This window comes from the organism of the source record quoted next, unplaced genomic scaffold, assembly GCF_019419815.1.
Source record: "Pyrus x bretschneideri cultivar Hongxiangsu unplaced genomic scaffold, Pyrus_bretschneideri_v1 Contig24, whole genome shotgun sequence".
Classification (NCBI taxonomy): domain Eukaryota; kingdom Viridiplantae; phylum Streptophyta; class Magnoliopsida; order Rosales; family Rosaceae; genus Pyrus; species Pyrus x bretschneideri.
The window spans coordinates 312461-384549 of record NW_025999546.1 but is presented as its reverse complement, the minus strand read 5'-3'; the positions used below and the strand labels follow the sequence as shown (position 1 = coordinate 384549).

The 72089-nt window shown below is 36.3% G+C and overlaps 2 protein-coding genes, 1 non-coding gene and 1 pseudogene across 3 annotated transcripts in view; 3 read left to right on the top strand and 1 right to left on the bottom strand.

Moving 5' to 3' along the window:
* Positions 1–16006, top strand: part of LOC103951666 — a 16683-nt gene extending 677 nt beyond the window's left edge. Inside the window, exons 3-26 of the mRNA XM_048586470.1 lie at positions 295–432; positions 1160–1270; positions 1363–1413; positions 1586–1686; positions 2980–3073; positions 3662–3793; positions 3876–4133; positions 4253–4331; positions 5318–5409; positions 5516–5599; positions 6003–6077; positions 6197–6244; positions 6522–6617; positions 6737–6966; positions 7418–10914; positions 11050–11129; positions 11281–11361; positions 12137–12208; positions 12287–12392; positions 12500–12554; positions 13390–13518; positions 13604–13721; positions 14884–14963; positions 15320–16006. Coding sequence (XP_048442427.1) covers positions 295–432; positions 1160–1270; positions 1363–1413; positions 1586–1686; positions 2980–3073; positions 3662–3793; positions 3876–4133; positions 4253–4331; positions 5318–5409; positions 5516–5599; positions 6003–6077; positions 6197–6244; positions 6522–6617; positions 6737–6966; positions 7418–10914; positions 11050–11129; positions 11281–11361; positions 12137–12208; positions 12287–12392; positions 12500–12554; positions 13390–13518; positions 13604–13721; positions 14884–14963; positions 15320–15740 — 6228 coding nt within the window. The 3' untranslated portion in view covers positions 15741–16006. The remainder of the gene's footprint in view (positions 1–294; positions 433–1159; positions 1271–1362; positions 1414–1585; positions 1687–2979; positions 3074–3661; positions 3794–3875; positions 4134–4252; positions 4332–5317; positions 5410–5515; positions 5600–6002; positions 6078–6196; positions 6245–6521; positions 6618–6736; positions 6967–7417; positions 10915–11049; positions 11130–11280; positions 11362–12136; positions 12209–12286; positions 12393–12499; positions 12555–13389; positions 13519–13603; positions 13722–14883; positions 14964–15319) is intronic.
* Positions 16007–29808: 13802 nt separating this feature from the next.
* On the top strand, positions 29809–35843 carry LOC125478329 (annotated as a pseudogene).
* An 11154-nt stretch (positions 35844–46997) lies between these two features.
* Positions 46998–50849, bottom strand: LOC103927880. Its single transcript, XR_007258944.1, has 2 exons — positions 49944–50849; positions 46998–47383 (listed from the first exon to the last, which is right to left on the bottom strand). It is a non-coding gene; the product is annotated as a rust resistance kinase Lr10 (transcript).
* A 3227-nt stretch (positions 50850–54076) lies between these two features.
* Positions 54077–58609, top strand: LOC103927882 (rust resistance kinase Lr10-like). Its single transcript, XM_048586469.1, has 3 exons — positions 54077–54392; positions 54844–55161; positions 57816–58609. The coding sequence occupies exons 1-3, from the start codon at positions 54077–54079 to the stop codon at positions 58607–58609; spliced, it is 1428 nt and encodes a 475-aa protein (XP_048442426.1).
* Positions 58610–72089: the final 13480 nt, after the last annotated feature.

The window sequence follows — 72089 nt, the reverse complement described above, 5'->3', positions numbered from 1 at the left end:
GCTTGGTTTGTTGGTTTTGTGGCATGGTAAAGTTCACTTCTTTGTCTAATTTGACCTGTGACATTGTTTGGGGCTCAAGTTTTGTTTCATTGATATGCGCTTTAGCTATGTGATGTCTAATGTAAGCAGTGAGCAATTGCACATGAACTTCGCATCGATGGATTGATATGATTTAGGAATACTGGGAAGTGGGAACTACTGATAGAGCATTCGTAATCAGTTAGCATGTTTTTGGTGCATTCGGTGCCAAGTTGTTCGCTTCTGTCGCTCTTATTCTGTTTCATTTTTGAACAGCCAGAGACGTTTGTAAAAGTTCGCCCACGTTGTGAAGCACCACGACGCGACATGATATATCCAATGAACTATACTCCCTGCCGTTACGTGCGAATTTCTTGTTTGAGGGGAAATCCTATATCTATTTTCTTCATACAGGTATGATATGGGAATTATTTCTGCTACACTATTGGTTAAATCTCCCTTAGAAGATTAATAATCCCGATGAATTTGTTTTGCGATAAATTTCATTTTATCAAGCTCTGAGTTATTGCCCCCAATGCCACAACACCTCTTCTACAAAATAATGTCCATACCCAACCTTGGTACCGACCACTTTTAACCCATAAGACCAAATCAAATGGTTCTGGACAATAATACATCAAAATTCGATAGCTCCTGCACATAAATTTCTTTTGCTTGCGTACTCAGAACATAGAGAATTTCTCTCGTGGTTAGTTTCTTTTTAAAATTTGACTCCTTGTTCAATGCTATTGTGCAGCCGACCCCACTTAGTGGGATAAGGCTTCTTTGTTGTTGTTCTTCTTGTTGTTTTTGTTCAATGCTATTGTGCAGCCAACCCCACTTAGTGGGATAAGGCTTCTTTGTTGTTCTTCTTCTTGTTTTTGTTCAATGCTATTGTGATTCAACATGATTCTTTAGTAAAATATGTGTCTTCTTTTAATAAAAAGGCTTTGTACATGGAGAAATTTCACCTCAATCTCTTAAAAGTCCTATCTTTTCCACAGTTTTGAATATATATATATATATATATATATATATATTCGTGGATTTATTTCCTGCGTAAATCCCATAATTTGATTATCAATCACATCTTGCCTCAGACGTTTTGGCACTGAAATTTCTAATATTTCTACCTTTTCAGCTTATTGGGGTTTCAGTGGCTGGCCTGGAGCCAGAGTTTCAACCTGTGGTTAACCATCTGTTGCCATCTATTATATCTCACAAACAAGATACTCAGGATATGCATCTTCAGGTGGATCCAACTGTGCTATCTATAATGCTTACTGTCTACCATGTTCTTGTATTTTCAAATCTTTCTGTCTTCTGATGCCCACTAGTTTGTAGTTGCTTAAAGACATGACAAGTCGGTTGGTTGTGTTCCTTCCCCAACTTGAGGTATATACATGTTTTTCTCAAACTAGTATATATTTTCTTTTCCTTCTGCGTTAGTCCCTATTTTTCTTACTGTTTTTCCCCTTATCTTCTTTTTTTTTCTTCTCTTTTTTCTATTGCATTGATGGTCTTTTTTAATGCAATATTTTTTTTTTTTTTTATCCAAATTGTGCAGGCAGACCTTAACAGTTTTGTGGATTCTGCTGAATCTAACTTACGCTTTCTTGCTATGCTTGCTGGTCCTTTCTATCCAATACTTAATCTTGGGAATGAAAGGCATGTACCTCCTTAACATCTTTCACGCATGCTATTTCAAAGTTTGCATAGTCGTTATAGATGATGTGTATACTCTAGCTGTTATGGATCTTTCAATTCAATTGCTTGAATTTTTCTGAGCACAAAATGATTATTTAGAATGTTTTAACTTAAAAAAATTCCTTGGGTATGCTCTATCTAGAGCATTCACTTTTCATAAATTAATGTGTAGAAAGGTTCTTAAGGGATAATTTATGTTTGATAAGAAAAGGTTCATAAGGGACAATTGATTACATGTTTGAAAATTGGTTATTGGAAGTAGGCTTCCAAGTGGGCATTCTGTGTGAAGGTTGTTTTGGGCAGATAGGCTGGGATTTTATGGGCAAGAAGTGTAAGAAGTTTAGGTTTGTAAGTGTAAGGATATCAAATGATGTCATTAGAAGATTATTGTTTGGAGGTTTAACTGGTAACCAAAGGAATTTATTGGGTGCTGTTATTGTGCTAAAATTAAGCCTGCCAGTAGTAGTCCACTAGTGTAGTCCAAGAGCTTTTGTTTGAGATTTTTGGGTTGATACCCTGAACGAGAGGATTGGGGTTTGTTAATTATGATAAGTCTTAGAAAATGGCTTTGAAGGTCTAGCACTGAATTTGAAAGAGTTCCCCAAATAAGCGCATGTTGACGGCTTCTTGAATTTGCTATGCATGTATTAGTTCGTAAGGTTAAATGCTGCTCTAGCATTACCAGAGTGGAGATCTTTTTGCAGGTGAAATGCCAATCTTTCTTCATATGCTGGGACTACCTTGAGTTTGGTCCCTTAGTTCATGTAGTGGTCTAAACCTTTTATTATGTTAAGTTATCAACTTAACTCTTAAAGTGAGCTAACATTATTGGAAATCATGCATTACTTTACTCCCTCCAATAATGCATTTCTTTAATCCAAAGAATTAGCAGACCTCATAAGGTGCAATAACTAAGCACTTTACCCCTTTTTTCTGTTCCAATACCTAGTTAGGCATATGCTCATCATAATTGATTTACAATGGTGCAACAAGTCTTGTCTTACCATATGAGTCATCTAAAAGCTGCACTAAACCATTGCACATCAGTTGCCTATATCGACAAAGACCAGTTTTTGGAACTACGCATGTGAAACATGCCATTAAGTTTTCGGTTAGCCATAAATTTGTTTTTGTTCTATAAAGTTGGCCTTTCAGTCATCATTGCTCCTGTACATCTCTCATTTTTGCACGCTTTCCCATTTTGGTCTCTTAGCTATGCCAATGTACTAAAAGTTGCTTGTATTGATAATGTAGGACAGCTGCAAAGTCTTTGGGCAATATCTCAGATTCTGAAGTTTCTAAAAATAGCCAGCCGTCATCATCCCTAACTGTGTCTTCTAATTTTGAGGTTGCTTTTGTTTTTTTTCTTATGTCATTTTTCTCATTTCCTTTTTTGTTTGACTAGACATGCATAACTTAGTGGGATAAGGCTTTTTTTGTTGTTGTTTTAGACATGCATAACTATCCTCAAATGTTCCCCCTCTGGACTGTGGGAAGGGGTGGCATGCCTCTACATATTTGATTTGTTTGACTTACAACTTTATTGGAATCATTTCATATTTATATATTCATATGTATAGGTAATATTGAGTAAAGTTTTTTTAACTCTTGAGTTTTGTACTGTCCAAATACAGCGGACAAGAAAAAACAATATCTTGTGATTTTATGTGTTCCTTCATGTAAATTATACATAAAGTAACTCAATAATATGCTTTTACTTTTGTTTCATAAATTATGTTAAATAGGTTTTTAATATCTTAATCTCTTTTATAGAGTTATATTTTTACTTATTTTTATCACCGAATTTCTTGTTGTTCTTGATCCTTTTTTTCTTTCTGTTTCTTGCCATAGCCTGCTGCATTATATTCTGGAACTTCTCATTATTTGTTTTCTTAGATAACTGTATAAGCCCTCTTGCTCCTTTTATCATATGCAGCCACGGAGATCACGCAGCACTTTACCTTTTGTCCTATCGACATCCAGTTCTATAGTATTCAGGGCAGATGCAATTTTTCTGCTGTTGAGAAAGGCATATAAAGATTCTGATCTAGGAATCGTTTGCAGAATGGTAATGCATTGGTCTCTGCAGTTTTGCCTTTTGGTGGTCATTGACAAGCTTTCAATTTTACTACATCTGCTTTTCATCTCAGGCTGCAAGAATTTTACATAAGCTTATAGAGCCTGTTCCAGCACATGAAGGATCGGCATCTCCTCGTGAAGTGACATCTGAAGATGAAGCAGCAAAGTCTGAAATAACTAATCCTGCTCCTTTAGTTGATTACTCAAACTTGTTTGGGGAAGAATTCCAGTTGCCGGATGATCATTGGGACTCAAGCTCTCTTAACATCTTGGATATAGGAGCAGTGGAGGAAGGGATTTTACATGTTCTTTATGCGTGTGCGTCACAGGTTGATTACAGCATTTGGAACATAATAATCAATACGCATCTTCTGCTATTCTGATGTCTGATTTGTTTTGCTGCTATTTGGATCCATCTGCTTACAATTTAATCTGTGGTATTTTTCAGCCTCTTCTCTGCAGCAAATTAGCTGATAGGACTTCTGACTTCTGGTCTGCGTTACCGCTAGTTCAAGCGTTACTTCCAGGTTGATTATCACACCTAATCGCTCTTCCTTGCATTGTCATGTCATGTCAAATGTTTTGAAAGGCTCGCCTTAGGGCGTGCCTAGGCATCCTCTGAGGCTTGGCGTGAGGGTTGCCACCTCTGTTTTGAGGAAGTGGGTGGAAGGCGTCGCCGGAGCCTCCTAGGCGCGCTTCAGGGTTTTTTTTATTTTATTTTTTAATGTTTTTTTTCACTCCCAAACCCAAATTTTGGGTAGGTTTTAACTGCCTCATACCTCTTCCTTGCACTATCGTCTCTCGGCCTTTTTTTCTGTTTTTTATTTTTTTATATAATGGATGTGTGCGCTGTCTGTGTGCATTGTTATATGTGTGCTCATTGTGCTTTTCACCCTCTATTTATATATATATATATATATAATATAATATATGTATATATATGCGTGTATATATATTTATAATATATGTGTGTGCTCAGGGTGATTATTGATTAATAATCTTCTTTTTTTTAATATAATATATGTGTACGCACAGTGTATATATTAAAAAATTTAGGTCCCATGACACCTAGGCCGGGCTATCCCTCGGACGCCTCACCCACGCCTCACGCTTTTAATACATTGCTGTCATACAGAAGTTCTTAAAATTTATTGTTCCACTCTCATCCTTAAAATTTGGTTGATGGTGGTTTAAGTTTGGTTGTAATGTTTTTTGGGCAAAAAGTTAAATTGTAATTTCTGTTTTGTACTTTGGCTGTTTTAACTTTATAGTTTGAAAAGTTAATTCGGACTTAAATTGAGAATGTAAAAGGTATGGGACCAAATAGAAACAGTAGTCAATTGAAAAGTTGAACTGTATATGAAGTTATGAACATGATGTGATTCCTAACAGTATATTTGTTGTTTTTCATATAGCCAAAAGTTCAGCATATGTAAAATGTCATATCCATTATTTACTCAAATATATTGGAGCGTTTGATCAACTTGTTTCACATGTTCTTTGCATTTTACAGCACTTCGTCCCTCTGTTAGTCGACCTTCCGACATTGTTGATGACAGTTTCTCTCCATGGAAACAACCAATTGTGCAACAAGCCCTCTCTCAGGTTAACATTAATGTTAATGCAAATTATTCATTTCAGCTGGTATTTATGATTTTGGTTTTTTGTCTGTGTGATCATAATAAGTCTGATCATGGCGTTATTATTGCAGATTGTAGCAACATCGTCCTCATCATTATACCGTCCACTTCTTCATGCCTGTGCTGGCTATTTATCTTCATATTCACCATCACATGTTAGTTACTCTGTTCATTCTTATTATCCTGCTCAGAATACTATCCTCTCTTTATATGATATGTAAGAAATAAGAATGATATAATTTTTCTATACATTTAAGAAATGACCGTTGAGATGATTTCATCAACTACAATTTCGTTGATTGAATGACAGTCTTTTGATGCGGAAAAAGATGATATTGTTTTGTTCAAATTGTGTCAATGTTAAAAAAAATAATAATTTGAAGTTACGTGTGAGAATGTTAGATATTTCGTTGATACTTACTCTCATATTAGTACATAACCCATAAATATAAGTTCTAATATGCACAAACTAATACAATATAGTTTGAAGCATTATTTATCAACAAATCTATTGTTCTCATCTGGGAACAATCTGTGTTGACCTATTTTGTTTTGCAGGCTAAGGCTGCATGTGTTTTAATTGATCTGTGTTGTGGTGTGCTAGCACCTTGGCTAGGTCAAGTTGTTGCAAAGGTTTGTGAGAGGCAGATTTCTTTTGTGTAACTTTCTATAGTGTGGTTGAATTTTCCCTTCTTTTCAAACTTTTTCTCTTTGGTGTGAATTCTAAGCATCCAATTTTCACTTCAATACAGGTTGATCTGGCTGTAGAGCTTCTAGAGGACCTTTTGGGTGTAATTCAGGTATCCTTGTCAGTTATGTGAGCTGGAAATGTTAATGGTATAATGTTCTTATAAATCAAACTTTGTATAACTGCCAGTGCCAACTGGGCAGCTGTTAAAGTCTCTTTGTTTTTGTACATAGTTGGGATTAAATGGTTCCTGGTTTCAAAATTCAAATATATAATAGAACTTCATCCATGATAGAGTACTAGGTTTACATAACTACGAATGTTATTTACCTTTTGATAGCTAGCTTTTGTTTTCAATATGTAAAACACTGCTGTTGCTTTTGTTTTAGGGTGCTCGCCATTCTCTGCCTTGTGCTCGTGCTGCCTTAAAATACTTCATTCTGGCTCTCTCTGGTCATTTGGATGATATGCTAGGAAAGTATAAGGTATGGCAATGTGTTTTTGTTTTCTTTTCATCATGATTGGTGGTTTAAATTTGATCTGTTTGTGGAGTTAAAAGAATATTTCTAATAGCTTCTTTATGCTGTACTTTCAATGTTTTCAGGAAGTCAAGCACAGGATACTCTTTCTTGTGGAGATGCTAGAGCCTTTCCTTGATCCTGCTGTAGGCAGATTGAAGGGGAAAATAGCCTTTGGAGATCTATCTTCTGCATATCCAGAAAAGCAGGAAGAGAATTGTGTTATTGCCCTCAATGTTATTCGTACGGCAGTGCAGAAACCAGCAGTTCTCCCTTCGTTGGAATCTGAATGGAGGCGTGGAACAGTTGCTCCTAGGTAATAATACATGTGCCTGTCATAAGGTTTTTACTTTTTATTTTTTTATTTTTTTATTTTTTATTTTTTATTTTTACTTTTTATAATTACTTGGGTTAAATGGGACTGGGGGATATTTTTAATTTTTAACGCTATTATGACTTGTTGGCTTTACCTACCGAACTCTCATTTTAATTCGAATTCAGCTTGCCCAAATGTATATGAATTTCCATATGGATCTGAGGAAAAAAAATAACGGATCTTCTATTTATGGTTATCACAGTTCAAGCTTCTATTTACTGTTATCAGACCTCGAATATACAAGTTAATGTTATCCTGTTGTTTCATGCATATCACTTTTCATTTAGTGAAATCTTTAGTGTTTCAAATTAACATTATTGTTTTTTCCCCTGCAAATAAATTTTATTGCGATATATTGGTTTTGGTGATCGAAATACAATTCTTGATGCAGTGTGTTACTCTCGGTATTGGAACCTCACATGCAGTTACCTCCTGAAATCGATCTTCGTACATCTCCTGCCTCCAAACCACTGCAACCTGAATTTTCATCTAGTTTATCCCATTCTTCAGTTTCTCACCATGGGGTAGCATCTTCAAAATCAAACAGCCACGATGAATTTGATGGGAAGACAGATGTTTCTGATACAGCTGTAAAAATTGACATTTCTGAAGACGTCAATCTTCTTTTTTCTCCTCCAGAACTACACAACATTGTACTGACAAATATATCCAGTGGTCCCAATGAGAACAGCTCTGTCTCTAAGCATGGGGATGGTGGATCTGAACCAAAACATGTTGGGAAAAATTTTCCCCACCAGTTTCAAACTGACTTAAAACTAGATTCTGGTTTCTCAGCGGAATATTTCAACGTGCAGGCCGATTATTTTCAACTTATAAGCTATCAAGACTGCGAGCTCAGGGCTTCTGAATTCCGTCGTTTGGCCTTAGATTTGCATTCACAGAATGAGATTACTGTTGAGAGTCATGATGCTGCTATAGATGCTTTGCTCTTGGCAGCAGAGTGCTATGTCAATCCATTTTTTATGATGTCTTTCAGAGGCAGTCCAAAGTTAATGAAGGAAATAAACACTAATGGGACTAGGACTCCACAAAATCAAGAAATGGGGGTGCAAATGCTCGCTGAAAAGTCTAAGAGTGAATTAGAAACCATAGCTCTTCTTGAAAGGAAAAGAGACAAAACTGTTCTTCAAATTCTGCTTGAGGCTGCAGAGTTAGACAGGAAATATCGAGAACAAGTTTCAGATGCAGGTATTAGTCCGTACTGCACTGCAGGATTTGATGAACAAGTCATTATGGTGTCTGCCCTTGATGTACAATCTGCAGATGCTATCACCTTGGTTCGACAAAATCAAGCTTTGTTGTGCTGCTTTCTGGTCCAACGATTGCAAAGGGAGCAGCACTCAATGCATGAAATTCTTATGCAGTGCATGATATTTTTGTTGAATTCTGCTACCAAGCTATGCTGTGCTCCAGAACATGTGATTGACATTGCATTAGGATCTGCTGAGCACTTAAATGGGATGCTCAGATCCCTGTATTACCAGTTCAAAGATGGCAATCTGCGGTTGGAGCCGGAAACAATACATGGGATACAACGACGGTGGATACTTCTTCAAAGATTGGTAATTTCTTCAAGTGGTGGTGATGAGGAAGCAGACTTTGCAATCAATAAAAGTTGTTTTCGTTATGGAAATCTGATTCCACCTTCAGCCTGGATGCAGAGGATATCTACGTTTTCCAGATCCACATCCCCTCTTGTTCGATTTCTTGGTTGGATGGCAGTATCTCGTAATGCAAGACAGTACATGAATGATCAGCTTTTTCTTGCTTCGGATCTACCACAGCTGACGTACTTATTATCTGTATTTTCAGATGAACTTTCTTTAGTGGATAATGTTGTCAATCGAAAATATGAAGAATCAGGAGGCAACATTGTTTCTGCATCCATTAAAGGATTTAAAATTGATGATCAGCAACATCGGGACCAATCTTTTCGTGTCATCTATCCTTACCTCTCTAAGTTCTTTCCCAATATGAAAAAGCAATTTGAAGCTTTTGGAGAAACCATTTTGGAGGCTGTTGCACTGCAGTTGAGGTCCCTTTCTTCGAGTATGGTGCCTGATATTTTGTGTTGGTTCTCTGAGTTGTGTTCATGGCCATTTCTTTATACAGAGCAGCTTTCCGCACGAAACAGTAATGACAATTTGAAAGGTTATGTTTCAAAGAATGCCAAAGCAATCATCCTTTATACACTTGAAGCCATCATAACTGAGCACATGGAGGCAATGGTGCCTGAGATACCTAGAGTGGTGCAAGTGCTGGCATCCCTTTGTAGGGCATCTTACTGCGATGTATCATTTCTAGACTCTGTATTGCGTTTGTTGAAACCAATTATCTCGTATTCTTTATGTAAGGTGTGCGATGAGGAAAGGTCATTGGTTGATGATTCATGTGTTAATTTTGAGTCCTTATGCTTTGATGAGCTTTTCAATGACATCAAGCAGGCAGCAAATGAAGATAATTCTACAGAAAAAGTGTACAACAGAGGATTGACAATTTTCATTTTGGCGTCTGTCTTTCCTGATTTATCTGGTCAGAGTAGGAGGGAAATGCTGCAGTCCCTGATTTTTTGGGCCGATTTTACTGCCTTTGAGCCAACTTCTTCTTTCCACAATTACCTTTGTGCATTCCAGAGTGTTCTGGAAAGTTGCAAACTTCTGTTAGTTCAGACTTTACGATTCTTTGGTGCCATCCCACTGGAGCTGCCCACTGATGTATCAATTGGTAGTAGTTTGGAGTCACATTCGTGGTTCGTCAATGATGTCTACCCAAGCGCTGGTCAAGATAAGGTTTCTGAGAAGTTGAATGGTAATAATGTTGATGCTGATATTGCGAACAAAAGGGTCTATCATTTATTTCCCACGGAGATAGAAGAATTCTCAAAACACTTGGAGGTTCTCATTGATAAGCTTTACTCAACGACTGAGCTGTGTTGGAATCTTCATCATCAACTTTCTAAGAAGATTACTATTATAGCAACAGAGTGTCTTATGTACTCAAGATGCTTGACATCAATTGCAAAAAGAGTCAACAACGCTCAAGAAAATGACTCTGAAATTTCTTTCCCATCTACTTCAGCTGACCAGTTCCTTGATCATTGGAGGTATGGCTTAGAAGTAATTTCTGAGACCATTCTGACCCTTCAGAAAAACAGCTGCTGGGAAGTTGCATCTGTCATGCTTGATTGCCTACTTGCTGTGCCCCATAAGTTTGCCCTTAATAGTGTGATTGGGTCCATCTGTTCTGCAATAAAGAACAGTTCTTGCGATGCACCGAAAATTGCTTGGCGATTGCAAAGTGATAAATGGTTATTGATTATGCTTACTAGAGGTGTCCATTCCCTCAAGGAATGTGAGGTTCCTCTTGTTGATTTGTTCTGTACAATGCTGGGTCATCCTGAACCTGAGCAACGATCTATAGCGCTTAAGCTCTTGGGAAAGCTTGCTGGCCAAGATTTGAGTGGGGCAAGTGACCTTCAATCTTCCATGCTCTACAAAAATTTAGTTTCACCTGGTTTAGTTACATCTGTTCCCGAGTCAATAATCTCTCATTTGGTTTCAAGTACATGGGATCTGGTGGTTGTGCTGGCATCATCTGATGCATCATTACTTGTAAGGACTCGTGCGATGGCACTTCTTGTAGATTATATCCCATTTGCTGAGCGACGTCTGTTACAGTCATTTCTTGCGGCAACTGATAGTATTCATGGTTTGGGAGAGCTTTCCCGTTCTAGTTGTGAGGGCCCATCGCTGAGGCTTTCATTAGCACTGATTGCTGGTGCTTGTCTATACTGTCCAGATGAAGATATCTCTCTGATTCCTCAAAATGTTTGGAAGAATATTGAGACTCTAGCATTGTCAAAAACTGGTATCCACCTGCCACAATCTCTCTACTTTTTTTAATATCATCCCGGAGGTGTTTGGAGTGATTTTTTGTCTTTCCTTTTTACATTATGTATTTTATTTAATTTTTATCTTTAATTTCCTTTTGCTCCATCATTAGATGGCAGGTCTGGGGGTGTCGAGAAAAGGGCTTGCCAAGTCTTGTGTAGATTAAGAAATGAAGGGGATGAAGCTAAAGAGGTAGGTAATGGGAAAGTCTTGTTTATTGTTGTCACAGAAACATCTCAAAAACTTGGACTACCTGACCAACATTTTCCTTGGACATGGTTTTGTTTTATCAGTGATTTAAAATTATATTCATTTATTGAGTGAACCTCATTTTACATGTAAGGTACTGAGAGAAGTGTTATCTTCAAGCTCTTCAAAACAATTTGACCCAGATTTTGAAAGTACTCGTGAGTCTGTTCTTCAGGTAAGGAACATTTTAGAGATGATATGGTAAAATATAATTGACTTGCGCATAGTGATTGTTTGATGTTATTGTAATTTTGTTTGTATTGAAAAATCTTTGTTTGATCCCGTCCTCCAGAAAAGCTTAATCTAATAGGACGCATAAAAGATCCTGTAAAGGTTAAGTTCTTCTTGAGTAGTCATAAATATTTACTGTTTCAAGTACATCCAGAAATTTTACATCATAACCAAAATGCTGTACTATTCATTTATGGTTGTTGGAATTTAATAAAGCTAGGATTGCTTGTTAGAGGTCCTTGTCTTTCTTATCAAACAGAGCTGCAATGGGGTTGCATTCTGGTTTCATTACAAATGCATAGCATTTCATATCTATGTGTTGGTGGTATACTTGATCTTGTAGGATGTGTTGTTGTACTGATTTTTACTCATATTTTTGCTGTAAGTGTTTTGCTTTTTTTATCAATTTTAGGTTTGACTATCTTTGTTCTTGCAACCACTTTGAGCTTTAAAATCCTAAGCATATACTTTCAAACAGCAGTTGTATCTGTTATGGGTATCTATCCATACATCTCAAATGCTATCTGATAGGCATCCATCTGATATTTACTAAACATATTTGGCATTATCTCTTTACTTTGATAATGCTGGAGCACTTGAAACACATATGGGTTATTTTTGTCCTCAAATTAAGAAAAATAGGTCTTAGAATAAGAGGCTCAGTTGACCTACAGCCTTTACATCTTGTGAAAGCTAATAATAATTGTAATTTATCACAGGTCCTTGCCAGTTTAACTTCTGCAACATCGTACTTCAACATTTTCTCAAACAAAATTGACCAAGAAGTCATGGTGAGCCTTTATTAGAATAGATGCCTTTGTTATGTTGCAAACTTATAGATGTGGTTACATTATCTGTATATGTCATAGGAACTAGAGGAGGCTGAATTGGAATTGGATATTCTTCAGAAAGAACATGCATTACAAGAATCACCTAACGATTCTAAAGATGCACACCGGATTCCTTCTTTAAGCTGTAATTCTTTCATTCCCTAGATTTTCCGTTACTTTTTATTGCCTGTTTGAGAACTGTCATGCTCAATTTTTTTTTTCTTCGGAAATAGTTAACTTTCTGTTTTTCAGCTCCTCTGAAAGATGATGCACGGCTTCAGCAAATCAAGGATTGCATTCATTCCTTGTAAGTGATACAAATATTCTTGGTAGGCTCAGTTATTAGTAAAACTCACTGGAATGAGCAATCTTCACAACTTTTATTTTTGTCCAAAACATCAGCGAAATATCTAGATTTGAGGCATACCAGCACAGAAATGGAAGGATTCCAAAATCTGAATTTGGGCCAGCTCCGTGATATTATGTTTTATCTTAGATTTGTTTTTCCTCATCTTTTTTTTTCCCTTTCTTGAGAAACCCAACTACCAGCCAACAAATGTGCACCAACAAATGAGCACATGACATACCCAAGTCTAATTACCACTTACAACTCGTGCGCTGCTGAGATCCTCTTTAACCTCTATAGAATCACTATGAAGTGTACAGAAAATGGTTACTTTTGAGTTGCTATTGGCTGGTAACACAGACTAGTTTGCTCATTCAGGAGTCTTCGAGTTTACCTTTTATGCTCAGATTTTCAGTGCCTACTTTTTCTTGTTATTAACCTTTAGTAAAACTAACTGTCAAGTACTTCTACAAGGCCTTTTTGCCGAAACAAATGAGGCTCTTCTCCTAACAAAGGATCTACTAGCTCAAAGTTTGGTTGTCAAGATATTCTGAGTCAGTTTTTGAAATTCTTCAACAGGTGCCATTTGACCTAATCTTTAAGGCACCCAACTTTGATGGACGATGAGCACCAAATTTTAGAACAATCAAATCTTTTACACATAACAGCTAGTAAATCAGAAATAATCTTATACCAATTCTTCAACTATCGTCCCTTGGTTTTGGGAAGGTTTTCAGTTTCTTTGGCTGGGTGCTTGTTAGACTTCAAATTCATTTTTTATGGTCTTTGCTATCAGAGAAAAGTCCAGGCTACGTGAAGACATAGTCGCCCGCAGGCAGAAAAAACTTCTCATGAGACGTGACCGGCAGAAGTATTTGGAGGAGGCAGCTTTACGAGAAGCTGAGCTACTTCAAGAACTTGACAGGTGTTGCTTCCTGTCATCTTGTGTTATATTGTAGTTATTGCATGTTCGCTGTTACTACAACTAACATATGGACTAAATGTACCAGGGAGAGAGCAGCTGAAGTTGAAAAGGATATCGAGAGGCAGAGATTGCTAGAAATTGAGCGTGCAAAAACGAGGGAGCTGCGACAAAACCTCGAGATGGAGAAAGAAAGGCAAACACAGGTAATGCCCTAGCACCATTCAGTACTATGTTGATATGTGATAAAAACCCCTTCATTACTATCTTGATCTGTGAAATTTCAGTCAACATTTTTTTGGCTCTTTTGATATGCGATAAAAATCCTTTCAGTAAAACTGGCATCAGAAATGCTGTTACTCTTTGGGCTGTCTGTTGGATAATTGGCAGACTGGTAAATTCACGTGAAAAATTTGTTAGACCATTGTTCATGGTGGTCCTTGACTCTTAGTTCTATGTTGGCTTGAAAGTATCCCTTGTATTCTTATTACTTGTCTCATTAATTTGACCAAAGGACCATGAGGGCCAGGACGACTTGGACCTATAACTTTTTCTGCTATACCATACCCGATTAAATTATTAACTGATATACATTGGGTGATCATGCTTTCCCCTCCACTCCATATATTTACTGATCTATACACTGGAGTTTTCTATTAGTGCTTGCATTCCTCCATTTTTTCCCACCTTTACCTATCTTTACATGTTAGATGTGTCTATGTAGAGTCCTTTGGACAGGATGTTTTTTAGGTTTTAAGTCTCAAACTTTGGGTTCGGCCAATGCTGAAGCTTTAAAGCGCCACCCTAATCCTGTCAATAAATGAAATCAAGGTTGAATGAAATTGAGTATTACGTATGATTCTCTCCTCGTCTGTCATTCAAGAAAGAATAGACGCCTTGCAGAGAGAATCTTTGAATCTATTTGTGCATATGTATATAGCTGTGTATGTAGGCATGAACAAACTCGAGAATGAATTGAGTAAGATCTTTCGAAAGCATCCCTTGGAAATAAATGACTCAAATGAGAATCCATCCACTCTGTTTTTTATCTTAGGTTTCAAATTCTATTTTTAGAGAGCTGATAATTTGGCATCACTGGAAGTATCTGGTCATTCCAGTTTTCTGCCATTTGCAAGTCCTCTGATAAACATCATTTTTTGATAAATTTGTTAACATGGTGAGGGAACGGTCTTATGATTCAAGTTTGTTATATTGATTAAAAGGTGGAAGCACAATATTTGAAAGTAATAGGCCTTTTACTGAAGCAGTTTCTATAGCCTCTTGTTTGTGGGCTTTAGATATGTTTACATATAGTACTTTGGCTAAAAAAGGTTACATGCTAATATCTCGATACTTTCCATTTGGCAGAGAGAGCTTCAGCGTGAACTAGAACAGGCTGAAGCAGGAGTACGACCATCACGACGCGACTTCTCCTCTACTTACAGCAGGTGAGACTTCTATGCCATTTGTGGGACTGGTTTACGATCCTAAACTTTCATCCATGAATAGCTAGCGTATGTTAAAATATTTATTTAGCCAATGTAAAGGTGGAGGGCATGCCACTGAAAGTTTGAATAAAATATGAATTTTCTGTGTAGCTATCCTAAGTTGCATCTGTGGCGAATATCGGACATGGTTACTTTCTTTAATTTCTATAATTACCTCCAATTAGTTTTTTGAACTGGCATGTGTTCATTTGTGCTGTTTTCCTTGGTTTATTGTTGTGCATACATGTTTTGCTGCATCTTTTTTATATTCTGCATTTACTTCAGTTTAGACTCAGTTTGGTATTATTGATTTGCAGTCGGCCCCGAGATAGGTATCGTGAAAGAGAAAATGGAAGAGCGGGTAGTGACGGTAGCACAAGATCAAGTACCGGAAACTTGCAGCTCGAAACTTCAACTACCAGTTCTTCCATGGGGACCATGCCAACTGTGGTTCTGTCTGGGTCCCGGCAATTTTCAAGCCAGCCTACGATTTTACAATCACGTGATCGTCTGGATGATGGCGGCAGTGGTTATGAAGAAAATCTGGATGGAAGCAAGGACTCTGGTGACACGGGTAGTGTTGGAGATCCGGACTCGGTATCAGCATTTGACGGACAACCTGGTGGATATGGGTCAGGTCAGAGGCATGGTTCTAGGGGGAGCAAATCCAGGCAGGTAGTGGAGCGGAGGGAACGCGATGGTAGACGAGAAGGAAAATGGGAAAGGAAACATTTATGACTAACGGTTTCAGAATGAGTAAAATTGGGTTCTAGGCTACGATGCTCGAGCGTATGTACAGAAAGACGTGCAATGTACTAGGTCGTACTGTGATCTCCCTCAGGAAAAAACCATTACAAAGAGATTCTGAACACAGATTTTGAAAGGATGCTCTCGATTGGAGTCCCGACATGGTTGCTTGATGTGGTGGTAAAAACGGTGAAATTCTGATGAGGCCTTGTGTAACATTCCTGTACCTTAATTTGAAAACTTGTATTTTGTGTTTAGTGTCTTGCATATTTCGACAGAAATCATCTCAGCTCAGAATATGGAAAAATATTTCCTTTCTATAATTTAGAGACGCAGATGGCTAATCGGATGTGCTCTCTTGTATGCGCTTGAGTTCGATTTCACACACATCCCTGCCACTTTAACAGTGGCTCCTCAATCCATGAATTAACGAGCGAAAACATTTGCATCGTGTTGCTCCCATGAACACGAGAAAGACCTGAAAAGCTCACTTAGGGTTGTAATATCCCCCACAGACGGCCATCCAATTTGATTCGAAGCAGTCCTCTTCGGCGTTCATGTCTGTCACTTACCCCTTTCGCAACCATTTTCAAAAGGACAGCGAAATACGAGTTCATATGCAAACAGTAAGCCCTCTTTTGCTGCCGGAATCGTTCTGGCACTAATAAAGACTTGAATTTGTTTTGGACATCCAACCATACACTCCCCTTTCTCATTTCTTGTAACAGCTCGCACTGCCCTCGTCGCTCTACCCTCTCTGAACCACCCCACCGACGTTTAACTTTGTACACTCGGAGGAGGAGGCAACCATTTGGCAGCTGACATAATAGGAACAGGAATTGTAGGATGCGTTTCATTGATCACCTTGAAATCTCCCAGCAGTCTCTCTGCCTCAGCCAACAGTCATCACCTTCGAATTTGCGTTATTGAAAAAAAGAGTCATTCCCCTCTGCCAGAGAGCCCAACACAGATGCAGATAAATCCAATTCCTCCCCAGTAGAAGCCTGTACTACCGCATTCCGAAGCTCCGTGCAGGAAAGCCGTCCACCAGTCCTGACGTTGCTCCAAGATTTTGCAATAAAAAGTTTGTTTTTATTCGAAGGAAAGTAGGTATTTATCGACTCGGAGGTTGATCATGGTTATGGTTACATGAGGACTAAGAAACAATTGAATCTCACACAAACGTTGGGAAGAGTTCACTCCACGGTGTTTAACCATCAAATGCCATTAGTTAGCATTGGTAAACCAGATGGAGCATTCCTCCATGCTGCATTATTGACAACATTTCGTAACACTGTTCAGTTTCACACATATCGTGATGTTGATCTAATGGCTACTGGGGACCAATCAGGATGCATTGCTTTGAGTAGAGCACAATGCCTGAGACTTGAGGAGTCGACAGCGATGTTCCTGAGTACTTGGCATATATATCCCCCAGCCGCGTAGATGCCAAGAGGAGAAAATGCAGCTAAGATGCATTTTGAAGGTTTATGTGAAGGTGATGGCAAATGCCTACACGGTATATGCCAAGAGGAGAAATCACAGAACTTAATATCAAGCTCAGCTCTTGTAAAACTGAGAAGCCTGACTAACAGATATGCACACTACAATCTTTGCATTATTGAACCCGAGAGTTATGAGGAAGCATGTGAAGTCTAACTTTTATGTTTGGTTTTCCTTGTTAATATCGTAATTCCACACATGCTCCAATTAGTTTTTAGAATATTTCCTTAAGGGTTTTTGCTGTTGGGAATAACCGAATAAGTGTTCAAGGCTATGACACATCACCTCAAAATTTTATTCATGCACATGCATTTCATGTTTAACTTATTGATGCATTTCGACTAGTGAGATTATCTCGTCAGAAATTCTCGCTACTGTCCAGCTAGTTGGGCACACAATTTAAGACAGCCTATATGGGCTGATTGACACCTTTTATACGAGATTGAGCTTTTCACCATTGATCTGCTCAAATTGCTTGTACATTTGACAAGTGTCTCTTTGTACCTTGTTTGTAGCAATCAATGGTTTTGTTTTAATAGGGTTAGAAGATTTCATTTCCTCTTCAAAAAGAAATTTACAATTTTTAGAGGGTTGGTTTTTCATCTCCATCTCAAATCTCCCTAGGAGCATCAAGCATTTTTTCTGGGTCATATTCTTCTTGGAATATTTATTAATCTATCTCTAAAAAAGCTTGTTTAAATTTTCTTATATGCTCAATTGTTTTGGCTGGGAAATTTTACATTTTCAAAGAGTGTTTTTAAAACCTTGGGTTGCCTCTTGTGTTCTTCATTAGAAACTCTAGCCACAAAACCATGATCATGCATTATACACACAATCATTGCATAATAGGGTTGCATTGTTCTTCATGGTTTGACATTAAATTTGTGGTCAAGTTTTTCAAGTTTCAAATCTACTTATTGACTAGTTTTTGGATTCTCGTAAGTTTTTTCTTTTAACTGCTTGACTTAGGAAATTGACTAGTCATTGAATCCAGATTGCACACTATCACAACATGTGCATTTTTTGGTGTCGATCTCAATGACTCAAGATGAAGAGTTCAGGAGGAGCTGCCATCTTGTGTAGATTAGAAACGACTCCATTTCAGTGCCACAAGGTGAAGAGTTTAGGAAGAGCTGCCACTTTGTGAAGACTGAAGAAATCCTCATCTCGTGTAAGGCAAGGTTTCACATAGGTATAAGCTGCTCTGTAGATTAGGATCTAGGAATTGAGCTTGTGTGGATACTTTGCATGAATCTTGTTTACACTAGTGGATTGGACTCAGTGGAGAGTCCATGATTTTTTAACCCAGAGGTGGATTTTTTTGGCCAAAAACTTATGGCGTTCTTTTCTCTTAAACTTGCTCACATATCTATTTACTAGTATATGTTTCATGCATCCTGAGTTGTTAATTAATATGTGTTTGTGACTATGTTTACACTGCATATTATGAGCGATGAACTGAATTGTTATTGAATAGAATATCTTGTAGTGAACTAAGTTTTATTCGTAGATTTGCATTTGGTTAACTGATGAATCTATACTTAGTTGACTGAAAAGCTTGACTAGTCAATCCAGCATACCTTAATTCATAATTGCTTTGTTATTGTTGTTTGCATAATGAACTGATATGTAAATGTTTAAGTTTAGGATTTGGTGTTGTGAAACTGATCTGGGCAAACTTTGATTTGTTAGATGTACTGGTCAACCAGGATCTATTCTTGCAACTGTACTTTCTATCATTGACTAACTTGTAACTAGTTGACCAGCTCATTTGGCTAGTATAATGTGCAAAGTTAAGTTTATTTGTAGAATATTCCGTCTGGTACCAATTTCAATTGGTATCAAATCCTTGCTCTAGATATACATATAATGATCTCTGGGAGTTATTGGTATTGGGTGGAATCTCATTATGGATTGTGACTGATTTACTGGTTCATCTAGCTCTTCTTCCTTATTCAATGTAATGAATTACGCTGCTTAGAGTAAGAAGTTTCAAATCTTCTTGGATGCTCAGGGTTTGATTGCCCTTGATTCTCTTACTCTTGATATAAAAGATGTAGATTGGAAAAAAGGGAAGGATATTGCTTTCCAAATGGTTCAAAAAGCTAAAGTTGATGTGAGATTAAAAGATCTATCTCTTGAAGAGGATTTGACTTTGCTTGTCAAAAAATTTAGAAGGATTCTCGAGAACAAAGGAAGAGATGTCAAAAGGAGTTTCAATCACAAGAAAAGAAGTATTTTGACAACAAGAAGGCAAAACTTTTCAATCTTAAAGACATCATCTCCGAGTGAGCTTGGACCGTGCTTCACTTGTGGTGGAGTTGATCATCGTGCTGATGTATGTGCCTATAGCTTTGAAAGACTAGTTTACGGTGGAGATAAAGCTGACACACAACCTTCAAGTGATTGTGAGAGTAATCACTCTCAATAATCTAAACAATCATCTGATAATGATTGTTGCACTTGTTGCTTCGGTGGAAGAAGGCCAACTTAGTGTTGATGAACTTTTATCAAAGAATGACTCACTTTTTGATGAGACTTGTGTTGCTAAAGTGGATAATGTTGAGCTGTCCAGAAAAGTCTCTGAGCCACATAAAGAAAATGAGTCACTCCAACTTGTCAGAATGGAACTAGGTGAAAATGTTATTTCTCTTGGGGCTCAAGTTATGTTTCTAAATGGAAGGGGCCCTGCTTATGATGACAGAGAAGAAAATGATGAACTTGTTGCTGCCATTGAAGCTCAATTTCAGGACTTACAGAAATCTCAAGAAAACATGCTAAATCAAGTCCATGTATTAACGACCAACAATCTAATGTAACATAAGACTAACTTGATGCAGTTAATTGAATTGAATGAAGCTAACAACATGGTCACTCAACTGACTATTAGAGTTGAAAAGGTTGAAAAAAAAATGATGAGTGTTGGGAAGCCATATGTTGATAAAAATGGTATTGATTCTATTGAAAGTACTTCAACCTTCGTGGTTACCAAGACATAGTGTAAAGGAATAAAAGCTTTTGGCAACTGAAGTCAATCCTAGTCCAGTGAGAAGATTATTTCCTACATGTCATCGTTGTGATGAAGTGAGTCATATTCAACCAAAGTGTTGGCTGCTTTAAAATGGAAAGAATGACACCTTGAAAGGTCAGTTTGATTGAATGGTAATTGAAGCTAACACAATTTCACAACTTGTTCAATCATCTAGTTCGAATCATGTGAAGCCAAGCTCTAAATGGATCAAGAAAGTTTGTGATAAATGTTGTGTGATATTCAACGCAATTTTAGTTACCAAACTGAATGTGTGGCATTTTGACAGTGAGTGTTCTTGTCATATAACCAGAGAAAAAGATGTTTTCTTGTCTTCCCAAGGTCCAAAGACAAATGCTACATCCTTGATGCTTCTAAAATTGGTAAATCTTCAATGTTTGACCAAGCAATTGATGAAACGAGTGTGTTGTTTCATAGACAACTTGGTCATGTGAACATCAAGGATCTACAAAGATTATCCAAGAAAAAGGTTGTTAGGGGCTATGTTTGTGGATCATGGTTTTTGGGGAAACAAACTAAGGTGTCCATTAAGGAATTGTCTAACTTTGGAACATCCATGCCTCTTCAAGTAATACATATGAATTTCGTTGGTCTAATTTTGCCTCCATCTTTCAATGGGAATAATTTATGTTTGCTAATTGTGGATGACTACTTTATGTTCACCTGGGTGTGCGTTTTGAGAGAAAAATCTAACACTTGACATCAAATTTCTCATTGAGTACAAAGTTACGCTGAATGAATCTATGTTTGATCATGTGTGGTTTGTTTCTCAATCTGAGTTAAAGTACATCAAAGTTGCGTTAACTGTTAAGAAATGGATCTCATTTGTGCATGAAAAGCTAAATCATCTTGAAAGAAATGTTGGCTGGTCCTTTGCCATTCATTCATTCATATTACTGGCACTAAATGAATATACATCAACAAGTTTGTTGGGGTTAGGAAATGTAATTAGAAATATGGCTAGACTTGTTACTCAAGATTACTCTCAACTTAAAAGTGTTGACACTGATGAAAGCTTCGCTTTTGTGCTCAACTTGAATATGTAAGTTTCTTTTGTGCCATTACATTCAAGTTGAAGTTCAAAATGTTCAAAATGGGTGGCACAACTTTTATTTCTAATGGTCACCTCAATGAAGAAGTCAAAATTACCAAATGATGTTGAGGATTATGGTAATTCCAATGGTATAAGAAACTCCAAGTGCTCGATGTCTATGAGATTTATGGTTTTAGGGATCCTACAATCTCTTGTTTTTGTGTCAACATGTGTGCTATTGACATTTCGAAGAACCCTTTCCAAAAATCAAAAACCAAACATATTGACATGCGACATCACTTCATTAGAGATTTACAAAATTTTTACTTTAATCTTTGTGCCAACCGAAAAACAGTTAGTTGTCTTTAAATTAAATTGGTTGAATAACTAAGATTTCAAATTCTTCTAGTATGTCCAGCTTCTGTGCATGTTTCTGCCTTGTCAGTTGACTCATCAGATAATTGTATTTCTCTCTTTGTATGCATCTCTTAACTGTAATACATTGTTAGAATTTTGTTGATTAACCTTGGATAATTTTTCCACTGTGATGTCTAAGGCTCTTCTTCTTACTTTAGATAGCCTCTGAAAATCATTTTTCTTACCTCAAAAAAGCTTGGGTTGATTTGAGGGTTAAATTCACTTTGGTCTTGATTAAGTTGATTCCTGTCCTCTATAATATGGACCATGTGTCATTTCTCTTCTTCTTCTTGTCCTCTCCCCAAATCAAAACAAAAATTCAAATGGGAGAGTGTTGTATGAGAGGAGTGTCTTAAAAAAGAAATCATATATCATCAAAAATGGGAAAAATCTCATCAATTTGGCCTTTCCATGCAATGTCATGAAATTGTGCTTTAAGATCCCCTCTGCAGGTCATGGATTTGAAATTCTAAAAATCAAATGGTGTCTCATAAATATTCACCTTCATTCAATTGACCTTGGCATATCTCAAATTGGTGCCTCACTCAAAGTTCCACACCAAAGTTCACTTTCTTTCAAGACTTGTGTCTTACTTTTTGCGAGTCTTGTCCTTTATTCATATTATGAAGGAAGGGTTGTTTCTTAAGCTTAATAGATTAATAAAAGTTTGGTTAGCCTTTGAATTAATCTTGGGCCAAGTGGCATGGAGCTATGATTTCAAGAAATGGTTTTCTAATCTTTTTCTCTCTGTACATTTTTGCATTCATTATTCCATTGAAGAAACTCAATCCATAAATCAAATACTAATATGGCCTTAGAGCCAGGCTGGATCTTAATCTAGGCGTGAAACTGTGACGTGGTTGATAGCGATGGAACTCGGAGGAAAATTGGGTGTTGCTACGACCGAAGAAAACTCTGAAAGTTTCTGGGTTACTCGATAACAAGTCTAATATGGCTGGATCAAGTGGTACTCATCTTCAGGCACCAGTTTTCAATGGAGAAAACTTTGATTTCTGGCAGGTAAAGATGAAGACCATATTCAGATCTCACGATTTGTGGGATATGGTTGAGAATGGGTACAATTCTTCGGCGAAGAGAGAGGAAAAGCTCACTGCAACTGAGCTTAAGCTCTTGAAAGAGACCATAGTTAAAGATGCTAAGGCTCTTGGCATCATTCAAGGAGCTGTGTCAGATGAAAATTTCCCTAGGATCGCCATACTAGAGACGACAAAGGAGGCTTGGCATGTATTGAAGCAAGAGTTCATTGGAGACAAATAGGTGAGATCTGTGAAACTTCAAAGTTTAAGGCATGATTTTGAATATACTTGGATGAGTGAGCATGAAACATTTTTTGTGTATCTTGTGTGATTATTTGATCTTATTACACAAATGAAAAGTTATGGTGAAGATCTTGCAAATCAAAGAATTGTGCAGAAGTTATTAATTAGCCTCCCAAAATCTAACGATAGTATTGTAGATGTGATTGAAGATACTAGGGATTTGGAGACAGTTGATGTGTAAGATGTAGTTGTGACTTTAAAAGGGTATGAACAGAGAATTGAAAGGCATTCTAAAAACAGTACTGAGAAAGCTTTTGCTAGTTTAAGTATAGCCCACAAGAAGAACAATTACAAAGTTAATCAAAACTTCAAACCCACAAAGAATTGGAAGACAAAGGGTAAGAAGTGGGATAATAGACCTGTGCACCAACAAGGGAAATTTGTTGGATCTTTTGATGGAGCCAAGAACCCTTGCAAGCACTGTGACAAATTACATTTTGGAGAGTGTTGGTTCAAGGGGAAACCAAGATGTCATAATTGTGATAAGCCAGGGCATTTTGCCAAGGTTTGTAGGTCCAAGGCAGCTACTCAACAGGCAAACTATGTCGGTCAAGTGGAGAACAATCCAACCATGTTCTATGTTTGTATGGTAGCTATTGTGAAACAAGTTGAAGATATTTGGTATGTTGACAGTGGCTGTAGTAACCATATGACAGGAAGAGACAATTTATTGGTGAATATAGTTAGAAGTGTCACTGCCAAAGTTGAGATGGGCACAGGACAATTGGTTGATGTGGTTGGAAAAGGGTGAGTTACTGGTTGAAACTAAGCAAGGCAAAAGGTACATAAGGGAGATAATGTTGTTACCTGGTTTGAAAGAGAATTTGTTGAGTGTGGGACAGATGATGGAGCATGGGTACTACCTTGTATTTGGGGGAATTGAAGTCAGAATCTATGATGATTTCACATGCTCTAACCTTGTTGTCAAGATCCCTATGAAAGGAAATCGAAGTTTTCCCTTGAAATTGCAACCAGGAATCTAAATTGCCATGAGAGCCAGTGTTGAGCAAGCTGCTGAGATATGGCATAGAAGAATCGGGCATTTAAACATGAATGCTCTAATGCAGCTACAAGCACATGAAATGGTAATTGGACAACCTGAGCTAAAAGAGAATACCAAAATATGTGAGGGATGTGCACTTGGCAAGCATTCCAGAGATGTTTTTCCTAAAGAAACAAAGTGGAAAGCTGCCTAAGCACCAGAATTGATTCACACTTCACTTAAATTTTCTCAGTTTTGTGAAGATCTTGGTGTGGAAAGGCAGCTCACAGTGGCCTATTCTCCTCAACATAATGGTGTTGCAGAGAGGAGAAAGAGGACCATTGTAGAAATGGCTAAATGTATGTTGTTAGAGAAAGGTATTCCATTTGAGTTTTGGGCAGAAGCAGTTAACACTGCAGTCTATATTCTTAATAGATATCCTACCAAAGCCTTGAATAAGAAGACTCATTTTGAAGCTTACAGTGGAAGGAAGCTTGGAGTGAAACACTTAAAAGTGTTTGGATCTCTATGCTATGCACAAGTTCCATCACAGATGAGACAGAAACTGGATGCAACAAGTGTCAAATGCATTTTTCTTGGTTATGGAACCTGTGATAAGGGTTACAGGTTGTTTAATCCTAAAACTAATAAGATTGTTATCTCTAGAGATGTAATATTTGATGAGAACTCTTGTTGGGATTGGAAATCGTGTGCTAAAAAGAATTTGCCCATTTCAGTCTCAAATGAAGTATATGAAGATAAAAGGAGTGATGTTGAAATTATAGAGAATGATGAAAAATTGGAATGCACAGAACCATTACAGGAGCAACAAGATCGAGTTATTATTTCTCGTCCAAGTCAAGTGGAACAAGTGAGTCACACCGGACCACAAGAGTATGATCACACACCTCTCAGGTTCAGGAGCTTGAAGGAAGTGTATGAGAGATGCAATTTCTGTGTAATAGAACTTGAGTGTTTTGAAGAGGCATCAGGGGATGAAGCTTGGAGAAAAGCTATGTCCATAGAGATTGAAATGATAAGGAAGAATGACATATGGGAGTTAGTCAATAGGTCATTTGATAAACCAGTAATTGGTGTCAAATGGGTCTATAAGACAAAGCTTAATCTGGATGGCTCAGTGTAAAAGAACAAGGCAAGATTAGTGGCAAAGGGCTACTCTCAGAAGTCTGGGATTGATTTCAATGAGACATTTGCACTAGTGGCAAGGCTTGATACCATTAGAACCTTAATTGTATTGGCAGCTCAAAAGGAATGGAAATTGTTCCAATTGGATGTCAAATCTTCATTTTTAAATGGTACACTGCATGAGGAAGTATATATTGATCAACCACAGGGATTTGAAGTCAAAGGGCAAGAAGACAAAGTTTACAAGTTGAAAAAGGCTTTATATGGTCTGAAACAAGCTCCCAGAGCTTGGTATGATGAGATAGATACATACTTCAACAAGTCTGGGTTCAAGAAAAGTCGAAATGAAGCTACTTTGTATACTAAATTTAGTGATGCATGTGTGCTTATTGTGTCTCTGTATGTAAATGACATTATCTACACATGAAGCTTTGATGAAATGATTCAAGAGTTTAAGATGGATATGATGAAATAGTATGAGATGTCAAACTTGGGAATGCTGCACCATTTCCTTGGTTTAGGCATAATTCAAACGGATAAGGGCATATTCATCCATCAGAAGAATATGCCAATCCTTACTTGAGAAGTTTGGTTTAAAAGACTATAAAGCTGTGAAAACTCCACGTGCAATCAATGATAAACTATCTAAGGTTGATGGAAGTGAGGATGGTGATGAAGGCTTATATAGAAAAATATTTGGTAGTCTGTTATATCTAACAGCTACTAGACCAGATTTGATGTATGCATCATGTTTATTAGCAAGATTTATGCATAAGCTTACAGGAAAACAAATGGGGACAACTAAAAGGGTCTTGAGATATGTACAAGGGACATTGGATTTTGGGATTGAGTATGTGAAGGGAAAAGTTGTTGTATTGATAGGTTACTGTGATAGTGACTGGGCAGGAAGCTTGGATGATATGAAGAGTACCTCAGGCTATGCATTCAGTTTTGGCTCAAGGACTTGGGCTTCGGTTAAGCAATGTAGTGTGACTTTATCCATTGCAGAAGCTGAATATGTAAGTGCTGCATAAGCTACAACACAAGCAATGTGGCTAAGGTTTGTGTTATCTGATTTTGGAGAGGAACAAGTGAAGGCTACACCCTTGCTATGTGACAACACTTCTGCCATAGCCATGTCCAAGAACCCAGTGTTCCATTAGAAAACAAGGCATATCAATAAGAGATATCACTTCATAAGGGATGCTATTCAAGATGGCACCATTGAGTTGTACTACTGTAGAACAGAGGAACAATTGGCAGACATTTTTACCAAGGCTCTTCCTAAGGATCGGTTTGAATACTTAAGAGTTGCACTTGGAGTGAAATCAGCAAAACATTTAGAAGGGAGTATTGGTGTATAAATGTATTTTCTATATTAGTTTTATTATATGCAAGTTGTAAGATGTAATGTGAGCCTTTGGATCATATTCCATATGGCATCTAGATTAGATTGTAATGAGTCGTAGCTTATGACATGTGTAAGCATCTTATATGATGACTTAAGAATGGATGGTTGTGATTGAGTTGTAATGATGTGAGAAAGTGAGTGTGTTGTTCACTTCTCTAACGGTAAATTTACACTTTCCGAATTCCTTGCTTGGAGAGAATGGAATCCAATGAACCTTGAAGCTTTCATGGTTTTCTAATGTCATGCCCCGATCCCGACATACATCCAGGATCGACACGTGACGTCACTCAAATACTCGTAAATCTCACATACCCTGTCTCTTAAATATGGCAAATCACAATTCGAGAATCAAATCTCAAGGAAATTTTTCGTTTACCTTATGGTTGCATCTAACCTCCTCGTTAGACTGCCTACGTACCCTCAAATAGGGATCAAGCCATTCGTAGTTCATTAACACAAAATCAGACGTTCATTCCACTAAGTTCAGAAAGAAAACAAAGCATTCCTCAAACGTTTATTATAACCTGATAACATGTAGTTCTTGGACTCAGGCTACGTAAGAAACCCCTATGAAATCATGATTCTCACTCATCCAACATATAAATCATTATTTCTCATCATGATATCGCAATTCACAGCATACATCATATTTAAGAATCGAAGAAACACAAAACCATTCTCTAGCTGCACTAACTAATTAATTTGATCAAAGTAATAACAATCATTCCCATATCTTCTAATTTCATACCTTATGAAATCATAATCGAATCATGAAAACTCCCGAAGGAGTCACTCAGACATCCAACATATTTTCTAACTCAATTCATAAGACTCTCGAAACCATTGACACAAATATATATAAAAACTAAGGCTAGAGTGACTTAGTTAGGCCAAGCCTAATTCTCCAAATAATGGGATTTTAGGCCACTCCACGAAATACAATAACTCGGGTTCCGGATCACTCCACGGAACCAAACCAAATATGATTGCCTACAAAATGTACCAAGTACAATCAATCATCATCAGTGCACAAGCCAAATCCTATTTAATAAGCATAGGTTTATAAGTATATAAAATTCACATTTCAATAGAAATCACATTATAAAACCAACTCACATTTTCATACTAGTAAACATGCATAATACTTCTCAACTATGCAATCAACATTGTAAGGTTCTACGCCTATGTTTCGTAACTTTCTTTCTTTATCCTTTAATAAACCAACCTAAAGTTAATGGTTTTCAAAACACTATCTCTTCACTCTTGCCACTACCCCTTTTCGACATGTATAAGCCGTAAATATATATATATATATATATATATATATATAGACACATATATATACTTATATAAGAGAAATTGGTTCGTTTACCATTGATTTGAATATAAATACTCGTAAACAATCTAAACTCTTAAACCCCAACCGAACACACTGAAATAAGCACAAAATTAACAAGGATGTTATTTCAACTAGAATTCCCTTCTAGGTCTAGATGCTTGGTAACGAAAGAAGCATTTCATAAATCAAATGTTACATATCAGAAAATTCGACTTTTCCCAAAAATTCTCAAATTTCACAAAGAATGAAGATCTCAATAAGTAGAGTAAATTTTATACCTGCGGCCAAGGCCAATTTGGCGGGAAAACACCCCAAACTGGCCACAAACCGCCGGAACCCAAAGGTGGGTGTTATTCAATTCGACTTCCTCGGTATCCCAACGCCCCTACAACCTATTGGGTCTTGTTCCTGGGTCGAAGGGGAGTGGACTAAGGGTGTTGGTGGGTGGTGAAACTCGCCGGAACGGTAGAATTGCCGTCAAAACTCCATGGGTCACCCACATGGTTTTTACATGGTTTTGGACCCAAAACCCTTCAATCCTAGGCGAGAAAGGTAGAAGGGAGGTAGTGGAAGAGATTGCAGGTAGTTAATGGTGGTTGTTCAACGGAAAAGATGGCGAAAATCGCCGGAATTTGCTCGGGGTGGGGCGCGGGTGTACGGACGGGAAAGGGAGTTCTCTTTCTTCTTTCCTTTCTTTTCCCCCCTTTTCCCTCTTAAAATGGCCGGTCCCCCCTTCATCCCAAAAAGGGTTTGGGCCACTTATACCCCTAAGTGGAAATTAAAATAATTTCCACAATCTACAGTTTCACAACTTCAAACGTCCGTAACTATACCGTTGTAATTCGGACTCGCAAAAGGCTTTCGCCTATGCGCTCGTGGCTTCGAGACCTATTCGACAACGTGACTTGTGACCTCAAAAGGTCAACGAGTAAATAATAATTTTCCAAACTTCACCTTCATACCTAGTTTAATTGAAATCTAATTTCAAATAAATTAATATAATTTCTCAAAAATAATATAAAATCTCAATAAAACAAATACGTAGATTATAACAGTGAAATCCGGGAACGGGATTTCACATCTAATCTTTTTCTCTCTGTACATTTCTGCATTCATTATTCCATTGAAGAAACTCAATCTAGAAATCAAACACTAATAGTACCCACCTCTTGGAAAAATTTCTCCCATTTCAGCCTGATTTATTTGACTTAATTGTCGAGTGTGATTTTCTTTCTGTATTTTAGTCCGAATTTTCAAATGAAATGATGTACATCTTTTGTTTTCTACTTAATTGATCTATTTCTTTCAACACAACACGTAACCACTGTCAAGGCTCCAATCTTACGCGCGAGTTCATGTTTATCGGTCCAATAAACATCTGTTAATACTAGCTCCACTTAGGGAAAAAAAAAAACTCTATAGGCATTGTTAGCTCAAAGATGCAGCAATTGATCATCTCTTCCTTTTGCGTATTATTGTTATTGGCCTTCATCGAAGGGGTCGGGGGAAGCCAATATGCGTGCACAGAGTCCAAGTGCGGCGATGATCATGGCCTGGCTATCCATTTCCATTCCGCCGCGGGCATCATTCCGGGGATAATAAGATTGAAAGCAATGGCGGATATGAAGCGGTTCTTGACCAGCCAATAGTACTAGTAAAATTCCTTGTCAAACACATAGATTACAAGCATCAGGAAATCCAAGTATATCACCCAGACAACTGCCTGCTGTTGAAGCCCTTGGAAATCACCAACACGGTAATCTCTCCGTTCTACTTCACAAATTATGAAGTACGTAATGTTACCTTATTCCGTTGCCCTACTCTTGTTGAAAGAGATATATGCCTATCAAGTACCCTGCCTTGGTGGCCATGGAGACAGAATTTATGGCGTCTCTTCTTTCTTTGGATTATTTGATAGTTTCACAGCCCTACAGTCTTGTACAAGGATGTATGATGCTTTATCAGTTCCATTGGCGATTGGGTGAGAAATGGCAATGTTATTCTTCAATTCAAATGGTCCAAAACAAATTGCATAGAACGTGAAGTAGAGTGCAAGAGGTGTAGAATGAAGATCAATGGGACCAAGAGCGAAATTGAGTGTTCACCATAGGAAACCAAGTAAGGAAAACATGTAAATCTATATTTCGCATACATTCTGCTCGTGATTTTTTTCAAAGATTATGATCGATATACTCTGCTACCAGCTGTGATTTTTCTCCTTTCATGTAAGTAGTGGCTTATATTTGTGGTGACGATATTAATTAATTTCGATAACTGACAGTCTAATTTTCACATCTTTTGCAGGCAAAACAAAGAAGTTTGTGGCCGCAGGTGAGTTGTGTAAGAGTGGTGTTTAGCTTTGTTTCAAGTCCAAAGGACACTCGAGAATAAATGTTTACTCATGGATTGAATCTATCTATTTGCAGGAGCAACCCTGGGTTCATTTGTTCTGTTAATAGGGGTCTTTGTAGCATATCACGTCTATAGCGCTGATCAAAAGGAAAAAGAGAATCAATTAAAACTTGAAACATTTTTAGCGGACTACAAAGCTCTCAAGCCAAGCAGATATTCATATGCAGATATTAAGAGGATTATAAATCAATTCAAGTATAAATTAGGCCAGGGAGCCTACGGAACTGTTTTTAAAGGAAAACTTTCTTCTGAATGCTTTGTTGCTGTGAAGGTACTTAACAATTCTAAGGGCGATGGGGAAGAGTTCTAACTGAAGTGGGAGCAATGGGTCATATTCACCACGTCAATGTGGTTCACTTGGTTGGTTTTTGTGCGGATGGATTTAGACGAGCTCTGGTTTATGAGTTCTTTCCCAATGGTTCGCTCCAGGATTGTATTTCATCAGTAGATAGAAGGAACTCTTTCCTTGGTTGGGACAAGTTGCAAGATATTGCTATCGGCATAGCCAAAGGAATAGAATATCTTCATCCGGGATGCGATCTACGAATCCTCCATTTCGATATCAAACCCCACAATATTTTGATAGACCAAAACTTCACACCAAAAATCTCTGATTTTGGTCTGGCCAAGTTATGTTCCAAGGATCAAAGCATAATGTCAATGACTACAGCGAGGGGGACCATGGGCTACATTTAGGCCTGGCAAACGGGTCGTGTCTATTGTGTTCGTGTCGTTTTCGTGTAACACCTGTTATCTTAACGGGTCGTGTCGTGTCACACCCGTTATCTTAACGGGTCCTTAACAGGTCGTGTCACTTTACCCAACGGGTAAAGTAACCCAACCCGTTATGACCCATTATGACCCGTTAAGAAAAAAATATATTTTTTTTTAAATTTGCACATACCACACATTGCCACATAAATATTACTTCAAAACATTAAAACATTTCTCGTTCAAGTACTATATCTACACTTAAAAATAAAAGCCTAATAAAAAAAATAATACATACACTACTAATATATTACAAATATTAAATGTGCAAGGATAAAGAGTTTTTGTTTTTAAGATTGTAAGTCTTTCTCAAAAGTTTACACCTCCATTTACAAAATCTTCAATTTACATCGATCATCATGAAATTGTATTCAATTTACACCTACATCTATATAATTATTATAGTTTTTACTTTTTAGGGATATAAAATTATTAAATTAATGTATATAATTATTAATATTATAGTTGATTCATACTTTTATTAAGTATATAAACTATAATATAAGATTTTGTGATATCCACATCCACTAGTGTAAATATTTTAAATTGAAGATCAAATTCATTCTTTGTATTCATATAGGGTCAAGGAGTGTAGCTGTAAAAATTCATCAAAATCAGAGTTAAAATAACCGTTAAATCTTGATTTTTCGTTTATAACCGTCGAAAAGCTTTGTTCCGTTACTTGATCTCTGAATTTTTTTTTTTGTGAGTTTTTGCTGATGTGATCTCCAAGCATATACAAACAATTTTGATTGTTTGGATCGTTGAAATTAGTTTTGAAGAATTCGTAAAACGATAGATTGACTAACACTTAGAGTTTATTTATACTTTCATTAAGTATAACATAAGATTTTGTGGTATCCACTTGTGTAAATATTTTAAATTGAAGATCGAATTCATTCATTGTATTCATATAGGGTCAAGGAGTGTAGTTATAAAAAATCATCAAAATCGGAGTTAAAATAACCGTTAAATCGTGATTTTTCGTTTATAACCGTTGAAAAGCTTTGTCCCGTTACTTGATCTCTGAATGTTTTTTTTTTGTGATTTTTTGCCGATGTGATCTCCAAGCATATACAAACAATTTTGATGGTTTGGATCGTTGAAATTAGTTTTGGAGAATTCGTAAAACGATAGATTGACTAACACTTAGAGTTTATTTATACTTTTATTAAATATAACATAAGATTTTGTGGTATCCACTTGTGTAAATATTTTAAATTGAAGATCGAATTCATTCATTGTATTCATATAGGGTCAAGGAGTGTAGTTATAAAAAATCATCAAAATCGGAGTTAAAATAACCGTTAAATCGTGATTTTTCGTTTATAACCGTTGAAAAGCTATGTCCCGTTACTTGATCTCTGAATGTTATTTTTTTGTGATTTTTTGCTGATGTGATCTCCAAGTATATACAAACAATTTTGACGGTTTGGATCGTTGAAACTAGTTTTGGAGAATTCGTATGCCATCAATCAAGTTCCGTGTGTGTGTGTGTATATATATATTTATTAAGTAGATTTAAATCTATTTATTTTGTACGTATAAATTATAATTGACTGGTACACGGAATAGTACATACATCACGTGTCACGTGTGTCATTATAAAAATAGTGAGATATGTCATGACAGTCATGTGTGTGATAAAAAGTTAATAACTTAAAAAAAAAAAAATTTCTCACCACTTCTATTAATTTTCATTTTTCCCTCTCTTTTTTGTTTCCTTTTCAACTTTTTCTTATCATTTTCACTTTTCCCTCCAACATCTTTTCCTAATTCCCTCACTTTTTTGTTTCATTTTCAACTTTTCTTAACATTTTCATTTTCCCTCCATTTTTTTTTTCAAAAAGGGCGGCAAGTTGGCAACGGCAAGAAATTGATTATTGAAATTTGAATGGAAAGAAATCACATCAAATTTCAATGGATGCAAAATCATGCAAATTAAATTATTAATTAATAATTATTATAGTTATTATAAAATTTAATATATATATATATATAATTATTATAGATAGACTTAATATTTTGGGGGTATAATTATTATAGTATATATAATTATTATAAATTTTATAGTTAATATATATATATATATATATATATATTTATTATAATTTTTAGGGGTATAAAATTGTAAAATTAATGTATATAATTATTATAGTATTTTTTTAGGGTTATAAAATTATAAAAATAATATTCTGCTTATCGTGTATCGTGTTACCCACGTGTATACCCGAACCAACCCGTTATCTTAACAGGTGCTTATCGGGTTACCCGATAACGACCCGATTCGTTATCGTGTCGACCCAAACACCTGTTAATTTCGTGTCGTGTCGTGTCGGGTTATCGGGTCGTGTCAGAAATTGCCAGGCCTAGCTACATTGCACTCGAAGTGTTTTCCAGGAATTTTGGAAATGTGTCTTACAAGGCAGATGTTTATAGTTTTGGAATGCTGTTGCTTGAGATGATAGGAGGAAAGAAGAATATTGGTTCAACCATAGAGGACACGACCAATGAAATTTACTATCCAGAATGGATTTATAACCTTCTAGAGGAAGGAGATGACCTGCGAATCCATATCGGGGAAAAAGGGGATGGTAAGATTCCAAAGCAACTTGCAATTTTAGGGCTCTGGTGCATCCAGTGGCACTCGGTGGATTGTCCTTCCATGAAAACAGTTGTTCAGATGCTAGGAGGAGGAGAAAACTTGAGGATGCCTCCTAATCCTTTTGTTTTTGCGGGTCCTACACAAACATCACAGGTAGTCATCCTCAAAAGGCGCCTCCTAGAATTAGAAGCAATCGCTGAATTAGAGTAACATGTAGATATATACCTCCAACCAGTAGTTCATAGATGAATTCAAGCACAAACATTTGTTAGTGTATAAGCAATGAGCTAATTACATTAGTAATAATGTCTTGTATTTAGTTGTGTATTCACTTGAGTTATAAATTACCAAGTGTAGTGACATGTATTGTAATTGTCTAGTAATAATGTCTTGTATTTAGTTGTGTATTCACTTGAGTTATAACTAACTGTTATGCAGTGCACGATTTCGGGTGCAAGAGAGAGAAATAAAAGTATATTCATGTGTGTATTTTGCAGAGAGAACTATCCATCCTTCTCTCAAATTCTTCAGTGACTGTTCTTCATTCTTTCAGTTTTTTGTACACACACACACATCCAAACTTTAACAACATTTACAGACGACAGTTCTTTACTAATTAAATCACTTTAAAATGAGAATTTAATTATTATAACATTATTGCACTTTCTTAACAATTTGATATTCACCTAGTTGACGATGAACATGTTAGCTCGGTGTTAGAACACACTGGGTTCGATTTATTTTCTTGAATATCACCCACAGTCGCAGACGCCTCTTGTGGACACAGAGAAGGCCTAAGAAGCAATTGCAGACATTCAACATCTCTTCCAAGCATTTTGATGACTTTGTACATCGAAGGGCGATCACCTGGTTTCATTTGAATACACCACAATGTGGTTATAATTAACCATCTTTATCTTCCTCCTCTGTAACTCATTTTCCGACACCAACCGTTAGATTTCACTTCATATTTATACGACTTTAGGTCTTAACGACTATACATTGCACTGCCATTGTTGATAAGGTCTAGTGGTTTTTGATAAACCAGTATCTGTGTCCACCAAGGATCTTCGATCCACTTCCCACCAGGAATCTGACTTCACCAAGGACACAGAAGCGGTAGCCTTATCTACAAGGGTTTCCTAGTTCTTTTGGGTTAAGGTTTTCTAGTTCTTTTGTAAACCTGATTGTAATTATGTCTTTGTATCCTTCTACACGACTGGTTTGTAATCCTATATATATCAATGATAATTGACTCGCTCATTCATTGAGTTGAGATTCAGAAATAATATCTTTCATGGTATCAAGAGCCAACGTCTCACGACAAAGGTTCACAGTTTATTTTATTTTTTCTTTTTCTGGTTCTATATAGTCGCGGTCGTGGTGCATCTTGCAGCCGTGGTTGTTCATTTCGAGGTGGCCGCGGTGGTGGCTACGCTCATGGCAATGGCTTCTTTCGTCCCTACATTAGTGATTCTTCCTCACCAACACCCTCTTCCCGTGGCCCACCTTCTTCTTCCAACGGCATCCTCGGCCTTGCTCCTGCTTCCAGTGGTTCTTCTCATGCACCGGCCTTCTCCTCGCCTGGCCGTATTCAGTGTCAGATTTGTCAACGTTATGGTCACTCCACTATTGATTGTTTCAATCGTCTCAACATGTCATATGAAGGACGGGTTCCTTCGTCTTGTGTTCAGGCTTATGCGGCTGCCCCTCTGTCCCGTGCGTCGCCCACTACTTCTCCTGCCTCGCCTGTGCAACAATGGCTTTTCGACTCTGGCGCCAATTCTCACATAACCAATGATGTGGGACAACTTCACAATCCTCGTGAGTATCATGGAACTGATCAAATTCATGGTGTGCATGGTGGTCCAGGTTTACAAATCTCCAAAATTGGTGATTCGTTTCTTCATACCAAAACTACTACCTTCCATTTACCTAACACTCTCTTCTATCCTCACGCCTCTACTAATATTATTTCTTTAAATCGTTTTATGAGTGATAATGATTGTTTCTTTATCTTACATCCTCGTTTTTATCGTGTGCAGGATTCACGGACGGGGAGGATCCTTTTACAAGGCCCGAGTAACAATGGACTTTACCCCTCTTGTTCTTCTCCTCAACCCCATGGTGTTTTTGCTTTATTAGGTGAACGTGTAACGGATGCTTTCTGGCATTCTCGGTTAGGTCATCCTTCTTTTTCTACTTTACAACGGTTAGTTTCTACAAATAAGTTGCCCCTTAAAAGCTCATTTTCTAGTAAGTTTTGTCAATTTTGTCCCTTCGGTAAAAGTCATAAATTACCATTTTCTTTATCTCCAATTGATTCATTCTGATGTCTGGTCTTCACCTACTTTATCGGTCTCTGGCTTTAAGTATTATGTGATTTTTGTGGATGATTTCTCTCGTTATACTTGGTTTTACCCTCTTCGTTTAAAATCAGATGTTTTCTCCACCTTTGTTACTTTTAAAATTTTGGTTGAAAATATGTTTGGTGTTAAAATTAAGGCTTTTCAATCAGATGGTGACGGTGAATTTGTTAATCATCGTGTTCGGAATTTTTTGAATGAACATGGCATTTTCCATCTTCTTACATGCCCCCACCATCCTGAACAAAATGGCTTGGCTGACCGAAAACATCGCCATTTAGTTGAAACGGCTCTAACTCTCTTAGCTCATTCTGGTTTATCCACCTCTTATTGGGCTGAATCTTTTCACACCACTAATTACATCATTAATCGTTTGCCTACTCACCTTTTACAACATGTTTCTCCATTTGAAAAATTGTTTCATAAACCTCCTCAATATTCCTTTTTCAAAGTTTTTGGTTGTGCCTGTTTTCCTTTATTGCGTCCGTATAATACTAATAAATTACAATTTCGTTCAAAACGTTGTGTTTTCTTGGGATATTCTTTAAATCATCATGGTTATCGCTGTTTGGATCCCTCTACGGGACGTGTCTTTCTTTCTCGCCATGTTGTCTTTGATGAGCATAGTTTTCCCTATAAAGAGTCCATTGTTACTTCCCCAATATCCCTCTTCTCGTTTGTGGATCCCGTCATCCTCATTGGCCCATCCCCACCTTCTACTGCCTCAACCATCCCTGCCATCGCGCAGCCCCTTTCCCCGTCCCCACCAGTCATTACTACTGCACAGCCTCCTGCCTCGCGCCCTTTTCAAGTCTATACCTGCCGAACCCCACGTCCCACCTGGTCCCACCCTTCACCCTTAACTAATCCGGCCCCTATTACAACCTAACCACCAGCTACACCCACACCACCAGTTTCATCTACTCCCGAGGTAAGTAACTTGTCCCATTCCATGATCACTCGAAGCCAACTTGGTGTTCGCAAACCTAACCCCAAATATGCTTATGTTACTACTTTTGTTAACGACTTGGTTGAGCCTACCTGTTATAGTCAGGCAAATAAACATCTCGAGTGGCGCAAAGCAATGGCCGATGAATTCACTGCATTACAACCAAACGGCACTTGAACATTGGTTCCGTTTCACCACACTATGAACATTCTTCCCAACAAATGGGTCTACAAATTCAAACGGCGATCTGATGGTTCCACTGAACGTTATAAGGCACGATTAGTGGCTAATGGGTTTCATTAACAAGAAGGCTTGGACTACGGCTAGACTTTCAGTCCCGTTGTCAATCATGCGACTATTCGATTAATTCTCTCCATTTCTATTCACTACAACTGGCCTCTTCGTCAACTCGACGTTCAAAATGCTTTTCTTCATGGTTATTTGACATAAGAGGTCTACATGCGCCAGCCCTCCGGATTCGTTGATCCTCAACGTCCCTCCCATGTCTGCAAACTGCAGCGGTCCTTATATGGTCTTAAACAAGCTCCCCGTGCATGGTTCCAATGTTTTTCTCAACACTTGGAAAATTTGGGTTTTGTCTCCTCTCATGCCGATTCTTCCTTATTTACTTTTTTTTATGGCTCCGTTATTATTCACTTGCTAATATATGTGGATGACATTCTTATTACTGGAAATAGCTCGGCTTATATCGCCCGTTTGATTCATCAACTTAGCACTATATTTTCCATGAAGGATCTTGGCCATCTCCATTATTTCTTATGGATGGAAGTACATCGCACTACCACATGACTCCATCTTACACAAACCAAGTCCATCACTGACCTTCTCAAACGTACCACCATGCTGGAGTGCAAGCCTATTTCGACCCCATGTATCAGTGGCCGCCGCCTCAACCTGTCGGATGGCGAACCATTGTCTGACATCACCAAGTTTCGTAGTGTTGTGGGGGCCTTGCAGTACCTTCTTTTCACTTGTCCTGATATTGCATTTGTTGTTAACTAGGTTTGCCAGTTTATGCATAAGCCTACTACAGTCCATTGGGTTGTTGTCAAACGCATACTTTGTTATCTTAAAGCTACTCCAAATCATGGCATTGTTTACCGCCCTAGTTCTCTTCACCTCACTACCTATGCTGATGCGAATTATGCTGGTGATCCTGATGATCGCCGGTCTACTTGTGGTTATTGCATCTTCCTCTGCGACAATCTCATATCCTGGAGCTCTAAGAAACAACGTGGTGTCTCGCGCTCCAGTACTGAAGCTGAATATCGTCAGCTTGCCTACACAGCCGCTGCTCTCTCTTGATATCGTTCTTTGTTCCGTGAGCTTCATCTTCCCCTGGCCCCTCCACGTATTTGGTGGGACAATATTAGTGCTCTTTCTGTCGCTTCTAATTCGATCTATTAACAACGCATACAGCATGTTGAGGTCGACTATCATTATGTTCATGAAAAAGTCACTCGCAATGAGCTTATTGTTGGTTACGTCTCATCTGACGACCAGTTGGCTGATTTTCTTACCAAAGGACTGTCTGTAGCTCGGTTTTCTTTCTTGCTGTCCAAACTTTCAGTTCGTCCCTTCCCTGTCAGTTTGCGGGGGAGTGATAAACCAGTATCCGTGTCTACCAAGGATCTTCGATCCACTTCCCACCAAGAATCTGACTTCACCAAGGACACGGGAGCGGCAACCTTATCTATGAGGGTTTCCTAGTTCTTTCGGGTTAGGGTTTTCTAGTTCTTTTGTAAACCTGATTGTAATTATGTCTTTGTATCCTTCTACACGACTGCTTTGTAATCCTATATATATCAATGATAATTGACTCACTCATTCATTGAGTTGAGATTCAGAAATAATATCTTTTAGTTTTATCTATTTTACCATAACATGTTTTGTGAGGTTGAATTCTGTAACACTATATTTTTTTTACCTGGAAACTATATATACGTATCACTTATCTTGCTGTATAGCATGTCATCCCCACCAAAGTTTTTCTCTTCGCATTTAGTATGGAATACCAAAACTTGCCTAACAAAGCCAATTAATTCATAAGCAAGACTAATTATTCGACCGAACTTTACTTCGAATGCTAGTCAGATGAAACAATATGAATCGTAAACTAAACACAATAGTTTGGGATGTAGTTGGACCTGCGTGGGTGCTTGGTGAATCAAGAAACTTTATGGATCTGGGATACCCCACGGTCAACACGCATACAATATAAGTTAGGAATGAAGACTGTCGTATCAGTTGGCTATACCAAAAGAGTTTTTGTCATCTGGAGAATTATTTTTTCATAGAAATTTCCAAAGATGAGAAAGTTGAACTAATCAAATTTTAACAAGTTCGAAAAATCAACTATTTATATATAAGAGGATCCTGATTGATGTGTTACGTTGATTTGAAGATCGATCTTGAAGTTATGGAGTGAGACATTCATTTAAAATCAACTATTTATATATAAGAAGATCTTGATTAATGTGTTACATTGATTTGAAGAACGGTCTTGAAGTTATGGAGTGAGACATTTAAATTAAAATCAACTATTTATATATAAGAAGATCTTGATTAATGTGTTACATTGATTTGAAGAACGGTCTTGAAGTTATGGAGTGAGACATTCATTTAAAATTAGCAAAAGAATGTAACAACTAGAAAAAGGGTTGTCTAAATGGTGGGGTACTTTTATTTTTAAAGTCTTTAAGGAACAAGAGTGGTAGGTTCTAAGTTGGAATAATGCAATTTTCACACAATTAGGACAAAGAAAGAAGTCTTACTTTGTAAGCGATAGAGATTCTTGCGTATGACTTACGACATCCCATACTTTTTCTACGAGAGTGGGCCTTGGTGATACAAAATTACAAGGTGGATTTGTGTGTGTGTAGCCGATCTAGAGGTCATACACCAGATTAAGATTTCCTCCGTTACGTAACTCCATGAGTCCCATAAACTCATAATGGTTTGAACCAGTTCAAGAACACTTCAACGTCTGACTAATGTTGTAAGAGGTTTGCGATAGCCAAATATCACCAGTTTGAGATAAAACACAGATGAAAGAAATTTTTCATATTTTATTTTACTTTTTTACTGGTATGACGAAATGTATGTCAAAACAAATCAAACCATTATATTTCTGTAAAAATACCCAAATATGAATGAAATCAATTGCAATCGAAGACTAACCAAAGCATTGCTTTTATACTAAAAGGTATGTGTCGAATGAGCTGACTTTTTGATTACATATGATATTTTTTTTTTTTTATAAGAACTGATATTTTTAAAATTACGGGTCAATTTTTTGCTATATTTGATAAATACTTGTGTACATGTGCCACGAACGTCTTTCTCATATGTTGGGAGTTACTGGATATGCTGGAATCAATTGGGAAACGTTTAATTAGGAAGATATAGAGGTCCCATAATTAATTCTGAAGTATTGAGCAGCTCCATGTGCAGGAGGTGGAATATGCCCATTGTCCCGTCATTGCAACGGAGTAGCCTTAACATCCTGAACGACATCATAAGGGTACTCGTTGAAAATATGTACTTTGAGACGAGGACTCTCCAAATATTGTTCAGGATGTTTTTCTACAAGATCTTGAGTATATTCCTTCTAAGTTCCTATTATCATTTCCACTTGATAAAAACATAAAAACTTCTTAAATGAACTGATGAAGGTATTCAACAGGAGAAAATTGAAGCGATAATCCCCGAACTCAAAACTCGTGAGTATTGATTTCTAAGCTTACTATAATGTGGAACAATAATCATTTTAGCAGTCACTCTAAACCCTTTATTTTTAATGGAAGTTCTAACATAGTTAGCAAAAAGAACCATTGCTTCACGTCACCTTACGGATTGTTAGTTTAGGAACTAAAGCTCTGAATAATCTAAAGTTCAAGGACCATTGCTTCAGTTACCTCATTGAACAAAAGCATCCCAAAAATTCAAAACTTTTGCAGAAACCACAATAAAAAATTGATTAGCAGTTCAATACCAAGACAAACAATTCATCTATAAAGTTTAAGGGAAGTGATTTTCACAAAGTTTTTCTTCCGTTTCACAACTATGTTTATTTCTAACAGTAGAATCAATGGACATAAATAAACCGACTGCGCAGAAGGACACGAGAGTGTGAAAATCGTTTCCCAAGTTTAATCATTTCACAGAAACCCACTCCCACCCAAACACAGGACATGTATATCACTACATCTAATACAACCATAGCACCAGTAACACATAAAATTCATAAGGATCAACTACGTTTTGTCAAAATTATCCAAAACTTAGCGGGCTTAAAACGTTTTATTACATACGAAACAATTAGGCAATTCGTCAATATTCATTCCAGCAGAAAATAAGCAAATCAACCAAAAGCAAACAAACAAATCACTAAGAAACAGTATGCGATGCAAGCTGAATTTTGAATGAGATCCTATTTCCGTTACCCGCAGCATAACATATGTAAGTTTCATCATAAATGTGGAACTTTATGAACCAAAGTAAGCCACGAACACGATACGAGCAGAAAATGACACTCTCAACAGACTCAATGGAACTGAGTAAAAACAATCACATAAAAGACAGGAAGATCATAGAAAATCCAAGTCATCCCATTAATGTTTAAGAAAAGATGCCACGAAGAACACCAATACTCAACGCAGAGCGATTCTCACAGAAGTTATATACACTGTTATTATTCATGTTTACTTCCAAAGGAAAAGCTTTTCAAGTACTGCCAAAGTGCCCATCACTATTTCAGCTTTTAATGTGTCCCATCAGCCTTCTGCAAAAGAGAAACGACCGTGTATGTGGAATTGAAATAATGAATGAAATCCAGTCATACTATAGGAAGAATGTCTTGGAAGTAATAACTGATTAAAATTAGAATAAACCAGTCAAAACTCATCACTGCCACAAGTATCTGGTTGAAGTGTCTCTATTTTAAAAAACAAATGCATTCTACTATAGCGTTTGCGGTTAAAATTTCGTGATAGATGCCACAACAAAATATTCTACCACATCAAGTGAAAAGGACATGTGGTATAATTTGTTAGTATTCAAGCAGAATCGCTAGGCCATCAAAAAGGCCACATAGGTTTATGCAAGGGGCTGTCTCCCAAGGATACTCTACACTTAGTAAGAAAACAAATGATCTAGTTTTCAAAAAAAATGCAGACTTTCCACCATAAACCTATGTTCCGTTTTTACCCTTGAGGTAAGACTAAGATAGAACCCAAGAGCCAACAATTCTCTCTCATTCATCTCGAATAAGCAACAAATTTGAAGTTATAGAAAGCGCTTGTTGAAGGAGCTGCAACAGGCCAAGGAGACCAAAGACAACATTGAAAAGCTTGATAAGCTAGTCAGTCTATTCTAGACAACCAGGTGATACTATTCAATTAAACCTCAAGCTGGCATAAATTAATACCAGTCCTCCAATCCCAACCTCATCATTTTGATCACTGAGACAGAATTCTCTCTTATTATGCATTTACTCAATACCGTGTCCTTTCCTCCAGTAATTTCTGAGTACATTATATTATAACGCTAACTCGAGTGATCAAACATTGCGAAGCTACGCCTCACTTTCAGCAATTGAACACTTTCCAAATGTCAATTTTATATGTGTGTGTGTGTGTGTGTTCTTGCTTACTAAAATGCACAATTCACTACGACATACAGCAACAACAGTTTTCGACTATCTCGTAATTACGCAGACACCGCAAGAAATCACAGGTCTCTGTAAATTTGTGCCAGTCTCATTAGGCAAAGTGCAAAATCCACACACAGACACAGAAACACACATATCCTCAATAAAGAATTAATCCGCGCCTTATCAGCATTTTCTTTCGCTTTCTGCTTCTCAATGTCGAACAAATTATTAAAAGACAAGGATCAGCCGCCAATATTTGCAATTGGCATGAATTGAACAATCTGAACAATTAAATTCAAAACTTCTCATTTACAAGTAAAAAAAAAAAAAAAACCTATTTTGGTTGTTTAACAAAATGTTGGAGCTGCTATGCTCAACCAATAACAATTTGACAAGTGTTAAAAAAATTTGAAAAATTAAAGCTTGAAAAAACAACTTAAATATTTGTCAAGTTGTTATGAGGTGAGAGTAGGAACTCCTGCATTTTTTTAAAGCAACCAAGCTATGTAGAAAAAAAATACCATCAAATTGTAGTACGGCGTGAAATAAACAATTGACCTCAAATACAATCAAACCCTCCATAAATTAAATAGTGTTTAGAACAAGAAAAATCTATTAATTTAGTGCATATTAAATAATCTATTAATTAATAGTTTTTTTTTCTTTTTGTCAATAATTAATAGCTTATTAATTTATTAATGTATTCTTTATTGTCTTACATAGAAGGGGATCCTCGGATCCCTTCCACTAAATTCACATAATCTACAAATTTGGACTTTTAAAATTTGTTCTAAAGGTTAGAAACAGGAAACTTCTTTAAAAGTTATAATAACATTAACTGTTTGATCAAATTTCAAAGATCCAGATTTATGGATTATGTGGATTTAGTGGAAGAGAGGATCCCTTTCCGTCTTAGGTCTTAGATATTGTACATTGTATTCAATTTTTTCGTTTTGCGAACCAATAATTTTAAGGATGCTATTGCAACTTTATACATCTTTAAAATATTTTAATTTCATACATTATTTATCATTTTATTATAATTTTATACATTTATTAATTAAACCGTTAATTAATTACTTGATAAATATAAAATTAATATATTTTGATGACGTAGCGAACCAAAATAATTAAAAAATTAAAAACGTAGCCTTCACTTCTTCTTTCTCCAGCTACCCCTCACTTTCTTTCTCTGCATCTCCATCTTTCCACTTTGCATCTCCATCTTCCATGGAAACACCTTCAAATCCCTCCCAAGTCCAAACCCCACAATCCTTCTAGCATTTAGCACCATGAAATTTCCATTTCTTAACAAATCCCACACACCCAATTTCTTACCCTCACCCCACCCCCCCCCCCCCCCCCGGCGGAAAACTCGTCAGCAAAACCCAGATGCAAATATCATCTACTTCCCAAAACCCAGATGCAAATATCATTCTTCTTCGTCAGATTTAACGACAAAGATGCCGCCATCTCACCAAGATTCACATCGTCGACTTCAGAATCGCACAGGGGTCCAATGGGCGAAATTGCTGCAGGCCATGGCGACCCGCTCCACTCGAAAACCGTCGAGTTCGAGTAAGAATCAAAGAACTTGGGAGAAATCAAACCTCGCAGTGGTGGATGTGGTTCGGCGGAACCAGCTGGACGGCGGCGGCGGGCTTGGGCTGGGCTTTCTAGGCCCGGGAGTGGTGGCGGGAGGTGAGGTAGAGGGAGAGGAGGAGAGGGTGATTGACGGCTATATCATTTAGTAGGAGGGAGAGATGGGGTTATTGGGCTAAGCATTGCCCAGACCCCTTTTTCAATTTCTTTTAGTTTTTAATTATAATATAAATTTATATTTTATTAAATAATCCTTTTTTATTATTTTTTATTCACATAGTGCAAAGTTGACAGTTATATCAACACAAATATGGATCTTACATTTTCCATATCATCACTTAATGGTTAACTTAACAGATTTTTTAATGGATGTATGAAACTGAAAAGAAAATATAACTAAATATATGAAATTAAAATGTTTTAAAGATGTTGTATGAGGTTGTAATTGATCCTATACTTGAGGGGATAAAATGTAATTTACCCATAATGTTATGTATTTGTTTAAATGTGTACATTATTCTACTTTATAAACATTTAACCAAGCCTAAGCTCTATTTAAATAAACAAAGACTATAGTAACATGAAATTATTAATTTATATATTACGTGAGACTTATATGACTATCTAAAATTATTATTTAAACGAGATTATTAATTTGTGGAAGTTCTATTGTAGTTGGTTTATGGATGTTAGGTTATCAAACTTAACATTAACGATTAACGTGAATGGAAACTGAATGTAGGTGATATGTATTGTCAAATGTTTAATGTATAGGTAGTTAATGTAATTCTTTTAGTTTGGACAGTATATGCATAAAGGGTGAACTCTCAATTTTAATATTTTAAAAATCGCTAGGCAATTGTCGGGTAGTGAAGAGAGGCCTAACGCCTAGTGCCTTGCGGCCTAGGCAAGGCCTAAGTGGTGTTTTGAATATTAATTAAGTACATGTGTAAATATTAGAGTATTTTATATTAGTTTATAACATTTTATAAGTTAATACCATTGTTCAGCCTTGTTTTCACATTTTAAAAAAGTTGGTTATGGTTTTGTTTTCCCTGTGTACCATCATGTGCTCGACAGCTCAAGGTTTTTGTTGTATGATTACGTAAGTGCATTCGAAGTATGTTAAGACTGCCTCACTCAAAAGTTAGAAACCAATGGCTGGCTATATGCATCAATTATGCAAAAATCTTTACTCAAAAGTGTTTACAAGATAGTTCATAACTAGCTTCGTTACGATCTTTGAATAAATAATAAATAAAGTAATTGAATTTATAAATATAAAATTTTGAGATTACTGTCAAAGTGATGTTTTCAAGTGGCACTCTAGGAACAAACAAACAAAAATAATTCACCTTGATATCATGGGTTAAATTACAAATTAGCTACCGGTTTAGTGACAAGGCAAATAATAGAGCCATTTACCTAAAAGCATCTTTAAACGACTAGGCAAATGCCTAAGCAATTAAATTTGATGAGTCACATAAGCAAACTTGGCTCTAAGAGCAGTTCCACCGAGAGGTGGTTAGGCCGGCACTCAGCCAAAAAACAAGGTTGGCACTCAGCCAATCCACTCCAGCCCGTTCCATTGCCTGGCACCCAGCTGGTCTCCAGGCCAGCCCAAAATTGACAGACCTTGGGACCAGTCCATCTGACGTTAGCATGGCGTTGGAGAGCATATGACGTCAGCTTTTTTTTTTTTTTTTTTTGGTTGTGTGCCAGAGAGAGAGTTGTTGTGGAGGCTGAGGAGCGGAGTTGGTCGAGACGGGAGAGGGTGTCCAGAGGGAAGGAGCCATGGAGGGACAAGGACGGGAGGATGAAGCGACGACGTTGAAGGACAGGAGGTGTAGAGGAGCTGCTTGTTGAGGTCGGCTTGGGATTTGAAGGACAAGAGGGCAACAGTGTTGGAGGATGGGAGGAGGAGGTTTGGAGGCGACAGTGGGAATGGATTATTTGTGTTAGGGTGGATGGCGTGCAGGAATGGAAGGGAAAGGAATGGAAGATGAGAAAATAAAAATATTATTATTTTATTTTTTTTATAAAGTCAAAAATTAAAAATAAAAATATTATTTTATAATAAATAATAATAATATTTTAATAAATTGACTAGGCTATTTTTTTTAGAGGTGGAGATGCTTTGGTCTACTACTGTTCACTGGAGTCTATTACTGTTCACTTAAGTGGATAAATGCGCTAGGTGCTGGTGCAAAATCTTTAGGGGTGAAATTGCTTTAAGAGACTTGGCAACTGCCTTATGGAAAGTTTAGGCAAATTGGACTCCACCACCTTTTTCATTAAATAATGAACACAACACATGCATATTTTCCAGTCATTTTCTTAAGAGGGGTTATCCACGTACTTTTATTAACTATTATATTATCTCTCCCACTTCCCTATAAATTTTGTCATTTGATCATTTTCAATTTATTTTATTTGACCGCCAAAGATTGAGAAGAATTTGTAGAAAGTAAAAATGGATGTGTAGATAGCACCACCTTTCCCTAATTAGTTGTCTTATCCTTTGAAGTCACATATAAGGAAAATATTGAAGACAAACTGCTACTTAACACATCAAAGTGCACATTTGCCTCAATATTTTGGGTGGACCTGATGAGCAAATTTGTCGTATCATCTAGTTATATCTCGTTATGTCTACAACATTAGTCAAAATTTTGACTAATACATATGTATCAACTGGAAATACATCTGTTGTCATTACTTTCAACACATTAAAGACAAGAAGACGGCAAAACTATAACAAGTTAACTAAATATTTGGTAAACAAGATAAAATAGGACAACATATAATCATTTTCGCAGAGTTTTATACATGATACTTGCAATCATCAAATCTTATCATTTGAAGCAAATGGAAAGAGCCTGTGCTAGGTGTGCATCACCTTCCCGACAACGTACATTTTAGCTTCGTGTTAGAGCACGTCAGATTCGGATTATTCTGTGGATCTCCTATAGGTATCTCTTGTGGAAACAGAAAAGGCTTTGGAGGCATTTGCAGGCACTCAGCATCTCCTTCAAGTGATTTGTATACACCATAAGGCCGTTATAACCATCTTTTTTACCAACTTCTTTTCCTCTTCAGTGGCATCGCCCATCTCCAAATCTTGTCCTTCATTATATCGATCGTACACCCATGTTGGCAAGTAAAGTTGGCTCGAATGCTCTGCCAATGCGTTCAAATTCTTCCTTCTGCTTGCCATTTCCATTAGCAACATTCCAAAACTAAAGACATCAGCCTTGTAAGAGACACCTCCAATATTTTTGTAGAACAACTCAGGAGCCATATATCCCATTGTTCCTCTTGCAACAGTCAACAAGACAATGCTGTTATCGGTTGGATATAATTTTGCGAGGCCAAAATCAGAAATCTTTGGGTTGAAATTCTCATCAAGAAGAATTTTGTGAGGCTTAATATCGAAATGCAGAATTTGCATGTTGCAACCTTGATGTAGATATTCAATCCCTCAAGCTACTCCAAGAGAAATCTGATACATTTTATCGTAACTTAAATACGTAGTTCCTTCTTTCAAATAAACATATTTATCAAGAAACCCGTTAGGCATGAAGTCATAGACTAGACAACGGTTTGATCCCTCAACACAATAACCAACAAGTTGCACCACGTTAACATGGTGAATCCTCCCAATGGTAGCCACCTCGTTGACAAAATCTTGTCCATTAGCTTTAGACTTGCCCAACATCTTAATAGCTCCAAAACGACCACTGCGCAAATTTCCTTTAAATACACAGCCATAGCCGCCTTCACCCAGTTTATCCTTGAATCTGTTAGTCATCTTCTTAATGTCCGAGTAAGAATATCGTTTTGGGATAATACTGGTATCGCCTTGTAGAAAGTCTTCTATAGCGCTATACATTGACAAATTCCTTCTCCTCCATTTCAAGATCCAAATCCAAACAACACATGTAGCCCCAGAAATCAACTTTCCCACTGCTACTGCTCCTGCTCGGGAATTTTAAAACAAAATCATAAGAAAACATAAATCATATTACATACCAAACTCACGATGTTTCCATCGATGAAGAAGACAAATAGCTTACCAATGCCGATGATCACTAGTGCCCGATATCCTGCAAGAAATATAATCAAAGTGAACAAAATCAAAAGACATGCTTCCAAATCTTACTCCCCCACTTCTTCCGTTATCATTTTTATAATTAACACATGTTCAGAAAGCTCATCATATGATGATACTATATATTCTTTTAAACAAAATTAGAGTTTAAAAAAAAGTGAAAGCATATATAACTCTAATTAATTCACAAACCTGCGCCGGACGGATATCTATATATATATATATATAGACACACACACACACACACTTATCTCTACCTAGCACGAAACCTTTTAGAAGTTCACTGGCTTCGGGTTTCATCGGAACTTCGAGGTTAAGCGAATTCGCGCGAGTGCAATCCCATGATGGGTGACCCACTAGGAAGTTCTCGTGTGAGTTCCCAAAAACAAAACCGTAAGGGCGTGGTTGGGGCCCAAAGCGAACAATATCGTGCTACGGTGGAGTTGAGCCCGGTATGCGACAATTGGTATCAGAGCCAATCTCTGGCCGGGAGTGTGCCGATGAGGACGTTGTGCCCCTAAATGGGGTGGATTGTTAGATCCCACATCGTCTAGGGGAGTGGATCTTGTGAGCCTTATATGTATATTTCCATCTCTACCTAGCACGAGACTTTTCGGGAGCTCACTGGCTTCGGGTTCCATCGGAAATTCTGAAGAAAGAGGTTACATGGGTTCAAATAAAAATTCCCTTTTATTTATTTGTTTAGGCGGGTAAAATTCATGAATTTATTTATTTATAGCTAAAACTCGATTGTACATTATTCCATTTTATGAATTTATTTATTTATAGCTAAAATTCATGAATTTTCTTAAGAGTGGTGTTATCCACACACTCTTGTTAATTTTTATTTTACCTATCATACACCCTTGTTAGTTTGTCTTTGATTCTCTTCAATTCATTTGTTCCGACGGCAAAAAATTAAGAGGTATGTGTGGAAGGCAAAAAAAAAGTGTGTGAGTAGCACCACCGTTGCCTAATTAGTTGCCTTATCCGTTGGAGTCACACTAGTTACATAACCCATCAAAGTACACATTTGTCTCAAAATTGGGGGTGGACCTGATAAGCAAATTTTTCGTGTCATCTAGTTATATCTCTTTATGCAACATTAGTCACAATTTTGACTCATACATATATATCAACTTGAAATACATATTTTCTCATTACTTTCAACACATTAAAGACAAGAAGAAGGCAAAACTACAAGAAGTTAACAACTAAAGATTTGGTAAACAAGATAAAACAGGACAACATATAACAATTTTCGCAAAGTTTTTATACATGATACTTGCAATCATCAAAATTTATCATTTGAAGCAAATGGAAAGAGCCTTTGCTAGTTGAGCATCACCTTCCCGACAACGTCCATGTTAGCTTCGTGTTAGAGCACGTCAGATTCGGATTATTCTGAGGATCTCCTATAGGTATCTCTTGTGGAAACAGAAAGGGCTTTGGAGGCATTTGCAGGCATTCCGCATCTCCTTCAAGCATCTCTATGACTTTGTTCATTGAAGGACGATCACCTGGTTTCATTTGTATACACCATAAGGCCGTTATAACCATCTTTTTTACTATCTTCTTTTCCTCTTCAGTGGCATCGCTCATCTCCAAATCTTTTCCTTCATTATATTTCTCATACACCCATATTGGCAAGTAAAGCTGGCTCGAATGCTCTGCCAATGCGTCCAAATTCTTCCTTCTGCTTGCCATTTCCCTTAGCAACATTCCAAAACTATAGACATCAGCCTTGTACGAGACACCTCCAATATTTTTGTAGAACAACTCAGGAGCCATATATCCCATTGTTCCTCTTGCAGCCGTCAACAAGACAATGCTATTATCTGTTGGATATAATTTTGCAAGGCCAAAATCAGATATCTTTGGGTTGAAATTCTCATCAAGAAGAATATTGTGAGGCTTAATATTGAAATGCAGAATTTGCATGTCGCAACCTTGACGTAGATATTCAATCCCTCCAGCTAGTCCAAGAGAAATCTGATACATTTTCTCATAACTTAAATACGTAGTTCCTTCTTTCGAATAAAACATATTTATCAAGAGACCCGTTAGGCATGAAGTCATAGACTAGACAACGGTTCGATCCCTCAACACAATAACCAACAAGTTGCACCACGTTAACATGGTGAATCCTCCCAATGGTATCTACCTCGTTGACAAAATCTTGTCCATTAGCTTTAGACTTGCCCAACATCTTAATAGCTCCAAAACGACCACTGCGCAAATAAACAGCCATAGCCGCCTTCACCCAGTTTGTCCTTGAATCTGTTAGTCATCTTCTTAATGTCCGAGTAAGAATATCTTTTTGGGATAATACTGGTATCACCTTGTAGAAAGTCTTCTATAGCGCTATACATTGACAAATTCCTTCTCCTCCATTTCAAGATCCGAATCCAAACAACACATGGAGCCCCAAACATCAACTTTCCCACTGCTAATGCTCCTGCTCGGGAATTTTAAAACAAAATCATAAGAAAACATAAAACATATTACATACCAAACTCATGAAGTTTTCCATCGATGAAGAAGACAAATAGCTTACCAATGCTGATGAACACTAGTGCCCGATATCCTGCAAGAAATATGATCAAAGTGAACAAAATCAAAAGACATGCTTCCAAATCTTACTCCCCCACTTCTTCCGTTATCATTTTCATAATTAACACATGTTCAGAAAGCTCATCATATGATGATACTATATATTCTTTTCAGCAAAATTGGAGTTTAAAAAAAAAGTGAAAGCATATATATCTCTAATTAATTCACAAACCTGCACCGGACGGATATATTGGAGAGCCAAGAGAATACTGAAGCTCAAAGCCATACACCAGAGCATTGTGTATGTAACAGTAAGAAGTTGCGTTTCGGTGATTTTCAGTCCAGGAAGCCATGGCCGTCTACCCTATACTGCACCCCTCCTCCAAATCTGACGCAATCATTGGGCCCACCGCGACATAACTATAGGTTTCTAGTTGGGACAAAGTATACTACCACTCCTGGAAATATTTATGCATGGAGCTGTCTCCACGTACAGCGAGGAGTTCACTGGACTAGCACAATTCAAGAAAGTTATAGCTCTTAAAATCCATACTATACGATAATGAATATCATAACTGTACACACTATGGAGATCCAAAAATTATTGAATCGGATGATAAAGGATAGAGAGGAACGGAGGAGCAATTATTGTGATCAAAACCAGGATCTACAAATCGGATTGTGTTGTTATTGTAGTTGATTGACTTTACGTAGTATCTTCCCGAGTTAAAGCGTAACACTGTCACGTTGTCCTCGCGAAACAGATTATACATTGATTCACCGCAATTCTTCGGGTCATCTTGGAGTGGAAAAGGATAGCTTATGTTCTGAATATTGCCACAGGAAGAAGGCGGACAAGATGATGCCTTAGCGTTAGAAGTTTCACCCAATAAGGCAATTGCAAAAAACGCCAAAACTTCAAACCGCGCAGACAAGGCCTTTCCACTTGCCATGAAGCGAAAGCCTCTCTCTCTCTCTCTCTCTCTCTCTCTCAGAGCTGAAGGCCTTCCACGTTGGTTTTTATTAGCTCATGGGACTCATATATTGTAGAATTTTTTAGGTCGACGGGCTGAGGGCCACTCCAACAATATCGATACTGTCTTCACTTTACCGCCTGCCCAATCCGTCAAGTGTGAGGTTTTATCACAAAAGATTTCGGTTTTAATTAGATTGGGGTAATTCTATTTAAATGGCTCTTTCTCCTTCCCTCTGTCTGATGTGGGACAAATGGGTTCCAACAATCCCCCGCACGTGTGACCCCATTTTATGGATCACATGTAGAGATTCACACATCAACAACCATGTGGAGCCAAGTCAAGGCTCATCCATTGCATGGGGCCAAACGAGGACACATCCGATCACGTGGCATCTTTGGCCTATATGGAGTCATGTCGGGACTCACCTATCGCGTGGGGCCAAAGGAGACCCACCCAATCACGTGTCAGTACGAGTCTGCTCCCTGACTCTGATATCATGTAAAATTTTTCAAGTCGACGGGCCGAGAGCCCACTACAACAACATCAATACTATCCCTACTTTACCACCTGCCCTACTTTACCACTTGCCTAATCTATCAGGTGTGAGATTTTATCATAAAAGATCTTGGTTTCAATTAAAGTAAAGTAATTCTATTTAAATGACTCCTTCTCCTTCCCTCTGGGTTCCAACGCATAAGTTTTCTGGCTCACCGCGGTTCCATTCTACAAGATTAATATCAAATTTTATGGCCCACTGTTGAACGACTTTAATTACATAGGGCCCTTCGACTTTTCCTGATTGCTCATTAATGGTATGGAAGAAGAACAAAAAGTCAAGGGATTTAACTTCGCTGAAGAATTCAGCAGCACAATTGGGATTGGGTGGAAATAGCAGCTGCTGCTGAATGGGAGGGCCTCACATCATGATTGCTAAGTAATTTGGGTTAGAGCAAACGAATCCGGATCTTCTATGTAATGATTCTGAAAATTCGTAAATCATGTCTGTTTATCATACATCTTACAGTCATAAATTATTTTAAATTTTTTATTTAAAATTAAATATAAATAGTACTTGACGAAAACTAACCGCAAGATATATGATGAACGAACACGATTCACAAATTTTCAGAATCTTCACAAAGATGATCCAGAGAGGATCCTGTTGGAGAGCAAACGAAGACCGGCACTAAAAAAGTAGTTAGTATATATTTTTGGGAGTTTTAACGAAAAGTCCGCGGTACTGTTTACTTTAACGAAAAACCACATTTTTACACTAAAAAGTCAATCTTGGTACTATTCACTTTACTCTTTATTTTTTCCTTATTGTTAAAATTTAAAGTTTTCAAACTCTTTTCATTAGTTTTCCTTTTATTTTTCTCTGAAGTTAAGTTTCTAAAATATTGTTTTTTTACTATACATTTATATTTTTCTCTGAAGTTAAGTTTCTAAAATATTGTTTTTTTTAATTATAAATTTATACAACAACGTATTTATATTAAAAGTGGAAGAATAAATTAGTTTTGAACTCGTTTACAAGAAGAATACCACTAAATTTAGACGTATTTCAACCGTTAAATTGTTTGATTTGGACAAATGGAATAGATGGTTATTTTAAGGGAACTTTAACGAAAAACTCCCAATACTGTTCACTTTAACAAAAAATCACATTTTTACACTAAAAAATCAATCTTGATACTATTTACTTTACCATTTATTTTGTCTTTATCATTAAAACTCAAAGTTTTCAAACATTTTTCATTAGTTTTCTTTTATTTGAAATCAAATTAGTTACTTCAATGTTGATTTATTTTAGTAAATGTCATATATATAGTACCATAACTTAATCAAGATTAGATTTGTAGTACCATATGTGAATACCATTTCTTTTCTCTGATCAGAAATGAAGGAAATAATCATCTCTTCCCTTTGCGTATTGTTAATAGCTTTCTCCAAATTACTTGGGGAAACTCAGAATGGCTGCAAAGAATTGAAGTGCGGGGATCAAGGCCCGCCCGTCCGTTTCCCTTTCATCCTCAAAGATAGACATCCAGATCACTGTGGCTATCCTGGGTTTGTTCTGTCATGCTATGAGAAACAAGAGGGTTCTCGAGCTTCCAATTCCGGCCAAATTCTCTGTCAAAATCATTGATTATAAGTATCAGGAAGTCCATCAATACGACTCAGATAATTGCTTGCTGGTAGAAGTTTCAGAAATCCTCAACATTTCGAGCTCTCCTTTCCACTTCTCAGAAGAGTTTCAGGACAACCTTGCCTTATTCAAATGTTCTTTAGGTCTTGAAAGGCGACAGCACGTTCACGTTTTAAATGGCCCCTGCCTTACCAGCCCCGGCCATCACGTGTATGCCGTTGATCCCGACTACAAAATTGATAACCTGCGGTCTTGTACAAAGATACGTAATGTTTTATCAGTTCCATCTTCGGGTGTTCTGAAATGGTCTAAACCACACTGCACAGAATGTGAAGCGGGGTGAAAGAGGTGTATACTGAAGAACAACGGGAACAAAAGTGAAATTGAATGTGCTAACCTGACAAAAAGTAAGATTAACACTACATATTCTGCTTGACATATATTCTGTTCAAAAGCAAAAGCATTTTTAAAATAATGATTAATACTCTCTGCTGGGGAACAGGATGAACTGAACCACTAGTATTAATTATGTACCAATATTTTCACAATTTCATGACTAACAACATGCTTTTTCAAATTATCCTTTGCTGGTGAAGCAAACAAACTAGTGGCTACCAGTGAGTCACCCAACTGATCTTCTGATTTGTAACATTCATGTCTAACACATACTGAGGATAGATACTTAACTTTTGGGATTTCTTGTAGGTGCAACCTTGGGTTCATTCACCTTCTTCCTACTAGTCGTTGCAGTTTATCAGGTCCATTACTATGATACAAAGGAAAAAGAAAATCAAATTAAGATTAGAAGATTTTTACAAGATTACAAAGCTCACAAACCAAGCAGGTATTCCTACGCAGATATTAAGAGGATCACAAACCAATTCCAGGAGAAGTTAGGCCAAGGAGCCTATGGAACTATTTTTAAAGGAAAGCTTTCTTCTGAATGCTTTGTTGCTGTAAAAGTTCTCAATAGTTCCAATGGAAATGGGGAAGATTTCGTAAATGAAGTTGGAACGATGGGACATATTTAGACCTGACATTCGTGTCGTTTTCGTGTCATGTCTGATAACTTAACGGGTCATGCCGTGTAATACTCGTTAAAGTTAACGGGTAGTATGACCCGACCCGAAATCAACCCGTTAATATTTTCAGGTAATATGACCCGACTTGTTACCCGTTAAGAAAAATATATTTTAAATTAATAAAAATGAAAATGAAAAACATAATTTGATCCAAAAAAATGTTAAACATAATACTAAATTAGTATATACATACTAAATTTCGAAGTTGACCCCTTAATGAAAGTTGTAAAGCTTTTCATTACGAGTGATTATATTTTTCACACTTCTACAATAATTTTTATTAATTTTATTAATTTTTCACTCAAATAAATAACTTTGTTCATGAGATTTGGAGGGTTATAAAAATCTAAACGACCATGTAACCTTGCCGATGGAACTCAAAGCTTACATGTTATTCCTTTTACAAAATCCTCAATTTTCATAGATCATGATGACATAAGATTTTGTGGTATCCACTTCTGTAAATATTTTAAATTGACGATCAAATTAGTTCATTGTATTCATATAGGATCAAGGAGTGTAGCTGTAAAAAATCATCAAAATCAGAGATAAAATAACCATTAAATCGTGATTTTTCGTTTATAACCGTCGAAAAGTTTTGTCTTGTTACTTGATCTCTGAATGTTTGTTTTTTGCAATTTTTGGCATATGCGATCTCGAAGCATATATAAACAAGTTTGATGGTTGGATCATTGAAATTAGTTTCATAGGATGCGTATCCCATCAAAATGATACATTAACTAATACTTAGAGTTTATTTATACTTTCATAAGTATAACATAAGATTTTGTGGTATCCACTGGTGTAAATATTTTAAATTGAAGATCGAATTCATTCATTGTATTCATATAAGGTCAAGGAGTGTAGCTATAAAAAATCATCAAAATCGGAGTTAAAATAACCATTAAATAGTGATTTTTCGTTTATAACCGTCGAAAAGTTTTGACTCATTACTTGATCTCTAAATGTTTGTTTTTTGCAATTTTTGGCGTATGCGATCTCGAAGCATATATAAACAAGTTTGACGGTTGGATCATTGAAATTAGTTTCGTAGGATGCGTATCCCATCAAAACGATAGATTCACTAACACTTAAGAGTTTATTTATACTTTCATCAAGTATAACATAAGATTTTGTGGTATCCACTAGTGTAAATATTTTAAATTGAAGATCGAATTCATTCATTGTATTCATATAGGGTCAAGGAGAGTAGCTATAAAAAATCATCAAAATCGAAGTTAAAATAACCGTTAAATCGTGATTTTTCATTTATAACCGTCGAAAAATTTTGTCTCGTTACTTGATCTCTGAATGTTTGTTTTTTGCAATTTTTGGCGTATGTGATCTCGAAGCATATATAAACAAGTTTGACGGTTGGATCGTTGAAATTAGTTCCGTAGGATGTGTATCCCATCAAAATGATAGGTTCGCTAACACTTAAGAGTTTATTTATACTTTCATCAAGTATAACATAAGATTGTGGTATCCACCGGTGTAAATATTTTAAATTGAAGATCGAATTCATTCATTGTATTCATATAGGGTCAAGGAGTGTAGCTGTAAAAAATCATCAAAATCAGAGTCAAAATAACCGTTAAATCGTGATTTTTCGTTTATAACCGTCGAAAAGTTTTGTCTCGTTACTTGGTCTCTGAATGTTTGTTTTTTGTAATTTTTGGTGTATGCGATCTCGAAGCATATATAAACAAGTTTGATGGTTTGATCGTTGAAATTAGTTTCGTAGGATGCGTATCCCATCAAAACGATAGATTCACTAACACTTAAGAGTTTATTTAAACTTTCATCAAGTATAACATAAGATTTTGTGGTATCCGCTAGTGTAAATATTTTAAATTGAAGATCGAATTCATTCATTGTATTCATATAGGGTCAAGGAGTGCAGCTGTAAAAAATCATCAAAATCAGAGTTAAAATAACCGTAAAATCGTGATTTTTCGTTTATAACCGTCGAAAAGTTTTGTCTCATTACTTGATCTTTGAATGTTTGTTTTTTGAAAATTTTGGTGTATGCGATCTCGAAGCATATATAAACTAGTTTGACGGTTGGATCATTGAAATTAGTTTCACAAGATGCGTATCCCATCAAAACGATACATTAACTAATACTTAAAGAGTTTCTTTGGTTTAAATATTAGGCGGGAAATAGATGAAACTCTTGAAATATTAGGCGGGAAATTAATTATTATAATTTTTAACCTCAATCTTTGCCTATAATATACTATAAAAATAAATAAATAAATAAAACTTAAATTTTAAAATTTATATAGAATAATAATAGAATAATAATTAATAAACAATATATACATATTCATTATATCTATTGCATTTTATAGTATGTTTTTTTTAGTAGTTTAAAAAATTAAAATCATCAAAATAGCATTTTTCTTATCGTGTCGAAACAGGTTACCCGCGTGTCACTCTCGTGTAAACCTATTAAGGACCTGTTATTAACGGGTTATTATCGTGTGACCCGATAATGACCCGATTAGTTATCGTGTTGATCTGAAACCCGTTATTTTCGTGTCGTTTACGTGTCGTGTTAACGGGTTGTGTAAGAAATTGCTAGGTCTAGACGTATCCACCATGTCAAAGTGGTTCGCTTGGTTGGTTTCTGTGCTGATGGATTTAACAGAGCTCTTGTTTATGAGTTCGTCGCCAATGGTTCACTGCATGATTTCATTTCATCGGCAGACAATAACAATCGTTTTCTCGGTTGGGACAAATTGCAAGATATTGCTCTAGCTGTAGCCAAGGGAGTTCAATATCTTCATCAGGGATGTGATCAACGAATCCTCCATTTCGACATCAAACCTCATAATGCATTGTTAGACGATAATTTCACTCCAAAAATTTTTGATTTCGGTATGGCCAAGTTGTGTTCTAAGGATCAAAGCATAGTGTCCATGACTACAACTAGAGGGACAATGGGATACATTGCACCTGAAGTGTTCTCCAGGAATTTTGGAAATGTGTCATACAAATTGGACGTCTATAGTTTTGGGATGCTGCTCCTTGAGATGGTAGGGGGAAGGAAGAACATTGATTCAACCTCCGAAAACACAAATGAAATTTACTATCTAGAATGGATCTATAATCTTCTAGAAGAAGGAGATGACCTACGAATCCATCTCAGGGAGGAAGGAGATGGTAAAGCTCCAAAGAAACTTGCAATTGTAGGGCTCTGGTGCATTCAATGGCACCCAACGGGTCGTCCTTCCATGAACGAGGTTGTTCAGATGTTGGAAGGAGGAGAAAACTTAACCATGCCTCCCAATCCTTTTGCTTCTACAGGTCCTGCACGAACAAATGCAACTACGCCTACGAGAAATCTAAACATTCAGTTAGAAGCTATTGCTGAATTAGAGTAACATATCTACTTCGATATATAGATAGTTATGTGTGCACACACTTACGTATGTAACTAAGAACTATTGACAAGTGTAACCATTGTACACCTAATTAAAGTACATTCAAGGTGTGTGTGACCATGTAAGTACATTCAAGGTGTGTTGGATTGCTTAGTTTTTCACTTGAAACCAATGGCTAGCCAAAATGCATCACTTTTCTACAAAACTTCGATGCAAAAATCATTACTCAAGTTTTTACACCACAGTTCTTAACTAGCTTCCATAGACATTGTTGTCATGCTTGCTTAGTTATGATCCTTGAAAGTTTCTAGGTTCTCAGATCCAATTCAAACTATCTGTTTTGCCAAATTTTTCTTTATTCAACATTTTAAAATGTTGAGAGAGCGATAATTGCGCGATGTGGTGGATTTGGAATGATGAAATATCAGCAAGAATCCCTTTTTTTTTTTAATTTTTTTTTAACGCAATAATTCACTTTAGAATGAGTTATGGGCACGATTGTTTGGGTTCTTTAAGGATGCGTTTGTTTGCATTCATTAGTCTTCACTGGACTAGACAGGATTAAAGATTAGTCCTGTGCCATGTTTGTTACTCACACGGATTAGCTTTAATGTTACTAGCCGGATACGGGTCGACTAAGGGCCTCACTAGAAGTTCTTAGCGAGACGCCTGCAAAACCACTTATTGCTAAGACCTTCGTCTTCTCGCGTCTGTTCCTGCACTTCGCATCCTCTCTCTCCCTTCCTCTATCTCTTTGCACCGACAACCCAGACTCGGATCAATGTCGGCACCACCCACTCCTCTTCGCCGAGGTGACAGAACACTCCTTGGGTGGTGGATCAATTAGAAAAGGGAAAGTTTAATTGAGGGCTGGGGTCGCGGACGGCAGCCCGAACGATGGGACCTTCGAAGGCTGGGTTTGAAGACTGAGTTCAAAGACCGACGGCCCAAAGGCTGGGGTCGACCACGGCTGCACGAAGGTGACGACGATGGATCTGTAGCGCCATCAATTGGATTTGTTGATTTGTGGTTGTGGCGACGGCGTCGTTCAATTTGGGGCGCAATACAATTTCTGGGCTCACATTTTAGAACCTCAGACAACGATGGACAAAAAGAATACAATACAATTTTTTACCCAATTTTTTTTTTTATTGGGTGGCTTTATGAGAAATTTATTATTATGCTTTAATTCTGAGAAATTGTTTGGTTTTGGTTTGAATTAGGAAGGCAGAGAAAAGTGGATTTAGTTAATTTCAATTTTCTTCTATAATGAATCTAGGTTGGTCAGTTTATGATATCGTATTATCGAATTCATTTGTTGTGATTGTTCAAATAGGTTTATTTTTCATTGATTTTTGTTATCCTGCTTCTTAATCAGATATTGCATTTGCATCAAACGCTTCATTAAGCTAATCTAGCTTAATCTAGTCTAAGCCGGTCTAGCTTAGTCTCTAAAGTTAGTTCAGTCCAAGACAGTTCTATGCAACAAACGCACCCTAAGTCTCACTAGACTGCCTTAGATAGGAGTCCTTTGGTGCAAATAAGAATAGCCTTTAATGATACCAAGTCGGATCACATCGACTAAAAGCTTCACTAACTGTTCTTAGTGAGACCCCCAAAAACTAGAGGATTGCTAGTCCCGTCTCTAGTGCTTGCGTCGTCTGTAAGCATGCGATGCCGATCTCCATCATCCTGCAAACCCAGTCATAAAATCTTGTCTTCTCCTTCATGCATGAGCTACAATCCCTTCTCCAATCATCAAATCAGAAACTCGCCAATCAATGTCCCACAAACCCAACCCCCTCTTTGTTTCAGCGATGAATTCATCCAGTTAAGCTTCCAATAAGTTTAATCCACCATAAACAACAATTCAATTCAAAGATTAAAGCTTATAACTCCCAATTACAGAAAATATCAAAATCTGCGATAAACCCAGATATCTATTACCTTGGGTTGCAGTGCTCTTCTCCAGAATTTTGTAGGAAAAAACGAAATCAAATTTGGAGTTGTAAAACATCAATTATAGTAGAAATTTGATATGAGATTTCGAATTTGCAGTGCTTTCTCTGCTTTGAGGAACAAGAAGAAAGGTCTTTTGGTCCAAATCAGGAGCAAAATGCACAGATCCTCCTTTGAGGAAGAAAACAGGGAGAAATGGGGGAGAAAAAGAGAGAGGAGGGAGATGGTCAGCTAGAGAAAAAAAGGGAAGAAATGAGGGAGAGGGGAGTGAGAAAGTGGGAAGGAAGAAGAATAAAATGATTGTAGCTTTGAGAGGTGATGAGATTTTCAAAAAAAAAAAAAAAAAAGATAAATTAATAATATAATATAATTTATACGAATTAAACAAATATAATATTAAAATTTATTAATTATTTTGTTTCTTAATATGATGTTTCGTTAAGTTAGTCTAATTTAGTATAGTCTAAGTCATTCCAGCTTAGTTCCTAAAACTAGTTCAGTCCAAGATAGTCCGGTGCAACAAACGCACCCTATATGTATTACCAACTAAAGATTAATCTAGTCACATCTCTTAATGTTGAAATAAATCTCAAGTTTAATACCTACTTCCACCAAAATGTTGGTTACACATTAATTTTATGAGGAAATAAATAAACTACTAGAAGGGAAATTATTGGCAAGTGTGAGTGGTTTTATCTATTTTACTATAACATGTTTTGTGAGGTTGAATTCTGTAACACTATTTTTTACCTGGAAACTATATATACGTATCACTTATCTTGTTGTATAGCATGTCATCCCCATCCAAGTTTTCTCTTCGCATTTAAACTTGCCTAACAAAGCCAATTCATTCATAAGCAAAACTAATTATTCGGCCGAACTTTACTTCGAATGTTAGTCAGATGAAACAACATGAATCATAAACTAAACACAATAGTTTGGGATGTAGTTGGACGTGTGTGGGTGCTTGATTAATCAAGTGGATCTGGGATACCCAACAGTCAACACGCACACAATATAAGTTAGGAATGAAGACTGTCGTATTAGTTGGCTATACCAAAAGATTTTTTGGCATCCGGAGGATTATTCTTTCATTGAAATTTCCAAAGATGAGAATGAGGTGTAAAAGTTGAACTAATCAAATTTCAACAAGTTTGAAAAATCAACTATTTATATATATAAGAGGATCCTGATTGATGTGTTACGTTGATTTGAAGTTATGGAGTGAGACATTTATTTAAAATTAGAAAAAAAATGTAACAATTAGAAAAAAGGTTGTCTAAATGGTGGGGTAGTCATTGACACATGACCTAAAATAGATTGACGCATGACCTAAAAGAGAGGAAAAATCATACGGTTTACTTTTTAAGTCTTTAAGGAACAAGAGTGACAGGTTCCAAGTTGGAATAATGAAATTTTTACACAATTAGAACAAAGAAGGAAGTCTTACTTTGTAAGCAATAGAGATTCTAGCATATGAATTACGACACCCCGCACTTTTTCTATGTGAGTGGGCCTTGGTGATATAAAATTACAAGAGGGATTTGTGTGTGTGGCTGATCTAGAGGTCATACACCAGTTTAAGATTTCCTCAGTTATGTAACTCCATGAGTCCCATAAAGTCATATTGGTTTGAACCAGTTCAATGACACTTCAACGTCTAACAATGTTGTAAGAGGTTTGGGTCGATAGCCAAATATCACCATAGTCTGAGATAACTTAATTAAACACAAATGAAAGAAAATTTTCATATTTAAACAAATACAACCATTTCACACAAAGTCACTCCTACCAGCTGCACAAACACCCGGAACAAAGGAAATAGATAATACTGCGTATCATGCTAAATCCTTTATTGTAAACAAGACAAGTAGGGCATTCGTCGATATGATTCCCAGTAGCAAATAAGCAAACCAAAACCATAGCAACAAATCAATAAGAACCGCGCTGTGCGTTGCAAGAACGGATCTACAAGAAGCAATTTGGTTGAGATCCTATTTGAGTTTTTCACATGTTTATCTATAAAAGCTTCAATCATAAATATGGAAATTAATGATCAGTGAAAAAAGCAGCACAGACATGATATGAGCAAAAAATGACGGACAAGGATTGTCTGCCCTCCACTTCTGGTGCCCTTTTTGTGCCCTCTTGTTTTGTGTGATCCCTGTTAAGTCACGTCAACATTTTATATTGTTTTTTTTTATAGAGATAATAAGACAAAAAAATGAATAGTAATATAAAATGTTGACGTGGTTTAACCGTGACCACACAAATAGGAGGGCATGGGGAGGACACTGGAAGTGGAGGGCAGACAATCCTTGTCCAAAAATGACGCACATTCAGACAGACTAAATGGAATTCAAATTTATCCATCAGTGTCTAAAAGAACATGTCATGAAGAACACCAATAATCTAAGCAAAGCGATTCAAACAAAAATTATGTACAGTATCATTATTCATGATTACTAAACAAAGGAAATGTTTTTCAATATCAGTCCTCACTCTGCAAAAGAGTACGAGACGGTATATAGAGTTAAATGTAACCCGATTGTGGTTGCGGGTTACGTTCTTACAAATATACTTTGGTTGTAGAATTCATACCACATGTAGAAATATGATTCCTTAAATTAATCAGTTGTTTACAACATATAGGGTTAAAAGTAACTTTTCACTTACTGTTTTTTGTTTGCTTGTCTCGTATTTTATTTTACTTTTTTACTAGCTAGTGTGACGAAATGTATGTCAAAATAACAAGAAATCAAACTATTCTATTTCTGTAAAAATACCCAAATATCAATGAAACAACCGAAGACTCATATATAACTAAAACATTGCTTTTATACTACAAGGTATTTGTGTCGATTGAAATGACTTTTTGGCTACATATGATCTTTTTATTTATTTATAAAAACTGATATTTTTTTAATATACGGGTAGATTTTTTGCTATATTTGATAAATACTTGCGTACACAAATCGACCCGTAATTGTAAAAATATCAGTTTTTATAAAAATAAAATATCATATGTAGCCAAAAAGTCGTTTCAATCGACACAAATTCCTTTTGTGTGAAATGGTTGTATTTGTTTAAATATGAAAATTTTCTTTCATCTGTGTTTAAGTTATCTCAGACTATGATGATATTTGGCTGTCCCGCCAAACCTCTTACAACATTAGTTAGACGTTGAAGTGTCATTGAATTGTTTCAAACCAATATGAATTTATGGGACGCATGGAGTTACGTAACAGAGGAAATCTTAATCTGGTGTATGACCTCTAGATCGGCCACATACACAAATCTTCCTTGTAATTTTGTATCACCAAGGCCCACTCTAGTAGAAAAAAAGTGTCAGGTGTCGTAAGTCATACGTAAGAATCTCTATCGCTTACAAAGTAAGACTTCTCTCTTTGTCCTAATTGTGTGAAAATTGCATTATTCCAATTTAGAACGTGCCACTCTTGTTCCTTAAAGACTTAAAAAGTAAATTGTATGATTTTTCCTCTATTTAAGCTCATGTGTCAATGAGTACCCCCAACATTTAGACAAACATTTTTCTAATTGTTACATTTTTTTGCTAATTTTAAATGAATGTCTTACTCCATAACTTCAAAATGTTCTTCAAATCAACGTAACACATCAATCAGGATCCCCACAAATATAAATAGTTGATTTTTCAAACTTGTTGAAATTTGATTAGTTCAACTTTCTCATCTTTGGAAATTTCTATGGAAGAATAATCCTACGGATGCCAAAAAATCAATATATTGTATGCGTGTTGACCATTGGGTATCCCAGATCCATGAAGTTTCTTGATTCACCAAGCACCCATGCACGTCCAACTACATCCCAAACTATTGTGTTTAGATTATGAATCATATTGTTTCATATGACTAACATTCGAAGTATTATATGAGCTCATACATAACAGTTTTATCTCATATACAGACATATACTAGAGAAAACGCATTATAGCATGGCTCATACATAAAAGTAACCGTAAATGATATTACATGCATACATCTCTATTTTAAAAAACAAATGCATTCTACTTTAGCGTTTGCAGTTAAAATTTCGTGATAGATGCAACAACAAAATATTCTACCACATCAAGTGAAAAGGACATGTGGTGCAAATTGTTAGTATTCAAGCAGAATCGCTAGGCCATCATACAGGCCACATAGGTTTATGCAAAGGGCTGATTCCCAAGGATACTCTACACTTTGTAAGAAAACAAATGATCTAGTTTTCAAAAAAAAAAAAAAGCAGACTTTTCACTATAAACCTATGTTCCGTTTTTACCCTTGAGGTCATCTGTAAGATTAACATAGAACCCAAGAGCCAGCAATTCTCTCTCATTCATCTAGAAGAAGCAACCAATTTGAAGTTATCGAAAGCGCTTGTTGAAAGAGCTGCAATCTATCTTTCTTTTTACTATTCCTTTTTTGTTGATTGAACCCATTCATAAATAAGCAACTAGATGCAGAGAAAAATGTAGCTTTCCCTAATGGACGCCATTTACCTCAATAGTGACATTTTAAGATCAGATTACAGGAAACCTCGATGATAAGTATAGACCTTCTCACTAGTAACCCGATTGTGGTTGCGGGTTACGTTCTTACAAATATAGTTTGGTTGTAGAATTCATACCGCATGTAGAAATATGACTCCTTAAATTAATCAGTTGTTTACAACATATAGGATTAAAAGTAACCTGCTATTCCCTTGCTGTTTTTTGTTTGCTTGTCTCGTATTTTATTTTACTTTTTTACTAGTGTGACGAAATGTATGTCAAAACAAAGAGAAATCAAACTATTCTATTTGCGTAAAAATACCCAAATATTAGTGAAACAACCGAAGACTCATATATAACCAAAACATTGCTTTTATACTAAAAGGTATTTGTGTCGATTAAAATGACTTTTTGGCTACATATGATTTTTTTTTATAAAAACTGATATTTTTTAAACTTACGGGTAGATTTTTTGCTATATTTTTTATAAAAATGAAATATCATTTGTAGCCAAAAAGTCGTTTCAATCGACACAAATTCCTTTTGTGTGAAACGGTTGTATTTGTTTAAATATGAAAATTTTCTTTCCTCTGTGTTTAAGTTATCTCATACTATGGTGATATTTGGTTGTCCCCCCAAACCTCTTAGACGTTGAAGTGTCATTGAATTGGTTCAAATCAATATGAATTTATGGGACGCATGGAATTACGTAACGGAGGAAATCTTAATCTGGTGTATGACCTCTAGATCGGCCACATACACAAATCTTCCTTGTAATTTTGTATCACCAAGGCCCACACTCTAGTAGAAAAAAAGTGTGGGGTGTCGTAAGTCATACGCAAGAATTTCTTATCATTTACAAAGTAAGACTTCTCCCTTTGTCCTAATTGTGTGAAAATTGCATTATTCCAACTTAGAACTTGCCACTCTTGTTCCTTAAAGACTTAAAAAGTAAACTGTATGATTTTTCCTCTGTTTAAGGTCATGTGTCAATGAGTACCCCACCATTTAGACAACCCTTTTTCTAATTGTTAGATTTTTTTGCTAATTTTAAATGAATGTCTCACTCCACAACTTCAAGACCGTTCTTCAAATCAACGTAACACATCAATCAGGATCCTCATATATATAAATAATTGATTTTTCAAACTTGTTGAAATTTGATTAGTTCGACTTTCTCATCTTTAGAAATTTCTATGGAAGAATAATCCTCCGGATGCCAAAAAAATCAAGCAGAATCGCTAGGCCATCAAACAGGCCACATAGGTTTATGCAAGGGGCTGATTCCCAAAGGATACTCTACACTTTGTAAGAAAACAAATGATCTAGTTAAAAAAATTATTAAAACAAAAGGATCAGCCACAAAAATCTGCAATTGGAATGAATTGAGAATTTTTTGAACAATCGAATATAAAATTTCTCATTTGCAAGTATAATAAAAACAAAGCTTGACTACTTAAGAAAATGTTAGAGCCGCAATGAATTAAACAATTGACCTCAAATACAATCAAACCCTCCATAAATTAAATAGTGTTTAGAACAAAAAAAAAATCTATTAATTTAGTGCATATTAAATGATCGATTAATTAATAGTTTTTTTCTTCCTGTCAATAATTGATAGCTTATTAATTTATTAATGTATTTTTTATTGTCTTAGATATTGTACATTGTATTCAATTTTTCGTTTTGCAAACATTTGTTTAAGTGTGAAAATTTTATGTACTTATTTTGAAATGTGTTATTCAAACAAATTTTTTTTTTTTAAATTCTCACACATCTTTTGATAATTTCTTTCTTTTTATCTTCTCTAATTCAATCGATTCGACGATTGTAAATTAAGAGGGTATGTATGAAGTAAACAGAAATGTGTGGATAACACATTCCACTTATTTTTTTGCTAAAACTAGATTGTACATTGTTCAACATAGTACATTAATTATTCTATTTTATAAACATTTAACCAAACAAAAGCTCTATTTAAAATAAACAAAGACTATAGTAACATAAATTTATTAATTTATATATTACCTAAGATTTTTATGACTGCCTAAAATTATTATTTTACCGAGATTATTAATTTGTCGAAGTTCTATTGTAGTTGGTTTATGGATGTTAGGTTATCAAACTTAACATTAACGTGAATGGAAACTGAACGTAGGTGGCATGTATTGTCGAAATGTTTTATGTATGGGTAGTTAATGCAGGATAAATGCATAAAGGGCGAAGTGTCAATTTGATTTTTATGTAAATCGATGTTTTTACACTAGAATGAGGGGTAGTTCAACTAAGTCACACAATATGCAGCTTAATTTGATATTGAATTCGTTATCTACGAGATTCGAACCTAAGACCTTTCATTTCCAAGTGAAGAGGAATACCACCAGACTATTCTACCGAGTGATTGTCAATTTTAATGTTTTAAAAATTGTTAAGTAGTTGTCGGACAGTGAGAAGAGACCTAACGCCTAGCGCCTAGAGGCCTTGGCAAGGCCTATGTGGTTTTTTTAATATTAATTAAGTACATGTGTAAATGTTAGAGCATTTTACATTGGTTTATAATATTTTATAAGTCAATACCATTGTTCGGCCTTGTTTTCACATTTTTAGAAGGGATGTGGTATCCACACATTCCATTTTACTTCTCACGCACCTTTTTAATTTTCGGCTGTAGGATTGGATGAATTGAAGAATATCAACGAACATAAATTATCAAGAGATGTATAAGAAATAAAATGAAATGTGTAGATAGCACACATCTTTAAAAAAGTTGGCTGTGGTTTTGTTTTCCCTGTCTACCATCATGTGCTCGACCGCTGCAGGTTTTTGTTGTGTGATTACGTAAGTGTATTCGAAGTATGTTAGACTGCCTCACTCGAAAGTTTGAAACCAATGGCTGGCTATATGCATCAATTATGCAAAAATATTTACTCGAAGTGTTTACGAAATAGTTCATAACTAGCTACGTAAGTTCATAACTAGCTTCGTTGTGATCCTTGAATAAATAATAAATGAAGTAATTGAATTTATAAATATAAAATTTTGAGATTACTGTCAAAGAGATGTTTTCAAGTGGCACTCCAGGACAAAAAAAAAAAAAAAAAAAGAAGGATTTAACCTTGTTGATTTTAGTGAATAAACCTCATTTTTGTTGAGAGTGGAGAGTGACCTTGCAAGTTGGTTGAGTTGGGATGATGAAATTTTGGGATGCTTTCTAATTTGTTCGTTGGTTGAGTTCAATCGCTCCAACGGCTGCAAACTAAGAAGGTATGTATGAAGTAAAAAAGGATTTGTGGATAGCACACCTCACTTATTTTTGCTAAAACTATATTGTACATTGTTCAATCAAGTACATTATTCTATTTTATAAACATTTAACAATCAAAAGCTCTATTTAGATAAACAAAGACTATAGTAACATGAAATTATTAATTTATATATTATGTGAGATTTATATCACTATCTAAAAATAATATTTAACCGAGATTATTAATTTGTCAAAGTTCTACTGTAGTTGGTTTATGGATGTTACGTTATCACGCTTGACATTAACGTGAATGGAAACTGAATGTAGATGGCATATATTGTAGAAATGTTTTATGTATGGGTAGTTAATGTAATTCTCTTAGTTTGGATTATAAATGTATAAAAGGTGAATTGTCAATTTTAATGTTCTAAAAATCGCTAAGTGGTTGATGGGCAATTGTGCAAAAATATTTACTCGAAGTGTTTACAAGATAGTTCATAACTAGCTTTGTTACGATACTTGAATAAATAATAAAGGGTTTTTATCACAAATAGTCCATGAAATTGACCTTCATCATCAAGATGGTCCTTGAAATTGAAAATTAATAAATGTAGTCCCTGAAAATAGGTGTTGCAAATCAATCTGGTCTTTCTGTCACAATTCTGTTAAAAATTCTATTAAGTGCTGATGTGGCACATAAATGTGTCTTATAAGTCATTTTTTTCTCACAAATGGTCATTGAAATTGACTCATGACATCAAAATGGTTCCTGAAATTGGCCCAGACATCAAAATAGTCCATAAAATTGAAAATCGATCAATGTAATCCTACAAGTAAGTATCTCAAATCAATGTAGTCATTCTATCACAATTCTACAAAAAATTCTATTATGTGATGATATGACACATAAATGGATCATACAAGTCTAATTAAATTTTTTTAAAAATGACAAAAAAGTTTAATAATTTAATAGTTAATAAAAAGTTATCAACCCAAAAACTCAATCTTGCAATCACCTATGATCTTAGTCCATATTCTTTTACCTCCATCGCTATCTATTCTCTCTCTCTCTCTCTCTCTCTCTCTCTCTCTCTCTCTCTATATATATATATATATATATATATAAAATAAAATTAAAAAAATCTCAATACACCCACCTTTACACACTTCAACAACCTTCACCGAATTGAACCTGGATCAAGATCACCTTTGGTGACGGCTTGGCTGATTGGCAACGATTTCTGAGACATCACTGTTAACATTTAGGCAATCAACATCATCACAACTTTAATCTTAGAGAGCTTGTTTGGCGCTTCCTTGGCGGTCTAGTGACTCAAAGAATGGTGACGTTTGCCTTGAGATAATGAGGTTATAACCAAGATGCGTCTATTATTTTTTGAAAACTATTTCCAAACCCCTTCTTAGGTATTGGTTAAGCCTTGTACCTTTGAGAATTTATGGAAGAGATTTCTCTTCCGAGTAGGTCCTATTATAAGAAAAAAAAATTCCATTGTGCAAAAATTTAATTGATAATTTTTTTAAATTATCAAACCCACATCAGCACATAACAAATTTTTTTTACATAATTGTGACAGAAGAATCATATTGATTTGCAACAACTATTTTCAAGGACTATATTAAGCGATTTTCAATTTTATGGACCATCTTAATGGCGTGGGTCAATTTCAGGGACCATCTTGATAGTATGAGTCAATTTCAGGGACCATTTGTGATAAAAGCCCGTAAATCTTGTGGACCCATTTATGTGTCACATTAGCACTTAACAGAAATTTTAACAGAATTGTGATGGAATGATCACATTGATTTGCGACACCTATTTTCTGGGACTACATTTATTAATTTTCAATTTCATGGACCATCTTGATGGTGAGAGTTAATTTCAGGAACCATTTGTAATAAAAATCCAATAATAAATGAAGTAATTGAATTTATAAATTTTTTTTTTTGAGATTACGATGTTTTCAAATGGCACTCTAGGAACAAACAAACAAAAAAACAAGGGATTTACCCTTGTTGATTTTAGTGAATAGACCTCCTTTTTTTTGTTGAGAGTAACCTTACAAGTTGGTTGAGTTGGAATGATGAATTTTTAATGAATGTCTAGAAAGAAACAAAAAACAAAAAACAAAAAAACCAAAAAAAACAAAAAAAACAAAAAAAACAAAAAAAAAAAACGAAAAAAACAAAAACAAAAACAAAACAAAACAAACAAAGTTTTTTTTACTTCCGAAAAAAAAAAAAAAAAAGAAGAGAAGCAATAATTCACATTGATATCATGAGTTAAATTACAAATTAGCTACTGGTTTAGTGATAAGGCAAATAATAGAGCCACTTACCTAAGAGCATCTTTAAACAACCAGGCAAATGCCTAAGCATTTAAATTTGATGAGTCACATAAGCAAACTTGGCTCAAAGAGAACTTTGATGAGTTACATAAACTCATTTCATGTAAGTTTTTCTCTGATTGAACCCTATGAGCAAATTTGTCATTTCATCTAGTTATATCTTGTTGTGTCTATCGCATTATTGGACTCTATGAGGAAATTTGTCATTTCATCGAGTTATATCTTTAAAACATTAGTCGCCCAAAGAGTATTATAACATTAATAACGTAATGAGTGTTGTAGAAATAAAAGAATATGTTTCAGATTATTGGTGCTAAAATCATACAGAGTCAAACTATATCCTCACATGATTTGACCCAATGTTTATTTTGCACAATGCCAAGAGAAATGATGATTACATGAGTGCTATAGTTAGAGGTTGTCAACATATCGCATTTGTATAATGATTTTGTATGAGATTTGACTTGTTAACCAAACTATTGAGCACTGAATGAAATGTTGATTGGTTAAATACTTTTTATGCCTAAAGAACTAAGGACTTTGTGACAACTCATCCCTAGTTCTACGATTTTATAAATTTTTAAGATGTGAATTTAGGAAAATGCCCTAGAGGCAAGGGTATTGACTTTCATTGACCGTTAGTTCATGATGAATATGAACTATTACTTTACTGTATTCTAGAAGTACTCGACGGTGCAAACGCGTAGACACAAGCAGAACTGAGATCGGAACTACGACGGCGGTTTTATGGAACTACAACTTCAAAAAGTATTTTTTTTGTAAAGGTTACTATTTATTATATTATAATTTTAAATTACATTGTGAGAAATGAGGGAAAAGAGAAGAAAGAAATGGAGGAAAGAAGGGAGAAACGAGAAGAATGAGGGGGCTGCTGGCCAATCAGATGAGAGAAAAGGAGAGGACTGCTGCCCAATCAGAAAGAAGAGAAGGAGAGAGTGACTAACCATAGAAGAGAGCAAGGAGGGGAAATGAGGGAAATGAGATACACTGGATCCTCCTTGACCCATTTTGCAATCCGACCCTGTGCCGATTTCCGACAGCTTCCCATCCAATTTTCTAGCTTTCTTCAACCTCTCATCACCACCAACCCTCATCACAATATCCCAGCACCTAAGTCTAGCTGGACCCAACGAATTTTAGCCCCGATGTGCGAGAAAACCCACTCACGGGTCCAGGTGGTTCTCGGCTTTGAACCACCATTGGTGAAACGATTTCTTTCGATCTCCACCACCATTACACTCCCCTTGAACCCAGGAACAAAGTCCAAATAACCTTGGGGGTGGTGGAGCACTGGAGAAGGTGAATTGAAGTGCACCCATTTTTAGGGTTCCCGCAGGTTTGTGGCGATTTAAGGCTTTTCCTGGCCAAATTGGACTTGTC

What these genes read in the sequence shown, in the direction of transcription:
- LOC103927882 (XM_048586469.1), top strand. Translation starts at nt 54,077, where the DNA reads ATGAGAAACAAGAGGGTTCTCGAGCTTCCAATTCCGGCCAAATTCTCT. An exon ending in AATTGATAACCTGCGGTCTT is followed by an intron (nt 54,393 to 54,843) that starts GTACAAAGATAC and finishes GATTTCTTGTAG; the next exon opens with GTGCAACCTTGGGTTCATTC. An exon ending in TGAAGTTGGAACGATGGGAC is followed by an intron (nt 55,162 to 57,815) that starts ATATTTAGACCT and finishes CTAGGTCTAGAC; the next exon opens with GTATCCACCATGTCAAAGTG.